The 69,134-nt window shown below is 43.1% G+C and overlaps 1 protein-coding gene across 1 annotated transcript; it reads left to right on the top strand.

Moving 5' to 3' along the window:
- Positions 1–18,236: 18,236 nt before the first annotated feature.
- Positions 18,237–60,193, top strand: RRAS2 (RAS related 2). The gene is made up of 6 exons (XM_058806620.1): positions 18,237–18,534; positions 48,918–49,005; positions 49,480–49,582; positions 50,975–51,083; positions 58,139–58,257; positions 58,731–60,193. Exons 1-6 carry the CDS (start codon positions 18,430–18,432, stop codon positions 58,816–58,818), a joined length of 612 nt encoding a protein of 203 aa, XP_058662603.1. The 5' UTR covers positions 18,237–18,429; the 3' UTR covers positions 58,819–60,193.
- Positions 60,194–69,134: the final 8,941 nt, after the last annotated feature.

The raw sequence follows: 69,134 nt of genomic DNA, 5'->3' as shown, positions 1-69,134 counted from the left end.
AATTATCTCCATGTTTTATTCAGAAATAGACTCTTAGATTCTGTCTGATATTCCTAGGCAGTACCTGAACTCAAACAGTAATCTGGCAGTCATATGAAACCTGTCAGCAGATGACCTTGACAGCTAACTTTTTAGAACCAGATTTATCATCTCTTATTCCTCTCTGTAAAATTTGTCATGATCTATCCATAGCCCCAGTCTACACCTAGTTATGCTCTGGAACCATGGGGAGGCAGCATGAGGAAATATTGTAAAATCTCTCCAATAACAGCAGATGGGGGAAAAAACCTGCTTTGCTCCCAAAGGCAAAATATCTGGGCACAGAGACAAGTATCATTTATAGCAAGAGCTGATAATATTTTAATTTTTTTTATTAATTTGCTTCCCTCTGGAAAAAGTTTCTTGCTTGTAAGGATCTATTTTAGTGAAACTGGGAAAGCTGTGAAGTGATTCAATATTGAAATGGATACTTCTTCTAGACTTCCTTCTCTCCTTCATGTTCTTCCATTTCCTTTGCCCCAGTCTCTTGGCTTTATTCCCAGTATGTACATGATAGGAACGATCTGATACTGTATATTGGAATATTTTGATGTTCAGAGGTTTTCAGCTCTGTTTTTATTCATGTTCACTAGCTTCCCACTCTCTGTTGTTTGGGATTTTTTTAAACTTAAAATTAGTTTAACCTTTGATACAATTTCTCACCTTCCAATACCTTCCTCCATTGCTCTCCTCCTTTAATTTGGCCCTTAACCATGCTTTTAATGATGTCCTGAGCTTTTAAATCTCGTTCATTCTTTCTCTGTTTGACAGTGCCTGAGGGAAGGTTCTAAGGTAAGGATTATGTGTGATTAACAAGTGTCCAAGGAGAAGCCTCAGGCCACTCCCATGCTTTTCTGATGCACAATGCCTTTTCCTTCTCTTTACTTAGGGGAAACGAGGTACTACAACTGTCAGGTGATGTTCCCAGCACACCTACCAGCTATTCACCTTAACCTGTGGGACAATGGGGTTTCATTTTGTCCTCTTAGAGGTGATGAGCATCAGGAGAACTCAGTGCAAAATCCTGGTATGAGGGGCAAGTAGACAATTCTGACAGAGGGGTCTGACCTTGATTACTGTCATCCCCTTCTTTTGTGCCTGGCATGTGCTACAGCTCTTGGAAATTCCCAGCAATTGCTCCTTTCCTTGCTGTTACTGCTATTTCTGCTTTTACAAATGCATCAAACACAGCTTGAGGGCACATTTAATAGATACTGTATTAGCCTGACCCATGACCTCTGATTTCAGACATTTATGACCTCAAAAAACCTTCCATGAACTGTAAATCTGTCTCCAATGTGCTTAAACAAAGTCTTGGGTTTAGCACATTGCAGCTGAAGAAAGGAGATGATGGCAAAGACACAGGGTTTGAGTTGGAAGAGTTGCTCAGGAAAGCTTTATGGAAAGAAAGAGGGAAATGGCAGCAATGATGGAAGTGAGATTGTGTCAGTCACTGAAGCTGGGAAACACGAACACAAGGGAAGGAGACCAGCAAAGGAATTCCTTAAAAGAGGGGACTCCAAAACAGTGTGAAGGGAAAGATGATTTACTGTTAGAGATCCACTGTGACCAGCCTAGGGCAAGGTAAGGAATTGCTGTGAGGGGTTTGGGAGCCCATGGAGGGCTGATTATTATTATTTCTAATTATTATTAGAAATAATCCCATTGAGTGGGGATCAAGCTTTCCTACTGGGGGAGTTCTCTGGTAAGGTTTGAACTGAGGAAATGAGTGCTGGTGAAGAAACACTTCAGATGCTGTGACTGCTGAGAGAATAATGAGCACTGGGGCAGACTGGAATAAGAACTAGGTGGAGAGATAAATAGAATCTATTTACTAGGGGTTTGTGATGGGGTGGACATGAGCTGCTTTTTATTGGATAAATCCCTGTCACAGCAACTTCTCTGTAAGTGAATCTACTGTTCATCCCTGATGTGTACACCAGTGAAGTCATGGCTGGCTGTTCCAAGGCTGGCTGCTCCAAGTGGAAGTCAAGGGCTGTTGCAAGCCAGGCTGCAGCTCAGCTTTCATGTTTGTTCAGCATCATCATATGTGTGGTGGGTCTATTTGCTTTTCTCATTCTACTAATTTCTGTTTCAGATACTGAAGGGGATGAAGGGGAGAGTATTATTTGTGTTGTTGCTGGTATTTCTTAGATGTGTTATTTAAGGAAGGTTAAAGTTCACTGGTAACTAGTGCAAACTGCCTTCTGGGCAGGTGTCTGGAGCTGAAAAATTCAGGAAGATTTGCTCTCTAAGGATGTATGGATTGAATTGCAGTCCTTGTGCTTCATTTCTTCTAAGCTTGGCCTTTAAAAATAAAAAAAAAACAACATAAATATTGGTTGCTGGATCACAGATTACCTCCTGTCTTAATTTATAAATATTATTTTATTAGTAGTAGGGAATTAAATCCAAACATTCCATTGCAGCAGTGGAGTGTGAAGAAAGCTTCTGAAAGCTGAAACACAACCTCTGTGGCAGTATCAGGGAAGGTCCTGGGGACTCTGTCCCAGCTCACGTGCCATTTCCATGACTAAGATAAGGTAAGTGACCCTGCTGCCTTGCAGAAATGTGCCTGTGCCCTGTGGCTCTCCCTCCTGAAGAACAAGGCTGTCTCTGTGTAAAGGTGAAATGGAATTGCCTCCGTTTATGAGTTATGAAGAAGTAACGCGCTTGGTGTGCACTTAGAGATTGCTTGCAGATAAACACTAGGACACTTAAATAGCAGATCTATTTCCTGTTTGTTCATGTAGCCTCCATAGTGGCTGCAGAGCCCTTTTTTCCTGTCGTGTTTGATAGCTACAATTCTTATGAACTCTGCAGTAAAAACTTCACCAATTTCAGCCAGAGTTGCATTAATCCCTTAAAAAGGGATAGATAAAATGGCACTCTTGGGGTGAATTGCTGAGTGCTTTGCTTACCTCACCATGCATACTTCAAGCTCAGGAACCCTGCAGTGAGATCAAATCAAATTCATCCTAATCTCAATCTAGTGGGTCAGGGAATTATACAAATACATCTTTATCATCCAGTGGGGAATAAACAGGGAAACTGTAGCCCCTTACTCTGTTTGTTTCTACAACTGACTTCCTATATCTGTGTATTTTTCTCTCAATATGGTAGTTGCATGGTTAGAGAACCCAAGAGCTTGTTGGTAGCCACACCTGTGCCCTCATATATTTTGCTGAAAAGCATTTCACTATCCTGTGTTTTAATTGTCTAACTAGGGATTCACTGCCTTAATTTTTATTTCTGAGAAAGCCAGAGTGATGTATAAAAGTACATGCTGAATGCATTGAGATTTTACAAATGTTTTATGAACTTATTACAAACCTACTTTAAAATACTTACTAAGTCCCTAATATGTAAGTGCTGAACTAAAACTACTGAACAAGAAGCCACTTCTGACATTTCCAGGGAAAAATAAACCACATTAACTGAGGAAATTATTAAATTCACAGAATCACAGAATGGGTCTGTGAATGGACCACAGGGAGATCATCTCATCCAACCTCTCTGCTCCAGCAGGGTGATGCCATGGCACAGGACTGTGTCATTCCAGATGGTTCTGGAATATCTCCCTTGAGGGACACCCCCACCCTCTCTGTGCAGCCTGGTAAGTGCTCGGTCACTGCTCAGTGAAGAGGTTCTTCCTCATGTTCAGGTGAAATTCCTGAGCATCAGTTTCTGCTAAGGGCTGTGCAGTCTGCTGTACTTCCCACAGGGTCCTGTTAGTCACTCAGGAAAAGTAAACTGCATTTGGTGAAGTTCACCCTGGTGTTCCAAGGATGAGAGCTGCAGTCAAGCTCGCTCTTACAGGAAGAATAAATGATCTGTTGAAACAATTAAACTGCAAAATGCCACACCGTGCTATTTTGGCAGTGATCTGAATCATGACACACCTTCCCCCATTTGTGTGGGAGAGATCTCAAGTGGAATGCAAGAACAGTTATTGTGTGATGGCTGGGTTTTCTTCCACCAGAGATTACCTCTTTGCATGGCTATGAGCTGCTGGTGGCAGCTGCTGTCCCTGTCCCCAGCAAAAGCTTGTCCCGGTGTCACAGAATAGAGCCAGAGACCACTATGCAGCTTCACCTGGGGCAGGAAACAGGGCTTGTTTCTATGCATGCTGTCCTTCTAAACTGTTCTTGTCTGACAGTCCCCATGTGACCTGCTGTGCTTGCACAGAGACCAATTTGATTTCAGAAAGGCTCTGTGCAGTCACTGCAGCCTGTCTTGATGTTATCAGCTGAGAGATGGGAGTCATAGATCTTAATTCTCACTGTTAAGGGGTGTCAAAAATACACAGCAGGAGCCCTTATGTTATGTGTATATTACTTAGATCTGCCTGTTATCCCTAGGGCAGCTTTTGTATATATTGAGACACAAAAATAATACAATCATGCTGCTTTGGATGTAATGTCTATAACTGTGGGCAGTCTATTCCAACACGGCCAGAAAAGGTGGTCCTTGCACTGTGCCTCTCATTAAATACAGACTGACATGAAAGCAAGAAGTGGTGAGGATGAATCCATGCTCAGATATAACATCACACTAAAAGGTCAAAAACAAAACTGAGATTTTGTCAATATTAGACATTTTTTCTGGGAAAAAAAAAGGGCTATCTTTTACTTCCTACACCGAAAAGCATTTACACTTCATTATGATTATCTATGAAGATTCTCCAATACTAAGGCAAGTGCCAAAAGAAGAATCAAAAAGCCCGTAGGGCATGGATGAATGACAGGTTTGTTTTTGTGACTTCCTACAATGAAATGAGAAATTATTTTACTTTTCTGAGAGTGGGAATTGCAAAGAAATTTGGTCAAACATGTAGTGTGAAATCTTGCTTTCAACAAAGCAAGAAGCATTTTCAGCAAATTCGAAGGCATGGCTTAATGAAAGTATTTGGAAGCCAAAGCCTTTTAATCATTTTGGCCCTAAGTGTAAAAAATCTTAATGCCAGTACTAATATGAATGTCTACCATTTCACTGGTATCAGGTAAATCCAAACAAAATGAAAATCTGAACAATGAACAGACCAGACCTTTTGGCTGTGTCATCAAGCAGCTTCTGGTGATGGGATTCTGTTGAGGAGCAAGCAGGGTTTGCTCCCTCCTGCCCTGTCCTGCCATGCAGGAGGCTCCTTGGCCACAGCCACTCAAGGATCCTCACTGCTGTGGGCTGTGGCTGAGCCACACACTCATCTGCTCCCAGCCGCTGTGGGGACAGCTAACTTGGCAGTCCTTGGCTTGGCTGTGCTGTGACCTGGTGTGGTGCCAAGCTGTGATCAGGACTGTGCTGCTCTCTCTGATCCCAGGGCTGTACCACCACCATGTCCTTGGTCTGCAATTCCCTCACAGCAGCACTGTGGAGCAATTGTCATGGGGTACAAATTGCATTTTCTGCCAGGATAGTTCCTTGCTCCACTGGTTGTCTTCCCAAGCAGTGCCAGGTGGGCCTGTTAAGGGAGCAGAAGGAGGGATGATGGATAATGTCTGTTGTGTTCTCCTCCCTTCAGAGTACTCTTTAGGTGTGGGCTGAAGGGCACAAAAAGGCAGCAGGCTCTGTACACACGGTGACCTTTTGGGAGTCTCCTCTCCACACCATGGAGAGGCTGAAAACCACCTGGGCTGCAGGTGGCTTTTTGTGAGATTCAGCAGGCACAGCCACTCCGTGAGTAGAGTGGTTGGCCAAAAGCCTTGGTAAAAGGGGAAATGGCCAGTTTCTCTAGAGACAAAAAAGATAGAAAATAGGACAGGATAGAAGGGCTTCTGTTACTGTGGACAGGAAGGAGAAAGGATTTCCTTGGTGAAAGGTGCTTTTATTGTCCTGTGTGGTCCAACCAGCTGGTTCCTTTCCTTGCCTTTCTAGCCTGCATCAGCTCTTCCCCCCCCATCCATATGAGCTGCTTGCACAGCTTTATTCCTTCTGCCCCTGTCTCCACTGCCCCCCAGGAAGCAGACAGCAAGCAAATCTCTCCTCAGCCTCCCCCCTTTCCTGAGCTGCCTGGCACAGCCACTTGTCAGCCACGCTTTTCTCCAGCGAAGCACGTAGCCCTCAGCCCATGATGTTTCCTGAGGGTTGTGGAGGCAGCAGTCACAGCTGCATGCCAGAATGCTCAAAAGGTCAAAAGAGACACAGAGGGCCAGCACAGACACAGTCAGAGAAGCCATGCTTCCTCAGAAGCACAGATTGAGGTGGCCTGGGGAGGGAGGGTAAAGCAGGCACACCTAAACCTTTCCTCTGGAAAATGAATGGGATGGAAAAGTCATTGAACTCCACCCTACCCTGCTAATGGAGGCATGGTCAGACACAGAGGGTCCTCTGGCTTCTCCACCTACCCACAGACTGCAGAGGATGAGCATAAAGCTGCTGAAGAAGCAGTCCTTGCTCGGTCCAGATGGAAAGGCTCATGCAGTTCCTTGCAGAAGCTGTGTAGGACACAACAGCCATCAGGGCTGCACTGTTTGTGCAGCCTGTGCAGTTTGCACATTTGTGTCTAGTCTGTCAATCAGGACCTGCCATATTGTAGTCAACGAAAAAAGCACATTCCATTTATTCACAGTATTTCATAGCATGTGGCTAAACTAGCCCTGTTCCCTCTGTTGTGCCAGCATGGCTTCACCACCAGCAGCACAGAGGGCTCTCAGCCTCTTCCACTCCATGCTGTGAATGATCCTGCTTGGGAAGAAGGTTTGGACATCTCCTTTGAACCTGATGGTGGAGGAGAGGGAAACACAGATGCCACAAGGCCTCCTGGGGCAGCCTGCCAGGATATCTGCAAATGTGTGTGGGTTGGTCCATCAGCAGGCTCAGCACTGACTGGCAGTCCTCGAGGGTTATGGAGTTGGAGCTGCCCTGGGGTGGGGTCTGAATGGGATAATGGGATTGTCATGAAGGGGAATCTGTGGAGAGAAGAGTCTTGGATGCTTCAGTGAGTCCTCTGGTTTGGATGATGGCTGCAGGATTTAGAGGGTGGCTGACAAGGGCCACAAAGAGCTTGAGAAACTCAATGCTTTTTTCAATGCCTTCCCCCTAGCAAAGGCTGTTCAGAAGGAGCCAGCTCACTCTGCCTTGGCCACCACATGAGCCTCTCATTCTGCCCCTGCCTGTGGCCCAGCTCAGCACTAGGAGAAGGCCTGGACAGCAGCTCCATGGGGTCACCTAGAATAGGACAAGGAATGTTAACAGGAACATGGTCAGAAGAAAAAGGTGTGCAAGAATTCTTGTCTCCCGATCCACTCCTGTTTCACCACATTCCTTGTTAGCAGGCAGGGCTCAGGCAAGAACTTCAGTTTTCATTTGCCGGGAGCCAAGTAGGCAAGTGTTTCCTTGCATCTTCTGAGCTGTTCTCAAGTGCAAATCTAACACACTAGACTTGATGCCAGACCCAGGAAAACTGCAGGTCACTTTCTGCACTTCCCCACCCGGCTCCTGCCAATGTGATAATGTGAGAAAAAGCTGCTGGTTTCCCTGTAACCAGGGAAGATGGGCTGACCTTGGGGTTGGATATCTTGCCAGCTCTCTTGTCACCACTGAAGGTGTTATTTAACATTGTCTCTGATGATTTTCGTTTTCACCACTTTCCTTTTTGTCCTTTGTGCTTTTTGAGACATCGCTCGTTAAACTCAGGCCGTAGTCTTGACAATGATTTTGGAGAATGTCCATGCAAAAGTTCTGTCTGGGGAGCCAAGAAATTATTTAGTTGGGTAAGAGTTAACTGGAATATTTCTCATTAGCATTCATTTACTACAAAGTAGTAAAGGCAAGTGGTGTTTTGAGAACATGAGTGAGTTTGGTGAGTGGTGAATGCCCACACTTCAGTGAGCTCACAAGTGTAAGTTCCTCAACGTGACTGTTTATTCTATGTAATAGAAAGATATATTTATATTTAATGGCAAATTTATTTATTATTATTATAGTTTTTTCCATTATGATTTAGTGTGACTACTACTATTTTTAAATATCTTTTAAATATACTTTCCTTCAGTAGGAGTTTTGACAGTGAGCCAAAGCATCTTAAAGATTTTGCTTTATTGCATTAAGACTTTTAAAGATGGGAGTTGGAGTTGCTAGGAACAGAAAATCCTAGAGATGTATTTGTTCAGTTTTTCTGAAAGAAATTATTTGGCAAGTAGAACATTTGTCTTGCACGATGCTTATCAGAGAAGACAGAATTTAAAAAAATTGTACATTGAAAAAATAGCGTCTGATTACATACAACATGTTCTGCCAGATATTCTGAGACAGCACCAGAAGGCACCACATTTCAAGTGGCAACAACATGTCATGAAAATATCTGAAAAGTCTCCTTCTCAGTGAAATGTCTGTTTACCATGCACTTCTTATCAAGCTGGCTTGTTTACTTTTACCTGAATTTCCCCATCATTAGATATATTTTCTGTTTTTCAGATAGATTCATATTTTCAGTGAATAGGAGTAGAAGAAAGCAGAATATCTTTTTAAAGATATATATTTAAAGGTAATTCATTCCTACAGCAGATATGTTGATCTCATTGATTCTTATTGACTTCAGTCTCTTGTCCTCATGTACATAAATAAAGACAACAAAAATAAAATAGATTTCAACAGCTTCTTCACCTGTGGTGTTCCTGGTGATGAATTAATAGGCTGATTTAGGAGAAGATACAGAGTGTCTGGAGCAGCAATAAGTGAAGGGCTTGTGTTGTTCCTACCCCAATATGGCTCACTTGACTGATGTAGTCTTTCTGGGTGTCCTCAGGCATATTCCCTGGCATGTTTGTGCTTGAATGCCCTGTCTGCAATGGGATAATAATGTTTCTTCTGTCTGTCTAGATGATAATTTCCTTGTGACAGAAGCTGGATCTTACAACATGTTGGTGCAGAATCCACTGGTGTGATCCACTGGTACTGCTTCTTTAAATGAATGGTAAGTAACAACTTGGACAAATACAAAAATTGAATGTTAATTCCTCAGCTGACATCTCAGTACAACCTAACTTCACATATTTGAACAACCATTTTTTTTCTGCTTGTCAGAAAAAAGGCTCACAGGTCAAAACATGAGGGATTTGGCAAAATCTCCCAGTATCACCTTTGAACCAAGAGCTCAAGTGCCTCTGAAGCTGGACAGAAGGTATTGTGAATGTGGGGTGTTTTGCTATGTGTATAGGGTTTCCTTGAGGTATGCAGATTGGGGCAGGAGGAAAAGGAGTGGAAGAGAAATTGCTCCAACTCTGCTACAGGCTATTTCCTCTCCTCCAGCAATTATTCTTCCATTCCTGTGTCCCCATACCCAAACTAGGGCAAGCCAGGAGACAGCAATCTCACTTGTACAGTGTGTGCCTGTTGAGTTTTGGAAAAACACTCCTCCAGGTCCTTGAGCTGGCATTCAGCAGTGCCTCGCAATACCCTGTACCCTGAGAAAGGCTCCCTGGCCTGCTGATGGCATGAAGGGCATGGAAAGGGTGTTGACTTCATTATTAATCATGTGTTGAGAAGTACAGGGGATTTGATGAGCCCACTACACTGCAGGACTCAGTGGCAGAATCTTAGAAAAAGGCTGGCAGAGGAGATCAGTGGAGAGAGAGTTTGCCAACAAGGAATAGGAGGAAAATACAGCAAGAATGGTAGACAGGAGGAAAAGAAAGATTTTACAAGCATTTAACATTGGTATTTCAATTCTCACACCCAAATAAAATGAACTGCTGAACCCTCCCCTGTTCACCCACAGTAACCCTTACATGATGAAGTGACAGTGCTGAGGGAAATGGTTGTAGGCTGAGAAAACAGAGTTTCCCTAAGCAATAGCTGTGATTTCAGCTAGCTGTGACATTTGAAAACACAGCCAGACTAACCTGTTCTTTATTCCCTAACAGCAGAGATGCCCTGTGATGTTCCACAGGCTGCTATGATCACCAGCTCCCAAATAGTTGACCCAAATAATAAGGGCAGCCTCAAATGTTGGGGCATCTTGGAGGTATGAAGAAATGTGGCACTTTGGTGATAGGATGGATAAAAAAGAGAGTGGAGATGGGAAAAGTATTTCTTTTAAAGAAATTCATGTCCCCAGGCAGCTTTTAGTCCTAGAAAGAATAATGCTTATGTATTTGTGAACCTCTCTCCAGATAGGACCTTGCTGTACAAACCCCTCTGCTAACAACAGCACTGCTTCAAGACATCTCTGGGTGCAGAATCCTTCCTGCCTATTTTTAGCACTGGAATTTAAAACATGATGTAATTGTTTTGAAGAACAGCTCTTCTTGTGGGGCCTAGATGGTGATGCCACATTGCATGGGTTTTTGGTCATTTCAGACACCAGCAGGGAATCAGAACGTGACAGCTTGAAGAGCCAAACATTGGACAACCACCAGCAGAGGGGTTATCACCATCAGGCCAGTGCTGATGGTTCAAGGAAGAGCCCACAATTCACACCAATGAAGAGAGAGCCTTTCACTGTGCTGTGATGTACATGCTTTGCACAGGTAAGTGTACACTGGAGAGGCAGGGTTGGCAAACTGATCTGGGCACCAAAGTCATGGATCCACACATCAATGCACTTGTTTAAATATTCTTGCAGTATCTTTATCCTGTCCAGTAATCTCAGTTTTTTAAACCACTCCGAAGTACTGACTCTTTTAAATCTCATCATTTCCTAGCCTCAGACATCTGGTAAACTCCATCTGTGCTGTAAAACCATGCTATTTCAAGGTCATGCATTTCAGTAAATGATTCCTAGTGCATTTTGCTCCTCTGTGGATTTAGAGTTCTCAGAACTAACCAGACAGATCTCTGCATCCAGCTGAGGTACAGGAATACTGGGACAACGAATTCTAGAAAAATTGCATCCCAGCATTAATCAGTGGGAATGGGTCATGAAGGGTGAAGGGAAATAGAACCAAGGCTGGAAGTGAGTGGCCTTACAAAAAGTCAGTTTATAGGAAATAGCAGAGTAGGCAGTGTGCTAAATAAATGCCATGAAGCACAAGCACACATCACCTTGGTGCAAAAGGAGGATGGGAATTTCAGTCAGACCAGTGCCTCAATCATTAGCTCTCCTTTGATCTCAGCATAAGGAGGAAATATGCAGAAAATGAAATGTAGGTCATCATACTAAAGAGTTATACTCAAATGGTAATACAAGCCTTTATCGTGGAAATTACTCTGTAAGATAGCCAGAGAAATAAAATACAAGGAAGGAAATTTCTGAAAGTATATATGTAAAAGGAGGGAGCTCAGGCTCAAGTGGTGTAAAATACCAAGAAGCAAGGAAAAGCACCAAAAAAAAGGGAAAGTATTTTTCCTTTTTTTTTTTTTTCTAATACATTTAGCTGCAATCAAATAACAAATTCTTGTCTATGGGCAGAACAATATGTGCATTGTTTCTGAATTGCATTCTCTTTTTTTAGAACTTTTCTTTAATTCTTGTGGTTATTCCCAAGTCTTGTTTTCTTCCCTAGCATGCAGAAAATGTAGGACATCTGCTTTCTTGTTTCATAATCTAGGTTATTACTAAAATATTTAATAATACTAGATTGTGTGACATCTTCTGCATGGTTGTGTGCTGCTACCCTCAATTTTGTCAATGAGCACTGGAAATCACTGGGTCCAACTGTCCCACTGTCCTGCTCCAGCTTTACTGCTGCCATCCAGCATAACACAGGGGTTATGTAATAACCTAATTGTAAGCACAGAGAATCATAAAACCATAGAATAGCCTGGCTGGGAAGGGACCTTAAAGATCATCTTGTTCCAACCCCCTGCCATGGGCAAGCACAGCTTCCATGGGACCCGACTGCTCAGAGCCCCATCCAAACCGGCTTTGAAAACTTCCAGGGATGTGGAAGTGGATGGTGTTCCACCATCTACCCTGGGCAACCTGTGCCAGGGCCCCACCACCCTCACAGCAAAAAATTTCTTCCAAATATTCTATCCAAACCTGATCTCTTTCAGTTTGAAGCCATTCCCCCTGTCTGTCACTAACACGCTTGTGTAAAAAGTCCCTCTCCATCTTTCTCGTCAGCTCCCTTTAGATATCAGAAGGTACAATTAGGTCACCCTGGAGCTTCTCTTCTCCAGGCTGAATAAAGTGAATCATTAAAGACAGAATCCAGGTACAGGATGCATACAGCTTCCTCCTACTCAAATGCCTGTTAATGGACCACAGGAGAACAATATTTTGATTGACACCATTTGTTCCTGGAGAAGGACATATTTGTTGTCAGTTGCCTCCTTGTTTTCTTAGATGTGTTCAAAAATAGTTTAATTATTTGTTTTAATACTTTTTTCTTCCAGAAAATGAGATTAGAGTAGACAATTTTCTGCTCAACTTCTCACCCACTTTCTATATAGTTGTAAGGGTAACCACCAATGCCTCTGAGAGTGCTGACCATGTACCTTACAACAAATGTTGTCAGACTCAGATGATTTAGTCCAACCTATCCAATTTCTCGTCCTTTCTTTCTCTAATCAATCTTAACTATCTCCTAGGTGGATCTAGAGCAATACTGGTGTGGGAGCTTTGATGAGAAGTGGAAATGTGGCTTTCTTGGCTGCACTGTCTTGCCAACTCCAAACAAGCAATAGAAGGCAACTGAGAGGTGCCCACAAACGTTCAGGTTTTTGCAAGGTGAGCAGCAGAGAGATCTTGGGACAGCTGATAACAGCTGCTTCTCCATTTTGGGGTAGCAGGATCATGAATGATGGAAAGGTGTATGAAACTGTGGCTGTTCCCAAGGTTGAGATTCTGAGGTTTGGATAGCTCTGTGTTTCCTACACAAGAACCGTGTTTTCATTATGCTGCCTCTTGTAGCTCTGTGGAATCATCATAAATGTAAGAAAGCAAACAGGCTCGTGAGCATAAGGGGATAAGGAGTTTCTTATATCCTGTAGGAGGGGAACAGAAACCAGCAGTGTTTAGCAGTTTTGGTGGTGAAGGAAAAAGCCAGTTTCTGAGTCTGGTGGGGACAGAGGTTCTGGCCATACTGTGGTGGGACATGGAGTAGCTGTGTGCATTAATTAAGGTCACCATGACCACCTCTTTGTGGTGTGAGGGACTGAAGGCACCACCTCCATGGCACAACATGGACACGGCCACTCTGCTCCAGAGGGAATGCCACCTGCTCTGAGCACACTTCTGTGTCGCTGCCAGTGTTTGTACCCCTCCTTACTGCCTTCCTCTGGAAAGAGACCAGGAAAGGTACGCACACCTTTCCAACAGGGTAAGGGTCTCCTTTCAAGTACTAATCTGGAAGTGATTTGTGGAGAAATTTCCTCTTGGGATCACTTTCTCATTTTTTAAGGTCTACAGGGAAGGTCTAAAAGGTGCTAATTTAGGTTTCCTTCCTGCCTCTTTTTTATCCTAGTAACATAATTAAATAAATAGATAAACCAATACATGTATAAAAATACATAAATACATATTATCTAATATACCTGGAATCACATATATGAAATCAGTCAAGACTGGATTGCTTGGTTTGGTAGGGGATTGACTGAATGCCCAGGTGTGCAGAACCTGAGCTGCTCACTAAAGAGATGATGCTGGTGCATTCTCTAAAAAAAGCCCCATATATTTCCCCTCATGTTAATTGCTCAAGGCAGTTATGTAAATGTTAGGAAAAATATATAGCATCACAAACTTTAAACAATCTTGTCTAAAAATCCTATTCCTACACAGTTTATTTTACTCTTTTCTCATGGGATATTATTTCTCTGTAATTATTACTGGGTATAAACACATGTGAATTGCTAATGTAATCATAATAACTAATAAAAATTGACAAGCCCATCTTTAACATTACAGCAAAAAACCAAAACCAAACAAACAAAGAAAAAAATCAGGACTTTTGTCTGTAGATCAGTTTCAATCCTCAAAGAAAATGACACATTTTGAAGTGTTTACTACAAACTGGTTTACTGGAATAGGTAGATGTAAAAATAGATCAAGATTTAAAAAAAGCTGTAGTTACTTGGCTGAAAATAGTTTTACTTTTTACTGAGATAGAACTAATAAGTGTGTCTGATGAGAAATGGCTTATTTTTCTCCCAGTTTCTATGTGCTCATTGCTCATTAAATAGCTCATGGTTTTTGTATAGACAGGAAAAATTATCAGCTGTTTTCTTCTGAATTAGGTCTTACTTTTCTATTCCAAGGAAAACCAAATTTTTAATATATTTTTTTCCCCAAGGCTTTTTGTTTTATGGCTTTGAGAAAGCCAGTTTCCTCAAATATTCTTATGGTCATCGGTGGAGTCCTTGGTGGGAATTGCAGCACATGGATGTCCTTTAGGTGAAACTATCCACACATAGGAGGGGTGATGTTTAAGGCCTGTTTGAGCAAGGTCAATAAACAAGTGATAGGTACATTTATAATCCTAAATCCATGGAATAACTCAGAGTTAAAGTTACCTGCCACTCTGACTCATGTCCCAAAGATTTTTGTAACTTTTTTCTGCGCTAAGCCTGAGAAGAAGTTTTCTTCTAATTAAGCTTTTACGTTCTCGCAGAGCGCTTTTTAGCTTTCAATATGTCACTTACTGCATGCACGTCTTCTAACCTTCCAAACCCACTTCTTTGCAAGGCTGCCAACGTAAAATAAAGTTCTGGATCTTTCCCTCAAGCACTTCCTGAAGTCTTTTTTTTTCTCTCCTGTCATTATATAAAGCACTATGGTGATCTTTCTTTTAAGCTTGCCATCTGGATGTCATTCCTGATTTTGTCTCTTTTTAAATATGCATCTTCAGGCTAGACCTGAAATGACGCAGCTTCTTTCTATGCAATGCTTCTAAAAGCTGTACTTTCTTTCCCAGCTGCTTCATCAAAACTTTGGTCATGGCTCCACCGTCTCAACTCTTGGTATTTCGAGTTCTTCCTCTCTGTTATGAAATCCCACATTTACTACCTCCCCGGGGATATGAAAACTGGCACTGTGAAATTTATTTTCCTGGCTGCGTGGAGCATTGCAAACACTTTTTGCATCATCTTGCCCTGCTGCCTCCTGTCAGTCCCAGGTTTCTTGTCTTCACCTGCTGGGTAAACTGCATCAGCAGCTAAGTCTTTCCCAGGTTAGCTGATCTTGAAGTGAATCCTGGAGTGTGTAGTTCCCTCATCTCCCTCTCTTTATTCTCATGTATACCCCTTGTCTTCTGAAACCAGGGTTCACAGCAAGGGCTGCTCCTGAGGGACAGCAAAGTGTAGAGAGTGGCACTTCCAGAGCTGGATCTGCCCTGGCTGCCCTGGTTTTAGACAGTCTCTGTACTTGATATTCTCTCCTTTTACCTATATTTATACAGCAAAGAGTAAACAATTCTTATTGACATCTTTGGGTGCAGTTACAAAACTACAAAGCCCACCGCTGTTCATCAATTGCAATCCATCTCCTGTTTCTCTGTGATCACTGCTTTGTGCTTTGAAAGAATATAGCTCTATTTATAAAGCTGGATTTCAAAATTCACAAATGCAAAGAATTTAACAGTATTGTTTTTGCAATAGAATCTTTTGATCATAACAGATGATTGTATTATTTTAACCCATTGTCATATCTGTCAGTGTTATTTAAAGAACAAGATTTTCTTGCAGAATTCACAAGATTTGATAGCTGTATCAGTGACAATTCTGATATTGTTTTCACAATACTTAATTTGTTTTAAATTATGTATAATGAAACTGAAACCTAAAAAATAAGGGATGATAAAAATGTTTGGCTTTCTATGTAACTTTGAACCAAGAACTCAGATATCCTATTTCAATAGTTTGCATAGAGATTAGCGTGCTCTTAAAACTCACTAAAAATGTGCTTTTCATGTCATTGCCCTTCCTGGCAGTGGAGTTTAGTGGTTACTGTGCTAATGGCCAACTGGGAGATTGTAGCTGTATTTTGATTAAAAAACACCCCATACTTGATAAATTAGCTGCAGCTTCACTTCCTCACAATCTATACTTGTGATTTTTCTTAGCCTAGAGAATGTAATTAAGAATTAGGAGACTTGTCCTGCTGGATTAATACTCTCACGGGTCCCTGATCCTGGCAGGGCCAGTAATTGATCTGTAGGTGAGCGAAGCCCAGAACCAGGGCATGTGGGAGGAAAGTGGGTTCTTTGTTCAGCAAACCCGCCTCCAGGCTGCCAGGGCTTTGGGGGCTTCCCCAGTCAAATCCGAGTCCCTGGTCGCTGTGCTTAGTGGCTGCTTTATGCTGCTCCCTGCTCTGTGACTTTGTCTAACCTTTTGTCACTCACTTGCAGTTTCGTTTCCCACAGCCCCTTGTGGCAGAGATTTCCACAGTGCCATTGATTGTGTCTGTGGAAAACAGTGTCCTTTTTTATGCTCTTTTGTTTGTTTAAACTTGTTTCTTCCTACTATCACTGGGCGTCCCTCAGTTCTCCTATTTCGAGGTTTTCTCTGTTCAACTTCCCCATGCTGCTTAGGAATTTACAGACTTCTGCTTTATCTCCCTCTCACTTATCTTTTTTCCAAACTGGAAAATATTAGGCTACGTATTCTTTCCTGTGTGAGTTGTTCCTTATTTTTGATTGACATGGGCAATAAGGAAACGGATGTGAAAAAGCAGCTTATCACTGCAGGAGAATACCGAGGCAACTGAGCCTGAGCGCCGGCATTCCTCTTCCAAAATGCTGTAGTGAGTCCCGGGAACAAAGTATCTCCTTCTCACAGAGTTACACCATTAACTCACAAAGTAGCAGTTTGTTTCCTGCGTGTCGGACACTCTTCTCCCCAGAGACAGAATGGGCGTTGAAGGATGTTGTTCTTGGTTTCGAAGTTTTGGGGTTTTCAGCAGAGGAATTCAGTTAAAGAATTGCAAAGCTCAGCACGACAAATTGGGTAATAGTGGTATTAAGATTAGGCTGCAGCATGGATTTGCCCCCATGTGTATATATGATATCATGTTAGCTCCTAATTAGCTCCACAAGCTGTAATTTCTCTGCGGATCTCTGTCAGTGCTGTGCTGGGTCTGTGGAGGGAAGGAGGCTCAATCCCACCTGTGGGATCCTCCCATCTTTTGGTGCAGAGCTGAAATGGGTGTTGAACGTTCAAAGTCGGGGTTTCTTGGCTGAAAAAGGCTGCATGGATTGCTGTCCCTGCCTCCTCACACAGCTCCAGTGTTGAACAGGGCAGGTCCCTTCAGCGAGGATTCCATGCGTGGCCACTACTTCTGGAGGTTTGTTTGTAGGGAGGAGGAGCGTGTCCATCCTGCTGATGTGATTGTGCCATTGAGGAACACGACAACAGCTCTGTGTTGGCAAAAGGACGCACGTGTGTACAGGCGTGCAAGATTAGATATTCACAGAGTTGTTGCTTTATATCTTCACAAAAAGGGGAGAGGAAGTGAAGAAGGAATTCCCTGAAAAGCAAAACTTCTGCTTTGTTGTATGATGACCATCTGCCGAGTGCTGGCTGTGCAGAAACGCCCTGGGCAGTAAGATATGACCCAAGGGGAAGGACAGCACTGGAAGATCACAGCAGCCTGTCCCCAGCAGAGGCGGTGGAGATGCCCAGGGTGAACTCACCACGCACTGACCCAGTAGAGAGGTATGAACATGGGGCTGTGACATCCAGCGGTGGGTGACGCTCGGAGGAGAGGGTGGACTTGATCTGAATGGCTTAAATGAGTGAGGAACCCGTTCACGTGCCTGCTCACAAGGAAACCTGATGAAGAGTGGCGAAGGGCTTTAGTCACTATGACTTTTTCCCTTTTTTCCCTCTTGGTGAGAAACGACATTAGCGACCCTCTGGCTTGAAACCTCCCCGCGCCTTGGCTCTGCATCTGCTCTCAGGGTGTCCAGCACGTTCCTCCATCCCGTGGGCATCCAGCGCCTCATTAATGTTGATGAGCCACTCAGACGGGCGCCCCACCGCAGCCCACGGGGACATCGCTAATTACCTCCGCGGCGCGCTGTCTGCCGGGGGGCGGAGGGGACACCGGGGGCCGCCACCACCCGCGCCACACAAACACCGCGGCGTGCCGGTGCCGCGGGGCGGGCACCTCATGCATATGCAACATCTCATTAGCATGGCGATGAGCTGGCCCCGCCCCCTGCGGCCGTGTGTACGGCGGCTCCCCGCTGGCCCCACCCTCATTAGCATGCAGATAAGGGAAGCCCCGCCCCCCTCATTAGCATGGCGCTGCGCGGCCCCGCCCCCGGCGGCCATTAGTGCCGCGGCGCCCTGGCAGAGGGGGCGGGCGGTGCTGCGCGCTCCGCTCGGCGCTGCCTCACTGCGCGGCGGGGCGGGCGCTGCTTCTGCTGCCGCTGCCGGCGGCGCTCGGCGGGGCCTGCGGCTGCTCAGCCCCGGCGGCACGAGGAGGAACGGCAGAAGAGCGCCGGAGAGAGAGAGGCAGGCGTCGGAGCCCGCGGCGGCGCTGCCGCGATCGCCCCGCTCGGCTCCCCCATGGCCGCGGGCTGCAGGGACGGCCCGGGGCAGGAGAAGTACCGGCTGGTGGTGGTGGGCGGCGGCGGCGTGGGCAAGTCGGCGCTCACCATCCAGTTCATCCAGGTGAGGGGCCGCGGCGCCGGGAGAAGCGCCGCTGCCGCCGGGGCCTGGGCGCTGCCCGGCGCGGGGGGGCCGGGGCCGGAGCCGGCGCGGCGGGCGGCAGCTCCCGGCGGCGCCGCGGGATGCTGCCGGCGGGGCAGCTGGAAGCCCGGGGCGGGGAGCCGGCGGCGTTGTGACCTTGAGGGGCTGGGGGCCGCTGCGAGCCCCCGGGAAGGTTCTGGAGGGCGGGCGGGAAGGGGCGGCCGCCGCCCCCGGGCCGCCGGGCGCCGCCGCCGGGTGGGGTTGGCCGGCCGGGCGCGCTGGGCTCCGGGGCGCCGCGGCGCTGGGGACCGGCGGCTCCGGGGTCGCGGGCGGGGTCCGGCCCCGCGCTCCGCCCGGGAAGCGGCAGGCGCGGCCGGGGAGCGGTGACACTCGGCGTCCGGCTCCGAAATAGCTGCCCCGGGCTGAGCATCTCGGGCCGGGCCGGCGAGGGGCCGGGGAGCTCCCGCGGCTCCCCCCGAGAGCAGCGGTGTTTGCGGCGGGGCACGCCGTGCGAGCGGGACCGGCCAGCGCCCACCAAGCCTCGGAGCGCCTGCTGTTCAACTTGCAGACAATTGAACTTTCTCGTCTATTCGCTTTCAGTAAAAACCACGCCAGAATAGCGATACAAAGGGTGCGCGTCAGTGTTACGAGGAAGATCCCTTTTTAGTGTTTCGCCACGAATTCAGCCGTACCTCCTTTACTTGTTTTCAGCCCCTGCCCTGTTGCTGTTAGCATTTCTACCTCTGTTTATGGTGGTAGGAGGAGACAATTCCTTGCGTTCTGGTTGCTGCTGTTGCTGACGGCAGAGCAGCAAATGTGGAGGGCATGGCTTCTTGTTTGTTTTCTTTTATTCTACTGTGGAGAGCCGGTCATGCTCTGCCTACCCCTAAGATGGGCTGCTGGACAGCGGGGCAGACTTGTCTTTGAATGCTTGGGGCAGTGATGTTCTCCACTAATATTTTGTTAGAACAAAATAGGTGTTGGATGTTCTGATAGCAAAGAGACCATTTCTTTATTTCAGTCGAGTTTTTCATTCACATATGCATCCATGTGTTCATTAGCTCAACTACTCTGTTAAGAATTTAAGCTCCGCAGCGCAGACTAAGTAACTACATAGAAAACATTACTTTGAATTTTTGGATAAGTACTGGATACCAGAATAATAAGATTATTCTTATAAGATCCAGTGTTGTACAGAACATTAAAAGAGGGAACCCTTTGGGAGAATTAGTTCCTTGGAACTAGTTTAGTTTGATGTTTTTTGAGATGTATTGGGCAGGTGTCTTTAGTCAGATGTGTAGATGGCTGGTCAGTTTCTGGTGAAACACTGGCTGGTGGGTCTGTTTGAAGGTGATGGGGCTGGAATAACTGCAGTGCTCCCAGTGTGTGGATTGAATTCCTCATTGCTTGCGTATGGAGATAATTAAACCCTGGGTTTTCTGCGGCTGGTTTAGGGTGCCATTCACTGCTGTTGTAGGTGGTGTTGCCTGTGTCTCACTGTGGCAGTCATGTGTGCAGCTGGACGTGGCTTCAGTCTTGGGAAATGTTGCTGGAGGGATTTCTGGATTGAGGCAGCACTGAGGGCTTTGGGATAACTACCTTTGCAACAAAAAACCTGTAGTTTCCACTAAAGATGTAAAGAGGAAAAAAAGGGGAAGTTCACACTTGATGCCTTTGTATAGCCATCTTTTTAAATAGCAGTAAGGTTCTGCTGAGTACTGGATGGCTTCAATATTTGAGTACTTGTAGAAATTATTTCTTTAATCTAACAGCTTGAGCTTATATTAAATATAGTTATAAATTTTGGGTGAAGTGCTATGACTGACACTTGTCTTGCAGCAAATTTCTGCAAAAGAGGAACCCGTGTCTGTTTTGCCACGTATAAGGATCTTTTCAAATTAACAGCAGAAAAATAAATAGTTCACTTTGAAGGAGTGTTGAGGCTGCAGCGCTGTAGTGTTAAGCTGACACATTGAGGGTGAATTCTTCAAAACAACTTATTGTCAGTTTGCATTAAGTTATCTCCATCTTCTTGCCCTCTCGGCAGCTTTATCCTGAGATAAAATCTTGCCACTGCAAAGTGAAGTTTAGCAGAAAATTCAGCCTTAAAAAAAGCCCAAACAACCCCAAAAAAACCCCGAAGAAAAGTAGCTGGGAAAAAATGACCTGGGCAGTACTTCAGGTACCTTAGCGGGGGAGAGTTTTGTGTTGTTTCTGTGCTTGCTGTGTGGTTTTGGACAATAAGAGATGAGGCTTGCTGAACTATTTATATCCCACAGTGTCTTTCTGAGCTCTTAAAGCTGTGATGTCAGCAAGTGTGTGCTTTGCCATGCAGGCACCTGGGTAGTTTCTGTACAGCAAGTGTATTGCCAAATACGTTGTTTGTCTTTTAAGGCTGCACAGAAACTGCTCCAAGTTTTTAAAATTGATTACAAGCAAGTCACGTGCTTCATTTTTGGAATTTCTTAGGATTAAGTGACAAACGTGTAGTGGCCTTCCCTAAAACATGGATCCGTACTAGCTTTTGCTGCATGACAGATCCTGATGTCAGTGAAGGATTTAAATTCCTTTTTGCTTCTTTATTGCTTGTGTTTAAAATAAGGCTGTCACCAACTGAAGCTTAAAAAGGAAAGCTTTTTCCTTCTTACTTCTAGCAAGTACTTCTATACTTGCTATTGCTTTCCTTTTTAATTTTCAGTAAATCAGTACTCAAGTGCAGCCTTTACTTCGGTGCTTATTTTTTTCCAGTAAATCAGACTTTTGTGGTGATAGGATATCATGAGGAAGCATGTGCTGCAGTTTACCTTGTGTCTTTGAAAGACAACAGGGGATTCATACTTGAAAATGGGAAAACTCTTCCTTGATTTCAGATAAAACAAAGGGAAACATGAGAAAGTGAGGATGTAAGAAGAACCAGTTAATCTTCTTTCTCTTGCCAGCTTTCTGGGATGCCTGCACAGCTCATCCTCCCCTGCCTTGTTTAGATGATGGTGGGAAAGCAGAGAGCGTTCATTCCTGCAGGAGCAGCAGTGGCTGAGGTTAGGGCAGTGCAGAGTGCTCCTGTGCTTGCTGTCCTGTGTGTCAGAGTATAATTCCTGCTGATCGTTGTTGTGCCTCAGCCTGGCCTGAAACAGCAAGGTGTTTGTAAGGAGGCTGAGTGAGCAAACCCATCCCATACAAGGGAAGCTCTCTGGTGTCCTGAGTTCAGCCCCGCTGTGCTAATTAGGGCGGTGCAGGAGCAAGTGAGGTGTAACTGGTCACTTGTGTACAACTGCCTGGGCTCACCTCTCAGACATTCACCTGACACCCTGGAGCAGCTTTAGAGTACAAATCAGCAGATCAAAGCTTTCAGTGGTTAATGAGTAGCGTGTTCCTCAAAATTCTTCCTCTAGGGAGGTGCACACAGCTCAATATTGCTGTTGGTGGGTCAGGATTTCATTCTGGAAATACCAGATCATTTCCTTTAAATCAGGATATGATAGATGAATTTACTGCTGTTGAGCCTGTGCACTGGTAAGACAGGAAGTGAAGATGTTTTAATTGTGGAGGAGAGTTAATGGGATGTTGCAGCTATAAACTCTAGGAAAGCAGCAGTGAATGATAGTTCAGCATTACACCACAGCATTTTGTAAAAGGCTAAGTGGTAGAACTAAGCATTCCTTCTGTTATTGAAAACATACACAAATAATCCATCATGCTCACATCCCAAGAGGCAGCAAACTTTTAAAATGCATTGCAGCCAGTTAACTGGCCTCTTAGCAGGCTGAGGTATTTGGGAGTATGAGCTGTGCAGAGCACACAGCTGTTGCCACAATAGCTTTTCTCCAGCTGTCATGCAGAGGTCTGTCACAAAATACCCCACATTCCCTTGTAACTCAGCCCTTTGTAATATTCAGGTTTCCTTGCTCAAAGGGAATACAGCCTAGCAACTACCTAATCAGCCTCTGATTTTTTTTTTTTATCTTGCAGTTGCCATTTACTTCATGCTTTTTTTTCCTTTTTTTTTTTTTTGTGAAACTGAATAAATATTGCTAGTTTTAGCAGTATGCAGCAAGAAAGCTGCTAATATTTTATTTTCTCAAGTCTGCTGTGCAAAATACTGTCTATTTTTTATCAGAATTGACAAATTTTTGTCCTGGTGTTTTTTCCTCTTTGTACAACGATGGCTTTTGTTTTGTGACAATGACATGTATAGTTTTGCATACTGAGTAGGCTTTGGTGATTTGTATGAGTGTATCAGTTAATAAATGTCACTAGATCCTTGAGATGATATTGAATGGATTTAGTTCAGTGTGGCTGAGTTGAGCTTAGTTTGTCAGTCAGCTTAATGATGTCTGTGCTGAGGCATGAACATGTTTGAAACTGCTAAAACACTTAACACGATACAAAATCTGTGTAGGGCTCCACTGTTTGGGACTTTTTTTATTTGTTTACTGATTTCATGCTGTATTTACAAGCTCAAATCTTGCTGCCAAGTTTGTACAAGAAAATACTTTTCCTTCTGCCCTTAAAGTGCCTGTTACAAATTCTGGTTGGAGCCGAGCTTACTGTTCCACTGACTAGTAAGTAAAGTTAGTTGGATGTAGATTTTTGACTCTTGAATTTTAATACCAGACACTTTTTCTGAAAGCAGACATATGACTTGCAGATAGATGGGTGAGCAGTTGCTCAGGCTTTTTTCCCCCTTTTTTCTTTCCTTTTCCAAGCTGCTACTTTCGCAGGACTGTTCCCATTAACTAGCAATAAACCCAAAGGTGGGTTATCTCAAAGTGTCTTTTATCTCTGAAATAGCTGTTGGGCAACAAAACAGCTTGTTCTGAATTTTATGCTCTACATATGAATTCCAAGCTCCAAAATAGAGTAGTAAAGTAGATTGAAAAGCAACAACTGAACGTGCAGCTGCAGCTGGTGTTGGAGCCAGTGTGCTGGGTGTTTGACAGACCCTGATGTCCCATTTCCCTGGGCTGCACTTGGGATGTGCAAATCCCTCCACAGTTTCTGGGTATTCTGACTAACCCTCGGTGACCGTCAGAAAATGCTCTTGGAGTAAGCGTGCAGGCAAATTAAGGGAATGGGATGCCACGGATTCCAGGCTGCAGATTCACGCAGGGCTACACTGGGACTGGTATGCTCACACTGAGATAAAGCCTGGGGCCTCCTTGCACTAACTCAAGGTGACAAAATACAGTTCAGGAGCAACTGATTGTCGACATCTGTTGAGGTTAAAGGTGGGAAATAAAAATCCTAATCAAAACAAAGGACTTGTGATGCAGTCACCTGGAATAATAAGGGCTGCTCGTGCCCCTCTCGTGAAACTCGAACCGCTCGGCTCCTTTCTTCCTGCAGCACTGCTACCAAACCAAAGTCTGGGCTCGCTCTGCTTACAGATCTACAGCCTGGGAATGCAGTAGGTGACTTAGGCTTGCTTTGCAGGCAAGCAGGAAGCCTCAGGCTGCATGTGAGTGTTGCAGTGTAGCCAGCAGTGGCATAACAAATCCTGTTATCCAGTGCTCATGCCTTGTACTAGTGCACACTCAGGGTAGAGCTGAGCTGGGTTCAAAAGCTGCCATAAATTTGGAGCAGTGCTTAAGTTCTGAGATACTCACCATTCTGGTTTTGAGTGATTTACAGATTTTTTTCCCAAGTGAGATTCCTTTGGGATAACCTAACCCACGTGGCAGTCGAGAGCACCTTTCTGTGTGCTAGCTCCTAGCAGCGGTTTCTTGTACAGCGAGTAAATATTGACGTACCTTTTGGTTATCAGCTCGTCTTCTACTGCCCCTTGCACAAGGAGTCCTGGCACAGTTTCCCAGGTCTCTCTCTGCCTGGCATGCCCTTTGCACTCCCAGGGATGAATAGGCAGCCGCTGGCCTCTCGCCCTGAGCCTCCTTCCCGTACTAGAGGGAGAGGCTCCTGCCTCTGGTTTTGGCTGGAGCTCTGAATTCCAGTGCTCAGTAGTGGTGCTGGAGGGTGGCTCTTATAAGTAGGGCCCTTATATTCCAAGAGTTTGGAAGGGCCTAAATGGCTGATGTTTGTATACCTTGTGCAACCTGTTCGCACTTACCAAAAGCATTCCCGGCGCTGCAAACGTTGTGACTGAACTCCTTGAAGTGTCCAAAGATAAATACCAGCTTCGTGAAGTGGAATGTAGCAGACTTCTGGCTGGCTGGTGGGAAGTTGGGTTTGCTGCAGACCTTCCCAAATTAGTCAGTCTGCAGGTCTAGACTGGTGTGACACAAGCAGAGAGCTTCTCCCTTTGTTCCAACAGTTCAGGTGGCTGAACTGCACCAGTTTGGTAGTCTTGTCTTCAATTATGGTCAAAAGGCACTTTTAAAGGAAAATGGAACCAGGGAAATGCACCACTTCTTGTTCTAGTTCAAGAAGTATGTAAAACCAACATTAAAACAGAAATCATGCCGGTAATTGGTACTTTTAATTTTTTTTAAACCTGTTACTCTGCATAGGACATGTCCAAAGATTTCTGGGTGCAGCTTTGAACAACCAAGACAAACTCTTACTGTGAGGAGTAGGAGGAAACCAGTTTGAAAAGTTTAATTGCAAATAATGCACTTAGGGGATGTTGGCCTCGAAGTGCAAAGCCGTACAAAGTTGCTGGAGATCTGTTTTGAAATTCTGAGAGAGAGCAGTGGAGGCCTGCTACTACAGATTTCTAGTTTCATCCCAGGTGAATTATTTCTGTCTGGACAGTGAGTGAGACTCTTTCTGTTCACCTTGAACTGTGTCCTTCTTTATGAAGACATGCTCTGACTGTGAACACCTTTTTTTCTTGTCTCTTTTTTTATCTTTTGCTATTTTGTATATTCTGTCTTATGGCTCAAGTGTGGTTGCAGCTTGGGTTTGAGATAGGGACGTAATGAGAGCAGGTAACACAAAAGAAAATATCTTTCTTTATAACTTTATTACTTAAAGTAGATGGCAGACAAGGGATGTTTGCTTAATATGCTTGCTTTGTTTTTTCTTATTTTTTTTTTTCACCGTGCATATACTTAAGCTGGTCACATCCCAGTGTGTGAAGTTTGTGGTACACAGTGATGCTTCTGGATGGAGCTTTGAGGTTGAAATTACTTTTTTTGTAGATTGCTTGCTTTCACTGGGTTGTTTTTAAGAGGGTTGGCTGGGCTGCTGTGCCTGGACTGTTCTTGGTTAAGCTAAAGAAGGTCACATATTCACGTTTGAAGTGCTTGATCTTGAGACTAATCAAGCATTGTGTGCAAGGGCTGTTGCAGTGAGGTCAGGGATTCTGATCTGCTGCTGGATTGGGAAAGGCTGGAGAACTTGGGCTTATGCAGAGCCTCAAACCTGACTGAGGGAGGGCTGCTGGGGAGGACTGTGCACTTCTCTAGTTGCATGGGGAAGTGCCATAAACTCTGCTTACAGGGGGAGATCCTGATGGATGATGGAGTTCATGGTGAATCTTTGTGACACACAAATGTGCTCGTGCTAAATCTCACAAAGGACTAAAGAGGAGAAGGTGCCTCTGGAACAGGCTTGTGTGGAGCTCCCCAGGAGCGCGTTGGCAAGTGAGGGCTGCATATGTGACCACGAGGGCTGTGCTGGTGCAGGTGGGGATCTGGAGGGCCTTGAGAGCAAGGGCAAGTTGATTGTTGCTTTTAGAAGGGACTGACAGTGGGGAGGCACAAGGCTGGGGAAATGTTTTTGTTCTTCAAGCCTGAAGAAACAGGGCTTTGCTGTAACTGCAAGTTTAATTTGATAAGCTAGCACTACTACAAGTAAGGAGAAATGTTGAGAAGGTCCCCTTGCTGCCACAGCAGTTTGCCATTACAGCTATTTACTCCCTCCAGTGCACCGAAACTCCGCAAGCCATCGGAGTTAAAAATAACCAGGGAATGTTTTTACCCAGGATCAGTTACCCTGTCTGGTTCACTGTGCAGCTCTGCAAACAACTTCATCTGGCAGTGGAGCTCTTTTTAAGCAGGCCTGCACCAGGCTCTCAGTTGTGAGCAGAAAGTGAAGTGGAGTTTTTGGTGAATCCAGATAGGAATGAGTTCAGGAGATTGGAATGTATGCAGAAGGGCACTATTAAAGATAGCATAAAGTGCTGGCTGTGGGACCAGCGTGCTTTAATAATTAACTAGATGTTAGCACTGACACGTAAAAATGGTGCAGTTGAAGAAAAAAATTATTGTAACACTCACAAGCAAAGTGCTCCACAAAGATCTTGATTCAGGGGACCTATGAGGAGTGTTATTTCTCAGCAGATTAGCTGTGGGTACACGCATTAACTGCTATCAAATGTGTCACTTTCCTCAAGTCTTCTAAGCCAGAAAATAAACTTGAGCTTCCACACAACTTACCAGCAAATTATTCTTTCTGTCCTGTTCAGGGTATTCTGTAACTGTAGTGATACACTGTTGAGTCACCGGTTATATTTGCTAGGAAAAGAAATTTTTAAATCACTCTTGTTAGCATTTTGAGTTTTCCTGACAAAACTAACAGGCTTAGCTCATATTGCAGAGCATCTTCAGTATTCCTCATTTAAGCAGACATAAATCTATAAACCTGCAAGCAAATCTGAGTGTTTTGCTTCATATGTGGTAAGTAGACCATGAAATGGTAGGATGCCAGTGATAAATCTGTGTGAAAAATCTGGCATCTTTGGGTAGAAAAATGATCTACTAAATTTCTTCTGTTATTAGACTTGTTCTATGCAGGGAAAATAAGTGGGATTACAGTAATATGCACTGCTTGAGGTAGGGAGTTACTTAACTGTGTGTCCATAATATTTCTGTGTTTCTGCCTCCTTTTAAGAAGGTGCTTTATGACCATGTAAAAAGGAACCTGTCTATAATATACTTGTACAAGTGTTGCCAGCTCTATTAAAGAAGCATACAGTGCTTGCCTCTAGTAGCTCACACTAACAAGCCTTCATTAGCAAAACCCAGTAAAGTAATGGGGATTTATTTAAATGCATTCTGGCTTTGCATGACCCAGTATTACTGAGAATGCAATAGCGAGTATATTTTAACTTTGCTTTGCAATTTCAGCTGCTGCTTAGGATTTTTTTCCCAGCAGCTTGTGTTTGAAGTCCTCCAGAAACAGAGCATCTTTGCCTTTGCATCCTTTCTCCTGCCTCTTCTCAGACCCCAAACTCTGTTACCTGAATCTTGGCCATGTCCTGAGAGATTTCCAAGGTGCACCCATATGTGCTGTATCACTTTGATTTCCCATACTTTGATTTTCCCTAAACTGATGTTGTTCCCCCTCCTTGTGAAGCAGGTTTGCCTCCTGATGGGAATTCTCAAAGCATCATGGATGGAGGTGATATCCTCCTGTGCTCAGCAGCACTCCTGCAGTGCTGCAGCAAATTCTGAAGCTTTTTTTCTGATGGGTGGTGTATGCCATGATAAACATTTTCCAGACCCTCTAATTTGAAAGTGAACCTGTGAGGCCAAGATCCTTCTTAGCACGTCAGCAAAGTTAACCAACTGTGCCTTGTCTTACCATCTGAGAGTATTTAAAGGAGAACTTTTAAACTGTGGAGATAATCTTCTTTCTGTCTCTGTAGGGGCCATAAGAGGGATGTTTGTGGTGGGGATTTTTTTGTTTCTGGAAATAAATTGTTCTGTCTGTGGCATCCAGTGGACCAACCACTCTGAATGTCCTGCCTTGCTGTTTTTATTGCTGGCTCTTAGCAGGTTGTCATCAAGCCACAGTGCTGGTGTCTACTTAGCTTTGGTTTGGAGTCTTGTGCTTCCAGCTCTTTTGAGTCATTTTAACTGCTTCTCCAGCTGTTGGGACAATACTATTTTATGTTGTACAAGTGATACTACCAACTGAAGGAGTGCTAAACCTAAAAGCTCTTGTCTGGTTTGATTGCTGCAGTAACTGCACATCTAAGCTGCGTGCCATGCCTGGAATACAGGAGGTGTAATTCTCTGGGGGTATTCCAGAATCATCAAGAAATTATCAGAAGGGAATCAGGCTGCTCACTGTAACTTCTTGGGCATGGTTTTAGCATTAAATTTTACATGAAAACCAGACCTTCTGCTGTAATGTAATTTAAGATGCTCCTGCTTCTGGCAATTACGTGGTTTGTAACTTGCTCTGTCATACCGTGTCAGCCCTGGGGTGATGCTGTAGAAAGGCTCACAAACATCCAGGTAGAACTGGGAGAATTCTTTGTGCTCATGGGGACCAACAGAGCAATAGTACAGGGTGGGTGGGACAGGCAGCTGCTTGTGCAGCAGATGAACCACAGGAGATGATGTGGCTCTGCCTTGTGCAATGGGGGGAAGCTGAGCCGTTCTGGGGTGCAGGCTGACCACTTGGGGTGGCTGTTCCTCTTGCAGAGGCTGCAAGGAAGGGTTGTGAAATGCCCCTTGTGTGTAATCCTGATGAGCAAGTCTTGCTTTCAGAAAAGAGGGTGTTCAGCTGAAGCCTCTCAGAGGTCAGGCTGTGTCAGAGCAGCTAATGGAGCAGGAGGTTTGGTTTCCTTCAGGTTCAGCTTGTAGTGTCAGGGCAGCTCTTGACTTTTTGAGGTGTGGTCTCCTGGCTGATGCAGCTGCTGAGGGAGCCTGCACATCTCTGAGAGCGCCTGGCAGTGGGTTTGCTCTTTGATCTGTCCTGAGAACATTGCTTAGTGCAAGGAGATGGTTTAAACAGAGTGCTTCACTTTCATCAAGGATGTTTAAAACCTGAGGCATTTCTGAATTCCTGTATCTGTGACCTAAATCTACTAACTATAGAAAATGTTTTGTCTCATGTGGAGTTTCTGCTTTGTTTCTGTCTTGCTGGAGCAGTGCACCCAAATCTATTGCTGTAGACATCTCAACTTCTTTGAATTTAAAAGACACTTGAAAGATCAGCTTTTGAAGTAGCTAAAGAAATGTTTTTCTTTAGCTGTCTAGAAGTTTTTGCATCCATTAGTGTCTATCCAGTAAATGGCAGATTTGACAAATTATTTTTGTCAAACTATTTTTAGTCATGTATATCCTACAAAAGTTGACAAAATTCATTAGCATTTGTAAATTTGAAACTGCCCAGTGCCTCTGCTGGTGGGAAAAGAGCCTCGGATCTGAAGTAGTTGACTTCCTTGTCCCATTATCTGCCTTCTGCCCAGTAGGTTACATTCCACACATTTTTAATAGTGGCTTCCCCTCCTCCTTAGCTGCTTTGACTTGTTTTGTGGGAGGGCTTGAATATTTCAGCTGACATGCCAGAGGTTTTCTCCCAAAAAAGGAAATCGATAATAAAGTTGTTCACTTAGAGCAGATTTTGAAAATAATCGAGTCTGTCCTGATCTGGGTGTCTGTTGAAATTGTGACTGGGGTTTTAAAATCCAATTGAATTGGGAATTTTGCTCAAGATTTGAGGTTTTTGTTTGTTTGTTGGGTTTTTTTTTGTTGTTGTTGTTGTTTAAGAGCTAAAATTGCACCTTGAAATTCTATCTTCTGTGCATTTCTTCAGTTTACAAATACTCTGAAGACAATAAACAAAAGCCCTGCATCTCTTGAGCTGATCTCCTGAAAAAGATACTGGATGCCTGCCTGCATGAGGGAAGGTGGTGATCTGGAAGATTTTGTTCAGGGTGATTTCAGAAGATGAATAATTAAAACTGCAGCCACTTGCTTCAGACTAGATAATTGAGGCTGGGTTTTCTAACAGCTTATGTTCAAACTTTAAAAATTCCCTGCAGCTCGTGTACTTTAGGTAGCTGTTTTGTACTTGAGTTAATCCCATGCCAGTTGAGTAGCATGAGAAATTTAAAAGTATCTCAGCTTTTCCCCTGTGCTAGGAGTTATGAGCTGCTGCTGTGGCTGCCCAGCACTATTCACCTGGTTATTTATCATCTCTTTAACTTCTTCCTTGAATGGATAGTCTCTCCTCAATCCAGAAAACACATGATAGATACAGGGAAAAGGACTCGGGCTGCTTGATTCTCCTGGACAAAACCCCATGTTCTGTTCCTGCTGACTGAACATCTCCAAGTTGGAGCACTGACTTTTGTCAGCTTCCAGGCCATGCTTTGAAGTGTGAGCTGCTGCCACTGCCATTCCCAGGAAGATTTCCCCAGATTTGTTTTTATGTCTTCAGGATCTGACGGTCATTTCCTAAACCTGAAGCATGTAGGCTGTCAGTGCCAAAATCTACTTGAAGAGGTCTTTGTTGTAACTCTGCTTTCCTGGTTAAAAAAAAACAAAACAAAACAAAAAAAAAAACAACAAGCCAAGTATTTATATATATATATGTATGTATATAGGAAAAACTACAATGCATTAGTGGGCTTTGATTCTGTCCCACGTGTCTGTAACACATACGGTCCCTCCAGGCAGCTTTGAGTTTTGGTCATTATGAAAGGTTGAGTTTAACACATGCACAGGAAATGAATCTTCTAAGACTTATGACTTAAATTAAAATACTTTCTAATGCTGGAAGAAAGCTCAAAAGAGAAACTACTTGCCTTTAATTGGTAGCATCCAGCCTGTCTTTGTAAATAACATCAGCTTTGCAGCCTGTTAAAGGCTGGCAGAGCTGTGTGGTGCTAATGCTGTGATCAGAGGGACATTCACACTCTGCTACATCCAAGTTAAGCACCAAGTAGATAAGGCCTCCTGAAGGGTTTCTGGACTGCCTGTCCAGAGGCTTCACCTATGATTAATGGAAATCTGAGTAGTCCATTATTCTGAGTGTGATGAAGTTGAAAAACCTGTTTCTAATCTATAAAAATTGAGAGAAACTAATGTGCTTTCCTGTGGTTTCTGGTGCAGAAGGCTGTCTGCCTGTGCATTCCATGCTCTGTTTTCTCTTCACTGAATGCCTTAACCACAAGATCTCTACTTGGTAGAATATGGGAGCGGAAATAGCAGTAGGGTTTAAAAAAAAAAAGCCAAGAAAAAACCCCCTCTGATCAAACCCAGTGCATTCTAAAGCTGCTTTCTGTAAGTAAACAAATTGAAGGTCTTTGCATACTGCTCACAGTTTTAGGTGGCATTTGCTGTACTGCTGCCTCTTTATACCTTTAAATGAAACATTTGCAGGAGTTCTTTGCTCAAGAAAGCAATTGAATAATGATGCTCTCTACTTATTTGACACGATACTTCATTATGTGTGCCTGTCAGACCAGGAGAGAATGTTGCACGTTGCAATTTGCATTCAGATGTTGCTCTGTAGATCAATTTCCTAATGAAAACAAGTGGCTTTAGGTGATGGAGTGTGTTCTTGCCTTCAGGGCAGGATGTTTTAAGCTGTCCTCCCTCCTAGATGTATGGTAAAGCCACTTTTGCACGTGCTGTAAACGTGTTTGTAGCAGGTTAGCGGAGGTTAGAGTTAGTAAAAGTACACATGTAGTGAGTCTGGTTGGTTTGCTATAGTCCCTTACTTCTGTACATGTTCTGAACTGGGCTTGGGTAATTTACTTCTTGTTAGCTACTAATTTCCTGTCAGTGTGAACTTGCTTGCAGAGGGAACAACTTGAATTTTGTTTGTGGATTTTATAATTGCTGCATTTCATGCTACAGAAGCTCTTGGGTTGCCTTCTGTCTTTGCATGGGGTAGCAAGGCCTTTTTGTGCTGTCACTTCTGCACTCTGGAACCAGCCTCTGCAGGACTATTGGCTCCAGAAATAAAGTGAGGAATGGAGGGATTGCTTTGGAAAGGACTAAACAGCAAGTGAGAGCAGCAGAGTTACATTTCAGGAGTACTGGCTCCCCTCCTGGAAAGTCTTATAGGTCCTGTCAAGTTGAAAGACTGTAAACTAACATTGTGTGGCCGATAATGGCATGTGAGTATCATTTGGCATGTTGAGATGATAAACAAAAAGGATCTTCCTTGGAAGTTGGTCCTAGACTGTGGACAAATCTAATCCTTTCTGTGCTGTTTGTGGAATCCATAAAAGTATCCTCTTTTCTGAGCTTGCTATATGCCTCAAGAATACTGGTCTAACGTGGTTTTCAAAGGCAAAATATTTTGGTAATAAACAAATTAGAGTTACTTTTTGCCAGTGGCTGTTCGCAGTGTCTGTCCTGAAGAAGGGAGCTTGCTTCACTGAAGATTTGTTACAAGTTAGTAACATAAAGTCAGAGGGAGAGATAGCAGCTGCTAGTGGAACCAGCTTGTCTGAAGTGGAGAAATACAACTAGCATGATTAAATTATTTTTCATCAGCCCTTGTCCTCCTTCCCTTTGATCATCCTTGTAGGTGGCTTAGACAATGTGTTTACTAATTCTTTTTGTGAGCTATGTTCATCTGATGTGCACCTCTGTTTTCCAGATTATAATACTTTTCTCCTAATAACTATGTCTTTAAAAATAATACATAATAAAATAATATTCTCCTACAACTAATGTCTGTAAAATAATAATGTGTAGAGAAGTCAGCCTGTATCTTCTAATGCAAATGAAGTAAAAATGATGTGATCTGGCTGCCCCATGCAGGCTGGCCTGTAAGTTTAGAAAACAAGTTTATTTGAGCATTTATGTAAATTCTTTGTAAGAATGAGTGCACACGGGGCAGAAGGGAAATCACCTTGCTGGAAACCCCCGGAGCAGATCTTGACTATATGCTGTTACTGAACTGAAGTATCTGAATTTGAACCCTTCGTTTTTAAGTTCACACCTTCAACATTCTAAAAATCCCAAAGTCTGCCAGTCTTCATGAGGTGGTGATGATAACCTGGTCAGTGTGAATATGCTGTAGGAGAAAAATAAATTCTTTGCATTTTTAGTGGTGTACCTTCCTTATTTTCCCTTAAATCTTGAAAGCCTCCTAAAATACTAGATTATTTTATTCAGAACTGGAGTAGCAGGAGAGGGAGAGAAGAATTTATTCTATTCAAGTGCAGTTTGTTTGAAGAGTTACTTTTGAAGGTTTGTGTGGACCTACCCAGGTGACTCCAGAGATTTAGCTCTTAGGAAATGGTGATAGAAAACTGGGCTCAAATCTGTTTAGATAAGCACATAAAGTTACAGTTTTGCAGAAGGATGAGAAAAATGGTTTGTTTACCTGAATGGAGCTGAGCTGTAGTGTAATCTGATGGTGCTTCTGTCCTCTTCTAGTTGGGAGGGAGCAAAAAAAGCAAAGCTTGTGCACAGAGCAAGATCTCTCAGCCAAAGGTCTTTGCTTTCTGTTGATGGTTGGTCTGCTAAACTTTGGGATTCCATTTTAGAGATACCATCTTGTCAGGATTTGTGTACCTGCAGCATAGGTGGTGCCCCAGAGTTTTTAGTATGAGGTGAAGTGCAAGGAAAGGATGCAGAAAGTTTCTATATCCAGTGGAGGTTTGCATGCTCTTGATGGTATCATGTTCTGTAGATGCTTTTAATAGTTTTTACAGAGTTTGCTGCTGTACTGTAGGGAGAGCATTTTGATGTTAAAGCCCTAATCTGCTTGCCCAATTACTTAAGGGAGCTGTGTTTACAAGCTTTAGATGACAGAACCAAGAGTGGGGAATTGACTGTCTGAGGGTCCAGGTGTGGCTGGGTCGGTGTATGGAGCACTTGTGCTTCCAACAAGGAATTTCAGTGCTATTGTTTCATGAGAAAGGTTCAGCCTGAGCATCCAGCTCTGGAAGGAAATTGGGAACTGTTTCCCTTCAGCAGTTCATGTGCTTCTGAATGGGAAGTGTTTGCTCTTAATTTGATCTTTAAACTCCTCTTCCCCTTGGAGGAACTTCACTCACAAATGGGTAGAGAACTATTTTGGAACCCGCTCTAATGTATTGCTAAGTAGGATGTTGGAGAAGAAAATACTAAACAGATTTTCAGTTATCCTAAGGTCTATGTGACTAGAAAATGCTTGTAGCTCAAACTGTGAATTTCTGAAATAAGGCTGGATTGCCTGTAGAGGCGGTGTTTGATACAAATCATGGTTGTTTATCTGTTACTTAGAATCAGCTCCAGCATGGGGAGTGATGGTGCTCGGTGTGAAATTGCTCCAATCTTTCATTTGCCTTCTTTACTGCTACCATAAATGGCCATAGTGTAAAAACATTAGTTGACTGTGTGTGGTGTTTGAGTGTGTAGCACCTCAGCTGAATGTTTGCTTGCAGTTTCTTGATGTGGTTCATCATAGATGTGGCTTTTTGACACGTGAAAGTCGGTGTTTGCAAGTAAAACTAGTTTGTGGCGTGAAGTAGATCTTAACATCAGAGCAGGTCTCCCAAGATGCACCTTGAGTGTGCTGTGTCTCTGGGTTTTAGTGGAATGAGAATGGTCCCTTACAGCAGATGTTTGGCTTTTTTGCTTTAGTTGTAAAAGCATGTGGTTTAGGGTTAATTATATTCTCACTGGGGTAGAACAATCCTTGCTTTTAAGGTATGCATGCTCTAAAAGTGCAAATGCCGGGATTAACATCCAACTGGGTGGGTCCTCCAGCTCAAAAAGTCATGTGAAATATTCACCTAACAATCACAGAATCAGGCTGGAAAGGACCTCTGAGGTAATCAGGTCCAGTCTTTGACTCATCACCACCATATTACCTAGACCATGGCACAAAGTGCCTTATCCAGTCTTTTCTTGAACATTCTTAACATTAGCATCAATGCCACATATATTAATTAATGTTAGTTATCTCCATCTTATTCTATTCCATGCAGTGTCTGTGATAGTTTAAAGTGAAAAATAAACTCCCTCTGAGATTTCTGTGTGTTTCCCTGCCCTGTGAGTGGGTTGATGCTGACTAAGTGTGGTACTACACCCGCAGGTGCACAGGCGAAGGGGAAGAAACAATGTGGTTGGTTTTAGTACAACCACATGTTTTGCTGGTAAATAAGTTTTTTTTAGATGGAAATCGTTGCTTGCTGAAATTCGTAGACTGACTACTAAGGGCAAAAGCATTTAAAATAAAATTTAAGGACATAAATGTGTATCCATTTGACAGTTCTTTGACACCTGAAGTTGCTGAGGCTGAGAATTCTGGCACTGCTTAAGAGCATTTTAATTGTGCTTACAGGGGCTTTAGGATCTCTTCCTTTTCCCTGTAGATCCACTAACAAGCTAATTTAGCAAGACAGTGCTTATAACCAGTTCTGTGCTATGAAATTGTACTCATGTCAGGATCAGCAATGGGTACCACTCTGTAGTTTCTGGTTAGGGGAATTTGACTCTGTAGTTTCTGGTTAGGGGAATTTGACTGTGTGCACATTTCCCTGTATGTGAGTTGGGACAATATTGGTCACATTGTGCTTTTAAAGTCTTGACTAATTGGGAGGATAATGCTACTCAAGCACTTCTCTCTGTCAAGCTCCCCAGTGACTATTCCAGTTGTGAATGTTTTGGCTTTGTGTCTGCCATGCTGCTGGGGTGGGCCTGTGTGTGCAGCTTGCTTGGTGGAACAGAAGGGTGGCCATCCATGCATCTTCTGCCAGGAAAGTGTCCTCTGATCTCCCCCTTGCTTTTCTGTGGTTCTGATGTTGATGGGACTTCATACACACTGTAAAATAATAACTCAGGAAAAATAGGTACTGCCCTGTTTGATACTCTTCAGCTGAGTATAAGCAAGTGTGGATCTGAAGGAGGGGCACAGACAATGTTAGGGCTGTACATAAGCTTTGTGTGTCACTGTGCAAATGTGCTGATTTAAAAGTGATCTCGCTGAGTAACTTTGTGCCACCAAGGTGCAGGGTCTGGAGATGCTGCAGGACAGCATGTTTGTGCTGACTTGTGGGATGCTGATGCAAAACATGGAGTGGAGGCCTAAATTCTGTCTTCCCAACCATGAATCTGCTGGTTTGGGTTTCCTTGTTGGTTTTATTTATATTTAGGATAAAACTCTCTCTTTTACCTCTTGTGTTTCTTCTAAGAACTCCAGCTGTCTGCCTGTAATGTAGCAGTTCCAGTAGACATGGCTTTGCTTCTGAAGAGTCAGAAATGAAGTGCTACACAGCCTGTTGTAAACAATGCACATGTGCTGTACTGTGCCCCAGCCACTTGATGAGAAAACCAGGCTGAATTACGCTGTTGTCAGATGGGAAGGAGTATAACCTTTGATCTTGAAATCTGCTGCTGCTGGTGCTGAGAGAGACTATCTTCAAGGACATTAAGATTAAACTTCTCTGTGAGCACTGATTAGGCTGGAAAGGAAAGCGTTGTACTCCCCTGGTATCTGTGATGGAAAATACTCTGCATTGCTGTTTTCCAAAGTGGTTTGTGCAGCTGAAACTTTGTTTCAGTTACACCAGTCTGCACTGATGGCTCTTGCCCACCCTGTATTTGATTTCTAAGCTTTTGTTCTTCCAGAAACCTGGAATTTTGAGGATAGTGGTATTAGTTTGAACTATTATTTCTGAAGCAGTAGTGTCCTCATCTGTGAGACCAGCCTCTGTTTAACACGCTTGTGCTTTCTGCCAGGCATCACACCTCATCCTGATCTCAGGTCAGCCTTTGTCACCGAAATATCTGTGCTGGGATCTCCCTGCTCTCATGGGGTAGGATTTCTGCATCTTGCTCCAAAGGTGGAGTGGCTTACCACATTGCTTTGCTGAGTTCAGTTTACAATGGCTAAATCTGGGTTCTTTTCCTTCCCATCAGTCAGAATGAGACCTGTTGAACACCGTGCCCAAGCAGTGGGACAAAACAAAGGCTTTAGTGCCAAGAAGGTCTGAACACTCTGTCCCTAGTGAGAAAAGGCTTACGCAGCCTGCCCCACCTTGGAAGAGATCCCCTTCCTTCCTTTCCACTCTCACAATCAGGTGCATTAACCTGACACCTTAGGTTAGAGCCACAATAAAAATAACCTTAAGATTTTTGTTGTTTGGCTCTAAATCCCAAACTGAGGTTGTAAGTGCTTCTCCTTGATGTGTCTGGGTTAAAAATCAGACGGTGAAATTTGAATCTCTTGAAAAACTTCACTTGGTAGAGGGACCATGAGGGTTGTGGAGCTTTTTGCTGGTTTGGGAGTGAGTGGTGTGAAGTGCTTTGTTCTGCCTCCTGGTCCCGGTGGGAGCCCGTGTGCTGGCCTGGCTCAGAGCAGCCAAATCTGCAAGCACAGATCACATGGAAAAAAAACGCCTATTGACCAGTGCAAGTTCTCCTTCTTTCTGAGGTTTTGCTGCTTAGTCACAAACTTCTGAGAAATGCTTTCAGGTGGGGGAAAGCACGTTTTCATCTTAAAATACAGTGTGATTTACTGATATGGGTGTGCAAAAAACCCCTGGCTACTGAGCTGCTGGGTCTGCGGCATGGGACCACTGGGCCTTGGGTTAATCAGCCTGGCTGTCATACCCTGCCACTGTGATGTGTGGAAAACTTTACAAATTAATGTGTGTTTAGTATGGTTTTGCTGTTGGAGTTTTTAGCATTAATTTCTTGTCAATGGCTTGCCACCTGCAAACTGTTCAGGCACCCTTTTCTAAAGGAAAGTTACCCAGTGTGTTTTTGTTTTAATTAATTTTGCAGCACATCTTACCATTATAATATATGCACCATGCAGCCTCTGATGCTTGCACTCCTGAATGAGTAACACACTTTGAAGGAGTCCATTATTTCATGGGTAGGCAACCAATTATTTCATTATCATTTAAAATTGTCATACTCCAGGATAACTGCTATGTGTTCTACTGAGCTGGGTGAGGATCTGGGGGGAAGGTTAGTAATTATTAGCCTTGCTAATGAAAATAGATGGCTAAATAACACTTACACAGCTGTAATTTCAGCATTCCTGACATTTCTGGTTATGACACTTTCCAAACTTAAAGATAATAGTAATTGTCTGTAGTCTGCAAAATTAGTCTAGACAGTCTAATCTAAGGCCAAAAGGTTGGAGTTGAATAAATATGTAATTTGGGCAAATAAGCTGTTAGAGCTGTGCTTATCTTGAAGCAATAGTTCTTATTAGATAGAAGTGCTATTTTGTAGCTTTTCCCTAAATAATTAGCTTTTAATGATCAGTCAACAAATCTTTGAAAAATAAAGCACTCCAGACTTTGCTAATGAATCTGAGTGTTAATGTGTTGGATATTGTCCAAGCTGGTGTTCAAAAATTTCATGGAATTTACTGGTAATAGAAAAAAGCCCTACAGGACAGGAACTAGTGCATTGCTATCAATGTCTACAATGATCTGGCAGTGTAAATAAAATGTGTTACTGGGTCTGAAAGAGTCATTTCAAGGTTTTTGTTTTCCAGCAGAATAAGTGGTATGATCAGAACTTCTGGAAGCTTTCATTCTTTGGGTTCAGTCCCTGTTTGGCCTTTACATATTTGAGCAAATTGTGTATTAATAAAGTAATTGAATATATTGAAGTTGGGTCAAAAGGTGTCTCTTGGGTATATTATGTGAACTTTATTGAGGTGCCTTTATTGTGGTTTGCATGGCTAGTATTTATTTGGATGAGGGATTTTTATAATTTTTATGTGGCAATTTGAACTTTCTGATCTCTGGATCATCCTGAAGGCAGCAGGGAATTACAGTGGAACGTCAGGACTGGGGATGATAAAACCTCCCTCTTTCACTAGGATGTTGCTGTAGTTTAATTGTGGAATGAAATACTATCTTATAATATTTAATCCTAGCTTGACTCATTCTAGAAAACTGTGGGCTCTGGGATTAGTGGGTTAGTCAACCTGATTGTATCGCCATGTTAAACAAAGGTTTTAAGAGGAAGAATGTGGAGAATTTACCTTCCTCAGGCTTTCTACCTGACTCTTTCTGATGAATGGAGTCAGAATAAAAAAGGTGTTCACTTCAGAAAATTCTGATTTTAGCTTGCTGTGGAGTCCCAGGGATGAAACATTTTCAGGTACTTAAAATGTGAAATAGGGGTTAGAGTTGCTGGAGTGCAGCTTTGTTTCACTGGCTTGTTGGGCAAGAAGAACTTCTCACTTTAATTAATTTAATTAATGTAATTGTCTGGCTCCAAATGCCCATAACCTAAGCTAGACAATCTGAAAAGTCCAAGTTGATCAGAGTTATGAAGTGGCTTCTTTGTGAATAGGCTGGAAATGCCCTAAACACGGGTCTCCTTGGAGCCACTAGGCTGAAGACTGTTGCTCACTGTGGTACAGATACATCTAAATTACAGAAGTGAAGAGAGATTTTAATTGACTAAGTCTCCTCCAGTTACTTAGTTTATAAACCAAAATCTCTTAATTACACTGTCTATCTTGAGGTTGATTTGATAATGATTTCTTGTGTACAGGGAAAAAGTAATCTATGACTTGCCTCACCAGGGGATTTTTGAAGCAGCCTTACTTTTTCTCTTACAGCTGTAGGCTGGTTATACACAGTCCTAAAATCAGATATGTACTTTAAAAAAAATCACTGCTTTCTTGAGAAAAACCTTGAGTTCATAGTGAAGAGCCTGTGTGAGCTGCTAGTTTGAAAGCTATCTAAGCCTGATAAAACTTTCTAGATTAAAAGATGGTGTGTTGTGAATGTTTTTAACATTCTTTGAATTGCAAGTGGTTAAGATGAGGAAGATGAAGTACCTGGTGTGTTCATAGTTCCTGCACATATTTACTGAGAAACAAAAATGAAGTGAAATTAAATCAAGACTCAACTAAGCTTGCAGTATAGAATATGCTTTACAGTCAGACGTGTTTCAACTTGAGAAATTGCAGAGCTGCCTTCAAAGAACTCTGGAGGTGCTTACTGGCATTAAAGGGCATTAACTGAAGGCATTACAAAGAAGTCTGCTCAGACAGTGAAAGTGCACCTCCTCTGATCTTGAGCAATGAAAACTGCACCACTAGGAAGTACCAGAGAGGCCAAAGTTTAGTGCACATATTGCCTAGACCAGGTGTCTGAGTGAGTGTGTTTGGTGTGGTTTGGTTTTGGAGAATTATAAATTGGAGGGAAATGCTCACAGGGTGGTGAGCTGTTCATACCAAGCTGCTGTCCCATGGGGAGAGCTGTAAGCTGGGAACTGAAAGGAGACCTAAGCACAGTGCAGATTCAGTTTGAGTTTAAAAGGTGGAAGCTGTCTTTAAAAAGTATCAATTTGCTGTTTTTTAAGGAAGTTAATTTTTTAAAAGATGTTCACGTGCACTGCAAAACATATACGAAAAGAAAACCCACTCTCATCAGTATTCACATGATGTTCATGTGGCCAGCACCCATAATTTGAATCATATAATCCTTTAGATTGGAAAAGGCATTTAAGGCCCTCAAGTTGAGACTGTCCTGGCATCTGATGGTGTGTTTAAGCTTGGCAGTGTGTTAGTAAAAGGGCACCTAATTTTTCAGAAAAATAGTTTTAATGATTATAATTGAATTATTCATTCAAGAATGAATATTCTGGAATATTGTTAATTTTCAAGAAACTTTTTTGCAATTGAAATAATTCAGTTCTATGATTTGAACATTCTCTGAAAGGCTGTATTAGTCAAAGTGGCAAAGACACTTTCTGTTCCCCAAGCAAATCTACTATAGCTGGGTTTATTTTTTTTTTCCACTGGATCTTGTAATTATCTCTTTAGCAGTTACACTCTCCAGATTTCTACCTGTAAATCCAAGCTATTTTGCCAGCCATGCCTTAGGTGCCAGGGAGAAAAGAAGGGTGGGGTTGGAGAAAGTAAAGCTGCTTTATTTTAAGTAGCAGTTAGGGAAAGGGCAAAAATTAGCAGACAGTTTTTTAGGCATGTTGAAATGGGTAAGAGCTGATGGATTGTTCCCTTTCAGTGCACAAAATTCAGTTTGATTTCAGTCTTTCGTATCCCTGAGTGTTGGTCCATACTTGACTGCAGAATAAGTTGATGCTCCAGAACCAATCTGGTTTCTAAATCTGTCACACAAGCCAGTCCTGCTTAACTGGGGATGAAATCTGAAATTTCCTAGCATACAGCTATCTGGAGAAATATCATTGGAAATGAGTGTGCTGATGGATACAAAATCCAAGTGTTCATTTAGGAAATGCAAAAATTAAAGGTGCACAGACAGATTTATGTGTTCACATTCAAACTGAAGATACTTTACCTTCCATACCCCTTCCCCCTTGTCCCCCCATCCCAACTCATCTTTCCCCACACCTGTGAGGGATGCAAAACCACTTTTGTTATTAGGTATTCTGGGTAGTGAGCAGAACAAAGCCCATACAGAAGAGAGCCATGTTATATTTAGCTATGTGCCTAAAATATGCCCATGCACTGAACAGAGTTTTCTTAGCAGTTTTCTTTTTCTGGTGTGCTCACTCAGTGTCCATGGAGGGAGAGGGACAGAGGTGTCCCTCTCCCTCCATGGACACTGAGTGATGTGTAATAGGACTGACACTTTTAGTGTTTCCAGGCTAAGCACAGCTTTTGAGAATCCTTGCATTGCACAAAAAAAATTTAAGGAGAAGACTTACCTCTACTTAACCAAGTCAGGTGTTTATTTCTGTATCCTACTCTCCTCTGTCTTCCAGTTGTATGTTGGCAGGGGAGTAATCTAATGGATGTACTCTGAGGCTGCCATGGCTGGTACAACAACTTTTCATTTTCCATTATTATTTTCTTCTTTAGTAGATCTGTTAATGTTTGATTAAGCATGTGTTGTTTGGTATTTTATATATGTGTGTTGTTATTTTTTCAGGAACAAATAAAAATTTTCAGCTTGTGTATGAATTTCCAAAGGGCTTAGCTTGTACATGTCTCATGTCATCTTTCTTTCACTATAACTTCCTTCAGCTTAATCCCCTTCTGTTTTTGTGACTTCATGAAGTGTTTCACATCACTGGGTAATGGCAGTAATTGAAGTTACAAATGACATCTGTTTCCCTGGACAGCCATAACAATGCTGACAGTACACATTAGGGCGCTGGGAATTAGTGCAAATTGAGGGAAGCATCATTGATTACTTGCAAGCACTGACTATCTTTTAATTTATATTTCTTGGAAGAAAGGAATGGGTGCTCTTACTGTTTGTATAATTAAAAGAAAGAACCTCTTAAAGATTTGTAGGAATATGGGATGATTGGATGATGACACACTTAGCCTTCTGTAGCATAAGGCAGTTTTCTAATCATTGTTTCTTTAGTCTGGTCTTTATCAGGATAAGGCTAGACCTTTGGTCTCCTATTCTCCCAACATTCAACAGCAAAATATTTGCCCTCATTCTGTAAATTATGCCAGCAAAGCCTGCTGAGTGCAGTTTGTGTTTGAAGTGCTGCTGGGTTGCTGTGGGTCCCTCCTGCAGTCCTTTACTGTCACTGGTTTGAGCATTGCACAAAACCTTTGCAGAGGTGGCAAAGCTGTCATCAACCCTAACAGCATCCTCCTCCTGCTTTTCCAGCACCAACCAATTCACCCTGTCTGGAAATAGTGGGTCCTAGTGAAGCACCTGCTCTTGGGGAGGTGTGTGTTTGCTGTTGGAACAAGCTTGTCAGAGACTCTCTGATTAGTGGTGTGCTCTTAGTTTGTTTGGGTTTTGCTGTGACCCAAGTGCTTGGGGCTCTGTGAAATGCTAAATTCGTGTGTTTTGCTCTGTCTGTTCCTTTATTCTGGAATGCAGTCTGGGTTTATGTTTGCTTCTAGAAGTCAGGGGTTTTTTACTGCATGTTTTCCTTGTTTTCTAGCCAGCCAACTCACGTAGTCTAAAGGAGTGACTTCTCCTTTGTGCTGTGAAAGGAGGTTCTTTAAATCCCTTGAGGTGCTGGGGCCCTGGGCTGCTGCTTTGCCTGATTGCCCCTGCTGCTGGGCAGGTTAGCCCTGGACCAGGGCAGCACGGTGCTTGGGCAAGGTGACAGGTTACTCCAGCAACTTGCCTGTGGTGACATAGAACCTGTCTGCTTCCTCCTCCTCCAGAGACAGGAACATAGATCAGAACTCCTAGAAATGGTCTCTCACTTCCTTTGCCAGCTGGAGGAGGGCACAGTGTGTCACTGGGGTCACTTTAGTACAGACTTGGCTTCCCTGCCACTCTTAGGGAGAAGAGTTGATGGCAGAGGCTATCAGATGTCATGGGTGGAAGGACAATGGAAGTTGCAAACTGAGTTATGCAATCAGTCATTTAGATCTTAATTCATGGTCTGGGAAGACTTTTATGGTGTAGCCAAGTACCTCAAAGAGAAAGGTGTCCACTTTTGGCCATGGCAGTGGAGCTCTGGTCTTAACCTCTGACACTGGCTTTGTCTATGGCTTGGAATGAATGCTGGAAATACTTATTTAAATGAAGAGAGCTTAGGTGTCTGTCTTTCTGGGTTAAATATTTCTGATGTGATCAGTGTGGTGTGTGATGGGGCTGTACCTGGTACTGCTACATACAACTGTGTGTTATATGCCCATGGTGAAGACCTGGCAGTGCAGGGAGTGAACTGGGCTTCACAATGGTTGAGTGGCTCAGGAGCAGGCATATTCTTGGTGAAATGCAGGAGAAATGAGGTAAAACCTAGAGAAGAGATGATAGTGTAAAAGGCAGGCAAAGGAGAGACTGCCAGAAGAAATACTCTGTCAAGGAGCACAGCACAGGAATGTCTTGGGATCTTACATTCCAGGTATTTGGTAATTTATTCAAGTCTGAAGTCGAAGCTTTGGTGTTGGTGGATGCTACACATGTTTGTTTTAAGTCCTAGCATAAAAATTATAGCTAGGGAGGATTTTTGGGCTGTTTGCAATGCTCAAATTGCAGATGCTTATTTAAATCCAGAGCTGGTCTGTAACTGTAGCTGGAGGGTGGAAACCCTTCTATTTCCTTGCCTTTGCTGGGTTTGAACCAAAAACTTAAAACATGTGGAAAAAATTTAAATAAGCAACCAGTGGCTCTTTGAAACATTATGTGTATGTTTAGTAAATACAGATGGAGATTATAGAGACAGCAAGGGTGAATATATATTTTGGCATGTACCTCTCCTTTAACTCACTCACAGTGGTGGTGTGCTCTCACTGTGCTGGGCTGCCTTTCATTGCATGCCCTTCCAGCCTGGTGTAAAGAGAAAGGGGGGAATGTTCTGCAGCTTAGGGAGGCAGCTTCCTGTCAACAGCATCCTACTTCTCCCCACCCTAAAACACAAAGTGCAAAAGAAAGTTATCTCCTTACTTTTCATTTTGTGCACTGTTAATTACTTTATGAAAAGTGGCATAAGAGCCATGAATTTGCATTGAGGTTTTCCATCAAAGGTGTCTTTACTTAGTCATTTTTATTAATTTATGGAGTGGGACTCCAAGCTTGTCAGCTAATGGAGGAATTTCTCTATGTGTACTAAAGGAAACAAATAAATGGAGGAAGAGGATAAACTTAAGAGCAGGTTTTCATATCTTACCAAAATACTTGAGTGATTGAAACACTGATTTAGGGATTGCTATTGCCTTAAGCAAAGACTGCTGGAGCAGTATTCTGTGTAGTGTCACTGTTGCCATGCACTGTGAGTAGAAACTCCTGTGAAGGTCAGGAGATCGTTTGAAATGCATTTTAAGATGACAAATGTGTACATAAGGGATTTTAGTGGTGGGTTCCCCAGCTCTAAGTGATGTAGGTGGTGTGGGATTGGGTATTTTTATGCTCTTTTGTTTTTTTCCCCCTTTACAAAAGCCCTTGGCAGCAGGCTTTCCCAGCTTTCCCATCTCTGGGTTTGATTGCCTCAGCAGTCATAGAAAGAGAAAACCTAGAAAACCTGTTGCATAATATTCTGGGTGAATTGAATGGTTGATGAGAGTACTGGGCTCAGCTTCTCGTTTCCCTTCTAGGAGATGGGTGGAAAGAACTTTGATTTTGCTGGTGATTAAGGGAGTGGTGTAACAGGAGAGCATGTTCAAGTTACTATCTCCTTAGAAGAAATTTAACTGCTTCTAATTATTTCCTGCAGGCAGTGGCCAGCTGCAGTGGAGCCAGCTGAATGAGTTGTGGCTCCTTGGATTTGTCAGAGGAGCTCAATGAGTCCTAGAGGAGGGGATCTGACACCCTGGGCTGTGTGGGGCCACCCTAGAGAGCCATGCCCCATGTTCCATGCCAGCTCCCATCCCAGCTCCTGCTCTGCTTCTGGAGCTGCTGTGGCCTGGCAGGGTGGCTGCCCTGAGGTGTCAGGGCTTGCACTGACAGCTCTCATAAACACCCAGCACTAGGCAGGCCTGGCTATTCCAGCACTCTGCGTGTGCTGGCTCCTCTGATTTCTCGGGGCTTGGCATCACTTTGAAGCCAGTAGGCTGTCAGTGGTTTGTGTCTGCTGTGACTGGGCTCCTGTTGGGCTTTTAGGCAGTTGTGCCACAAACTCCTTGACCTCAGCAGAGTTATTTGTGCTGGTGTAGGGTCTTGGGCTTGCTGGGTGAGCAGGCACCTTGCCCAGACAGCATTCAGGAGTGAAGGGATGGCCTCATGGAATGTTTCAGCATATCTGCCATGCCTTAATTCTTTAAACACTGCCTGAGCAGCAGGAGGAGGGTCCATTTCTGCTCAAATTGATAAATACTGTGTCTGCTACATCTATTTTTTGTAGATCAACCAAAGCTGGATAAAGCCTGCGAGCTGTGGTGTTTGTGTGTCCTGCTGCACATAGTCCCAGTGCAATTTGGGAAGAAGGCTCCTTCAAAACCAGCAGCTGTTTGAGGCACATAAGCCTTGCCCAGTGCCTGGAGCTAAACCTCAGCACTAATTGCTTTGCAAAGCTCTCCCATAGTGGCTGTGACAGCAGATTTGGCTGTGCCAGCTCCATGGGAGGGAAGAAAATACTTGTAAGAGCAATTGTTACATGGAGGATCTGTGGCATCTGCTCGTTCTGAATTTGACATGTGGCTGATGCTGGATCAGGATGACTTAATCTTGTTTCCCTTTTTGAGGGAGGAACCATGTTCCATGTCTCTGTACCTAGTCTTGCACTCTTGCTTTGTATATAGTCAGGTTTTTTAAATTAAATTAAAAAAAAAAAAAAAAACTAAAAAGGGTGGAGGGAATCAGAAATGCCCTGCAGATTACAGAACATGCTGTAGTTGTTGGCCCTTGGACAGATAATGAGGAAAATAAGAAGAATCCATCTGAGATCATTATGGCTTTCTTTTTCTGAACTCTCTTGGTGAAAAATACTGCCCTTGCTGGATATAAACTTGCTGCTTTAGATGTTCTACTAACACTGATTCATTAGAGCAAAATAAATTGATTCCAAAATCTCCCTTTTAAATAAAAGCTGCTATCCTTTACCATTTTGTAGATGTAAAGGTTTAAACAGTAACTTTGAATTCTGCAGGATGGAGGAATAAAAGCTGAAGCTGGAGTAATTTCAGAGTGCTTTATTTTCCATGGTTTAGTCACCTAATGCTTTTTATCAATATCACATTGTTTCCTTAGTGAAACAGAGGATTTAAATTCCCTTCCTTGTGATCATCCCTTTAAAGTCAGATTCTGTAAATTATTTTATTTATACATTTGTATGTTCACCGCAGTTTCTCATCCATCCTTTAAGGTTTGTTAAAGGCCACAGAAGAATTGAGTTTGTGTAAATTCATTCCTCAAAGTCTCTTCCTAAGCTCCTGGATAACAGGTTTTGAGTCATGGACACAGGCAAAAGGAATGATAGAGTACACTTTTGAAGGCTGAATTTTCTCCTCTTTAAATCTTAAAGGGAAGCAAGGTAAAGGGATGAGTTGAGCTTCTTGTTCTGAGGTGAGTGTTCTGCTGCCTATAGATGGGCACTTCGGCTGTGTGTTGCATTTAGGATCCCATGCCTGTTGGTTTACTGGAATTTTTTAGTGGTAGAGGGTTTGTTGGAGGTTTTTTTTGTTTTGCTTGGTGTGGGTGGGGTTGCAGCAGGGTGACTGTTTAGCCTGGGTGCATCAGTGCAGAGCAGCTGTGGCTGCTGTGTAGGTGTATCCTGAGAGGACACTGCTGTCTGCCTGAAATGCAAAGGAGCTGCTCAGGGCCTCTGCTCTGGGGGCAGCAGATTTTTAGTGTGGTGCCAGCTCTGAAGGAGCAGATCAACAGCAGCCTGTACAAACTCCTCCTGCAGCCAGCTGCATGGTGGCTGTGGTGATGAGCCCAGGTTATACACAGCACCCACAGCTGGGGATGTGCTTCTCCCAGCAAGGGAGCTGCAGCTCAGCCCAGGAGCTCTGCTGGGGAACCCCTGTCCTGAATGCTGCTGAGCCAGGAGCCTGGCATGGCCATTTCCCAGTGCTGGGCTCAGCTGGGTGCAGCCAGGACAGTGTCCTGCAGGCTGTCCTCATGAGCAGCTCCTCACCTGGACTGGACACGGGCAAAAACAGCCACGTAAATGATCTGCAAGGAACAGAGTTTTAACTGTGTTCTGCACTGCCAGTGGTGTGTCTGGAGAAGGCTGGTGGGCTAGTGCTGTGATTTCAGTTCTTTTTTTTTCCCCCTCTTTTTTTTTTCTTTTCCCAACTGTGACATCTGTTAACTTGATTTCAGTAAGTTGAGAAGACCAGTGTCTTTAGGTTTGTGTGGTTGGAAAGGTGCTTCAGCAAAGTCCCCTTCTTTTTTTTTTTCATCCTAGGAGCCAATATGTAGTGTCAAAATGTTCCTAATTCCTTCCTGGTTTACAGAACTCAATAATGTACACATGGTACACCTGCAGTTCTGCACAAATTGTGCACTGAGTGCCTGCTGGGAACATAGATGGGAAGGAATTTGATCAGGGTTTAGATTTGTTATGCTAATGTGATTCCTTCAGTTTTAGGTGAAGTTAACTTTACTATGACTGCATGCAAGCTAAAACTTCATCCTTTGAATTCTAAACTTGCCTTCTGATGGTGTTGTTAACCCAGTATTCAGTACCAGATCACCCAGTCTCTAGAGAAATGTACCAGAATGTGCTTTGCTCTACAGTGTGGGTGATGAGCAACAGCCTGGCAGGGTCTGGTGGAGCCTTGTACTTAGACCATGGGTGGCACAGGCATTTCATGGCTAATTCTGCTTTCAGGGGTTGTCTGTCTGGGGGCTGTGAGTGCTTAAAGTCATTTAAACCAGGAGAGAAATCCTGGGAACCCAGGATGTTCCACCAAACTTCTTTCAGCTAGCAAACTAAGTGCTACTTGTGCTGTGAGGAACTGTTGCTAGACATTGTTCTAGAACTGCTGGGGAATTGTAGGAACAGCTGAGAAAGTCCTGGCACTTCCTAGAAATCTCTGGCTCTGGGATGGGGAGAGGAAGTCCTGTAAACTTGAGAATGTCAAAGAACTTCTAAACCCTACCAGAAGTTCACAGAAATTACAAGAGACCTTAGAAGTCCATAGAAACTGAAAATTTCTAAGGATTTCTGAGAAATCGTAGGAGTTACCAGTAATGTCTACAAAATGTTGGAAAGGCTGTAGGAATCCAGTTAACTCAGTGACCCTGCTAGTAATCCCTACAATTTATGAGCATTTACTAGGAATAGGAAAACCATTCCTGGATATCTTTGGATGAAGAACCAAATGGTTGTACATGGATAAACACACTCACTTATTCCTCATGCTGCCAAGTGTCCAGTTTTAGCATCTCCTTCTGTGAGTGTCCTGTGCTTGTCTAAGCCACAAACCTGTTTTCTTCTCTGCAGTCCTACTTTGTTACGGATTATGACCCGACCATTGAGGACTCCTACACCAAGCAATGCGTGATCGACGACAGAGCCGCGCGCTTGGACAGTAAGTATCCCGCCCACAGTGCCCACAAAACTAGGATTGGGAATTGTTTTTATTCCTAGGAGTTACCTGGGTGACATGGAAAACACACCTCTGTGCTGCCTCTCCCAAGTGCAATAGAAATGCTTTGCTTTAAAAATTGCAATTCTTGCATGTTGGTGGTTTCTTTATGAATAAACCAACAACCCTCATCCTCATGTATCTCTGAGCATTTTCCATCTGTTTCAGATGGTCAGAAATTAGCAGAAGTCCTCAGGTGTTTTGTTGTTCAGTTTGTTTGGTAGGTCTTGAATTGTTCAGTCAGTGCAAAAACTTGTTGGGAATATTGGAAAAATATCCAGTAGTATCTGCCAAAAGTGGTTTCTGCTTGGCTATGATGCACAGGACAGACTTTCACAATATCTTATCAGGAATAATTTTTTTTTTCAGTCTGTCAGAACATGAAATGTAATAATCCATATTTTTGCTTGTGTTCAGTTCTGGATACAGCAGGACAAGAAGAATTCGGAGCCATGCGTGAGCAGTACATGAGGACAGGAGAAGGTTTTCTGCTTGTTTTCTCAGTCACAGATAGAGGAAGGTAAGCCTGAGGTCAAGTAATTAAAACAAACAAGTTTTAATTATTCTTAAATTGCACATGATCCTTAACTGAAATTATCTCAAACAAAACATTAAGCATGTGTTCATTTTTAGGTGCAAGATGTGATGCTCCTTCAGCACTGAAGAACAATTTTGAACCAATCATTTTGTGAAAGCGTCTTATTTTTTTCAATAGATGACTTGAAAGCATACAAAAAAAAAGAGGACAGCTCTGTTCAAGAACTTTATTACAGTCCAGAATACCATTTTCCTGGGAGTGTCTGGTATTCAGTCAGTCCTTAGGAATATCCCTGTGCCATGTGCAGCATCAAGTAGCTGACCCTGGGTTTCTGAGTGGGTTTAGGGTATGTGCCTGCACTCTTTTGCAGGCAGAGGTCCCTCTGCTTTCCCCATGCATTGACTGAATAACTGCAGAATGCAGATGAAACATCTTAGAAGCTGATGGAGAGCTATGCTTAGTGACATACATCCCTTCTGGCACCTGGTTCTTTTCAATGTGACTTTTTTACTGGTGATCATCTTGCTTTTAAACTTTAGCTGGCAAATTAGGTGTAAATACCTTCAGGCTATATGTCTGGAAGGCTACAAAGAGTATGTGATTATCTGCAAATGTCTGTGCTGAAGGTCCTTATGCAGTGATGTGGCTTTAACAGTGTTTACAGTTAAATCACTGTATTTTCATTCATTCATTAAATCACTGAATTATTCATTCTCCAAAAATCCTTGCTTAGGCCAGAATTATCTTGTTTAGCATACCATCCTGGAAGAAGTTTTCTGCTCTGCTCACCTTGCTTTAAACACTGCTGGAATATTCCTTATGCTTGAAAAGCATCAGTACCTGGTTTAACTTAGTTGGTAACTGGAAAGCCTTCTGCTTGTTTAGCCCTGCCATTTTTCTGTCCTTGACAAAACAAGGCTTTCCAGCTTTGATAGCTTCCCCCAAAATTCTTATAAGTAGCTGTGGAGGTTGCCAGCTGATATTGATCACCAGGGTCTCTATGCTGTGGTTTGAATATTCTAGATGGAGCAGAACTCCAGGGTCAGTATTTGTAGAATGGACTGTGGTTGCTTGACTCTCTGCAGCACGCTGGCCCTGGGTCCCTATGGACTGAGACACAGTCAGTGTTTTGCTCACCCTGCAGCCCCACCTCAGCCCAGTGCAGAGGACACTGCTCACTTGGGGATTTTTTTGGTTTGAGTGTTGGATGGTTCTCTAACTGGTCATGCTGTGACTCTGGAGTGCCTGCAGCTGTCTGTGCTTGTGTGTCATGGCAGGGCAAGTCCCAGTATATGACTCATAATTTCTGAACTTTTTCAGAACCTGAGAATCTGTGAATTAGTGCACTGATGCTCTGCTTGTGTTCTTTCACAGCTTTGAAGAAATCTACAAGTTTCAGCGACAGATTCTTAGAGTGAAAGATCGCGATGAGTTTCCAATGATTCTCATTGGTAATAAAGCAGATCTGGACCACCAAAGACAGGTAATTCACTTGCTCTTAGTTACTGCTCACTTTCTTCCAGAAAATTCAGTTTTCCCCCAAAATTAAACTTCCTTCCAGAATGGGAACAAACAAATGGAAAAAGTCCTATCATGCAAACTAATTCCAATGCAAGAAACTCCACTCAGTTTCTGTACTTGAAGAACCTTAGGAGCATGATGGCATTCCATACCCAGCACATCTTCTGTCTGACTCAGTGGGGTTATGTGGAGACCAAGTCTATTCACAGAGCTGAGAGCTTGCTGTCATGACTTGATTACTCAGGCATGAACGTGTCTAATTCCTCAGTTCTGTTACTCACACTGCACTGTGCCAGCAGAGTGCATTCCAGCACTAACTCCAGCCATCCTTAGCCTTCAATGCTCTTGCTTTTACCTTTCACTGCTGTTATGTATAAATTAGTGGTTAGTCACTGTTTTCTCTTTGTCCACTCATCTTCTGCAGAAGTGACTTAAAGCTTTAAAAGTTGGAAGTACTTCAACACAATTTCTGTTGCATTTATGTACCTAAAGTTTTGAAACCAATAGTTTTCAACCTCACCTCTAGTCACAAGACTACTTAAAATATTTAATTTAGAATTATTTAAAGGACTTTCAAATATATTTTTCTTAGTTGCTGTTGATTTTTAATGAATCAACCTAATTTGGGCTGAAATGAAAATAATCTTACTATAGCAGCAGGAAAGGAGGATGTCAAACTTGTATTTTCTTCAGCAACTAATTTGAGAAGCTTAATATTTTTTTTCTTGAGACAGTTAGAGGACATTGAAAGCTTGGTGGCAACACATAATTTTCTGAGAATAAAGTAAAAATTGCTGTAATTGTTCTAAGAGTTTCACAAGGAAAAACCCCCACGGTTTAAAGAGCTCAGTGAGTTAGTTTGTGCAATTCTGTATTGCAATTACAGTACAGAAAATTTCCTGTTGAATATGGTCCCTTGGCTGTCACAGCCTCTTCATCCCAGAAGCTGTGTAGAAAGATCATGACTAAATTAAAAGCTATGCTGAAAGATGCTGCATCGAAAGAAGTTTTCACAGAAGTAGCTCACAAATTCCTCTGAAATAACTTTGAGTACTCACACATTCAGAGAACAGTCTGTCCCTGAGACAGGGACATTTTATTCTTCACTTACCATCATGCCCTCATCAAAATCCCTAGATTTAACCTTGCAGGTCCTGGAACATCTGTACTTCATCTCCTGCACAAATGTTGGCATTGAAACTATGGAGGTGAAACTAAACTATTCTGCTAATTGTAATTGCTGAAGGAGAAACCCCCAGATGCTTTGGGAGGGAAATAATATCGTGGCTCTCAGCCTCAGCTCTCAGGATCCCTGCAATTGTAGCTGGTAACCCTGGACATCCATTTCTAGCAACAGCTGTGAACTTTGCTCTCTCCTCCACCCTCCTCATGTAATTAATTACACTGCCTCCGTTTCTCCCTTAAAGGCAGAGAGGTGCCTGTCTCCTGTTCTGCTGCTCCCTCTGCCCTGTTCCAAGCTGCTTTTTCAGGTGGAGATGGGCTGGAACACATTCAGGCTTAGAGCAGCTTTTTCTGAATTGCCTAACTTTGCAATTTTGCTGCTTATAACAATATATGGCTCCAAAATCTCCTTTTGCTTTATATGGCTATATTAATTACCTTAATTGATTAAATGCCGATGGGCATTATTTTTTGTTGCTCTCACTCACCATTTATATACCAATTGGTGGACTTGTCACTGCCATCACAAGCTAGGGCTTAGGCAGATATAGCAGAGAAAACTTTTCTGGGTTTGCTTAAACAGCTACTACATGTTCTTAACTCTTCCCTGCCCCTTCCCCATCATATGGTGTGTTTCACTTGGGCTTCAGTCAGTGTGAAGGAATGATTGTGGGATGCTGAGCTGACATAATTGGACCCCACAAGGGAGAGGCTCCCCTCCCACTTGACTTCACATTCCCATTCTTTCCCAGATCTCACTTGAAGCACTTTTAGAGTTGAATCATCTCTCTGGATGGGGAGGAGCAGGAATGGCTTCCTGGGAGCTGTGTGAGCTAAATGAGCTTGCAGCAAGATTGGAGTGCCAGTGCTGGTAGCATGGGAAGGGGTGGGACTGTGGCTTGGGGCAGAGCAGGCAGGAGCTGGGCTGGGGGAGCAGTGAGACCTCGCCCTTTGCAGCAGCCAGCAGGGAGATGTTATCAGCTGGGTGTTGCACTCTCTGAGGGGCACCAGCTTGTTCATCTGCCTGAAAACTTGTCAACCAGTCCTGCCACCAGCTAAAACAACCAGTCCAAAAGTGAGGAAAACTTCAGCCTGACAAGCAAAGTCACCCTGCTGTGGCTGCAGGTTTCCTGGCAGGGAGCTGTGCTGGGAGCAGTGGGGTCAAAGGAGAGAGTGCTCCCTCCCCTTGGCTGGGAGTGCTGGCTCAGTGGGGAGTGTGGGGCAGCCCCAGGCTGTAACTTGTGGGCAGAAGTGTGATAAGGGCAAGTCCTCTGCATTTTTACACTTTGCCTGCTGATGTGTCAGGCCCCATTGGGCACCACCAAAAACCTGCTAGGCCATGCTTATCTTTTACTTATCTGTTTTTTTTCTCTCTTGTTTAATCCCAACTGTACACTTTTCATTAAGGTAACATTTCTAGAAAGTCAGGAAGCTGGGTATCAGTTTTTAGGGCAAAACTGCTTGTACTGGGCATCTGCCTGCTTTTTCCTAAAGGCAGGAGGCAGACCAGTGAAACACATGCAATCTCTGAAAGACTTAAACCCAGTTAAAGTAATTTAGTGTGTGTTTGGATCAGCAGATAATACTCAACAACCAATCTTCCCAGAACCCAAAGGAGTTAAACATGTGGAAGAGTTCTGGCTGTCTCAAGGGTCTGGCCACACCTTTATCCAAGTAAATATGTGTTGAGGTTGAGCAGAGTACAGAGTACTGTCGTTGTGACACCATAAATCTGGAGGCTAATGATGCATAGCTAATCATGCTCGTGTGGTGGCAACTGTTTCTCAGGAAATACATGAACTGGGTTGTACAGCAGAAGTGCACAAACAATGGTATGATCTTGATGAATTGTTGGGGCTCACCAAAGGTGTGGTGCAAATTAGTGGGGCTTTATAAACCAGAGACCAACTCACAAGTGGTTTTGGGAGGGACGTGAAAGAGCAAGTTTGAAATGGCAATTTGTCATGGTAATAATTGTATAGATAAATAGAGTTAAGCAGCTTTCTTGTGATTTTCATCTCTCAATCTCCATGGGTTACATTGACAAAGAAAAGTGAGTCTTTAGAGGACAAGGAAGCATTAATCTTTAGAATGTATGATAAGCAGTGAGGCTGCCAGTGTTTCCGAATTCCCCAGTCACAAATTGCTGACTCTGAAACCAGAATTGAAGCACCATCTCTTCACTGCTCTTTCCTAAAGTAAATGCTGTGTAGCAGTCTTTCTGTTAAATGGGTTAATTCCTTAGAACTCAACACTGGATGTTTCTACTGTAAGATAATTCAGTAGAGCACCAGATGTTTTAATAATAACCACTAGTGGTGGAGGAGTAGACTTGCCAGTGCAGGATATGTCTGACTTTCTGTAGATAACTGCTAGCTTAAACTGGGTCAAGTCTGATCATTCCCCAGATGGCAGGATTTCAAGGAAAATCCAAGTTGCAACAGGAAAGTGCTTGGGTTTCATTAAATGCCAGTTCTTGCTTTTATATCATGACTGAACTAACACAATGACCTAGAGCTGAGATCACCTCTGTTACCTTTTAAGCAAGAAGAGAAAGAGAGATCCATCTGACTTAACTCTTAACCATCTCTTTCTTGTATGAAAGTGTGACAATAACTACTTGCAGTGGTAGATGTTGGGACTATGTCCAGGGACAGCTCTGTGCCCACAGACAGATTGTAGCTTTGACAGGAGAGTGTGGACAAACTGGAGTTAGGGGACAGTGAATTATCCCTGTAGGACAATTGGGATGACAGGTGCACTCTTCAGGAGTGATGGAAGTCTTGGCAGAAATGGACAGTGTTTTTGTGTTGGGAGCAGTGTAGGGTGACCATAGAGTGGTAGAAATGGATTTCTCTCAAACTTGAGGAAACATTTAATTGTTACCTGTGTGGTGTGTCCTTTAGTCTTGTGTAAGTGTCCAGGCAAAACACAGGTGCAGTGTTAGGTTAGGCAGCCTTGTAGAGTTGATTTAGGTGGAGGAAAGCATGAAAACTTCAGAAATTAATGTATTTCTGACAGATACCAGACAGAATAGTGAAGAGAGGAGGACCTATGTTCACAGGATTATTGTGCAGATACTCAAATGGAAACTGTTTCAGAAGAAGAATGTTAGTTTAGGGAGGTGGGGAATAAACTTTTCCATGTCTGACTGGCTCACATCTTCTGTAATGAGTTTTCATTTGAGAAACTTTTACTAACTGTCAGAACAGGGAGAATGAGTGATATCCAGAAACAAACAGTGAAATATCCTATAGCAAAAGGGTGAGCATTATGGGTGGTTCTCATTTGCATTCAGCCTTAAGCTCAGTAAAACTGCAGAACCAACACACACAGATGTACACACAATCACTGCCATCAAATCTGTGGCTCTCTTTAACTCTGTCAAAATAACATCCAGTCGTCTTTGAAGAAAAAGGATTTAGTTTTTATTTTGGTGGTGGTGTTAAATAAGCTGTCCCATCACACGTCCTGGAAAACTTGTTGTGCTACAGGGTTGTCGTACTCAAGAAGGGACAACAAAAATAGAAAAATTCATGTTTTTATTTACAAGTATTTCTATGTTTGTACTTACATTTCCCTCAGCTTTGAAGATGGAACTGGTATGTTCTGGCCTCTAATTAACATCTTGGGCACTGCACACGTTTCCATAGTGTTTCCAAACTAAATATTGTTTTAAACTGACTTTTAAGGTCACCAAAATTTACCACCAGTAACTTGACAATATACTTGTGAGTCTGGAAAAAAAATTATTTTGGAATTTAACAGTTACAGATATTCTAGTAAATACAACAAGAACTTCAGTGTATTTATAGTGTTTTAGATACAGGATATTGTGGAAGTGTAGCTTAACTTCATTAGTGTTAGTTTGACTTGTACCTGTAAAGTTCTTTAGGTACAACAAATTCTTTAAACGTGTTTAAAGATTGAGTTCAGCGTCTCCTCAGAATTAAACATTCCTTGCCAATTATTTATTTTTGTTGAACTTCAGCCTCTCACTTTCTGGGGCTGCAGTAAACTATGCAGGGATGAAGAAAAGTAAAAAGAGTTAATTTTGCTAGAACTGTTATAGATATAACTTATTAGTCTGAGGTAGAGATGTGCAGAAGGCTCTGGAAGCACTGGTGCAAACTTCAGGAGATTCTACAGTCATTGAAGTGCCAAATATTTGTCCAAGTGCAGCCTTCATAAGCTTTGCAATTGGAATATTTCAACATCAGAGGTCAGAGTGGAGAGCTGAAGTGGAATTCTGGCTTTCCCAGTTCTGGCTGGGGGAACAGGAGTTTTCATTATTTTTCAGTTTTCAAACAGTAGTAGAGGACTGCAGTTCCAGGTCTTCCAGTTCTCCTTGAGTGCCCTGCAGTTAAAAAGGCAGCTCCAGTGGTTGATTTGGGGCTGAGTTGGTCCTGAGGGTTTCTTTTTTGGCTTCAGCTGGTGGTGATAACACTGAAATGAGTGCAGAGTTGCTGTGAGTGTTTGAGATCAGCAGATGCATCCTGAATTACTCCAGCTAATGGCACAGGGTGCTGGGAGCATTTTGTAGAGCTTCCCAGGGTTTACTGGGAGCAGCCTTGATTTCAGCAGGAGGTGTATGGATATGGTGCCAGTGGGATGCTAAGGACAGAGAAATCAACCATGTGGAGATGCCATGCATGGAGGCTCTTAAACCACTGTGAAGCTGTTAAGAAACTATTTTGCAAGCTGAAAAGTACTTCTAGACCATGCACTGTGGTCATGCTGCCACTACTTTTCTATTCCCATCTATTTCCATTTCTGTGCAGCTGCTTAATCTAATGAATACTCTGAGTTCCTTTTCAGAACTAATTTTAAAATAAACCCTCCTTTTTTTTTGTTCTTGTATCAGTCATCTACGTGCTGGTTTAATGTTTTTCTGTGACAGCAGTGTAATCTTTGACATTTCTTCATGAGGCATTGTCTTGGCAAGATCTGTTGTACTTCCTTTTGTCACTGAGAGCTGCCCTTTCCTCCCTGGCCCTGGGGGTGACCTTCCCTTTGGAGCCTTGCACCACTCAGGGTGGCCTCTGTTCTCTGACCTCACTGCTTTCCACCTCATCCAAAAATACACTGTGGTCTCCTTTGGTTTTGCCTTGTGCCTGACTTATTCCTCCTTCCTAGAATGGTCCACTGCCCTCCTGCCTTCTGCCTCATCACTTTAAATTTGTACCAACTTTTCACAAGGCTCATTGTTTCCTGTTCATCTCCTTTTCCACTGTTGTCTCAAGGAGTCATTATGTAACTAGGGTTTCTTTAGTATTTCTGAATTGCTTGAAGGCCTCATGGATTTTTAGAACTCTGATAATCTAAGCTATGTTTAAAACTGGCTGTGTTTTGCTATGTCATTAATAGATCTTTTTTTAATTATTTTAAAAAAAGACTTAGAAGTTAAAGCAGTTGTTTTAAGAGTAGTCTGATTTTTGTTTGTTTGTTTCTCTGGATTTAGCTGGGACAATGAAAGGTGAATTTAGTAATAATATTCAGAATTCTGTTAGTAATCCAGCAGATGCTGACTGAAGCACTTGCTTTGAGGAGGAGCAAGGGACTAATGTCTGCCTGGGGAAGAAAACTTGGTCTTATGCAGAACTGGAGGCACCCGGAGTGAGGGGGATTTCTTGGAAAGTCAGTCTTTGTCTATTGCAGAAACTTCCTTAAAAAAACCTGTTTCCCAGCTGTGTAACGTGGGCAAGGTGAAAGCTGTGCCCAAATAACCATTATTTTTTGAGGGAGCTGGATCCCTAACATGCCTTAAGATGCAGAGTGTAGTGGCACAAAGCTGCTTGCAGAACCTTAGTGCTTAATGACTGCTGTCTGTTGCAGGTGACACTCGAGGAAGGCCAGCAGCTGGCACGGCAACTTAAAGTAATGTACATGGAAGCCTCAGCAAAAATCAGAATGAATGTAGACCAAGCTTTTCATGAACTTGTCAGAGTTATAAGGTATGGTAATTGAGACCTGATAATTCATGTCCATGTATTAATGGATAGCTGCAGCAAAGGTGTTGAAATGCAGTGGGAAATTGCTGGGAGGATTCTGCCTGCTGTTACCTTTAAGCTTTAGCCAATAATCTCCATTATAAAACACTCAGGTGCATTAGGAAAAATGCTTACATTAATTTAATATATATTTGAATGATAATTTTGTTGTTTTAATCTTTGGATTTTATTGGTCACTCAGTCAGTAAATATGATAAACTGTATCTGAGACTGGCCTTCTGTAAAAAATTTAATTTCTTAAAAAAAACAATCCTAGAATGTGAACTCAAAAACTATTACTTACTTTATCAGTAATTTGAGTATAAAAAGGAAGTGCATTCCCTATGAAAGTATAAAAAGAAAGTGTGGAATACAGTAGTTGTGTTTATTTACCTGAAAATAATTCTATGAATTTAATTTGAAATACCTGTTTCCAGGAAATTTCAGGAACAAGAGTGCCCTCCTTCACCAGAGCCAACACGGAAAGAAAAAGACAAGAAAGGCTGCCATTGTGTTATTTTCTGAGAATCCCAAGAACCAAGCTATCAACTGCCAGATCATATTTTTTCTTTCCATCATTTTACATCACTTCTGGTATTGGTCTAGCCTTATATGTGCATGTCCTAAAAGTGGTCACCAGAATAGCCTTAGTCCAAGAAGCTGGCAGAATAGTTCTTGAAGAAGACTCGGTCATCCTGGGGCAGACTTCAAACCAAAACACTAAGGCTGCTTCTCTAATACCACAGTTCCTTCCTTCTGTCCCTTCTGAGCTTGCACCTTGTGGAGTTTTATTCGCAAAGGAGATGAAACAAAACCATGTAGGACGAGGTGTTGAAGTCATGCATAAGTTGTCTCTTGTGAATTAATTTATTTTTACTTCTGACATTTCATTAGCTATTACAGAGACCTATATTGGGGTATAGAGAATACTTTTTAAAAAAGGGGTGGATTGGCTTTTTTTTTGTTTGTTTGTTTCTGCCCTCAGTTAAATTAGACTTGAGTATTCAGCTAGCCTTAAGAAACCTACACTGAATTTCATTGTCAGCAAAAATTTTCATCTCTCATTTATGCTGCAGTTTTATTTCGGTGGCCAAAACATTCTACTGTATTTATTTTTTTAATCCAGAACAGCTACAGGATGATTACTACTACTATTAGGATATGGCCAAATACCTGAGCTCATTCTGGATTGAGGCATTTCAGCTTATTAAGAAATTTCACATTATGTTTGAAAACAAATTGTGTCTTCCTTTGTATTTCTGGGTAAGGGATTAAGGAAAACTAAAATTGTAGCTGTTTTTGTTTCATGTGATATAAAAATGAATTTGATCTTTCCATTGTCAGAGATGATTAAATGTTTTTGCTATATACTTTTATACATTATTTTCTTATCAAACTAGTTAACAAGTATTTTTATATGTTTGTAAGCAAATATGCTTTCACAGCATAACTTGTGTATATGTAAAGATGAGTATTTAATTCTCACAGTTCACTTTTAACTGACAAAATGTGGGATTTGCCAAACTGTGGTAAATTTCTCCTTACTCTCCCGGTTATACCCAAGAATGGCCAATTACGTGCCTGCCCAGCACACCTATAGAGTAAAATCTAGTGTTGTGTTTTAATGAATTTCAGTATCCCTTACTAAAGACTGACCATTATGTGAATTATTAAACTGTAAGACTTTTAACTGATTGTTTAGTTAAACTGTGGATGGTTGTTTAATTTTGAGTTCTGTGGATTGTGTTTAAACAATTCAAGAGTATGGTCCCTGATATTGAAATACTGAGTGGTATTGCACAGTTGTCACCTTAACTGAATGTGTCCAACAGTTCTTTGAAACTTGATTAAGCAAACCCTTGTATAACTTCAGGTGCTAGAATTAAAGATGATCTAACCATTTTCGGGGGGTAAACACACTGCCTCTTTCTGAATCTCTTCCAAAAGCTGCATTTTTGGGGGGATAGGGGGGAAAAGGGAGTCATGGAACCTGGCTGGGGAAGAGCAATACATACCTGCAACAGCATTTGCCTCAAGCTTGGAAGGAAAGAAACTTTACTTTCAAGAAACATTTCAGCTTAAACCATTATAGATGACAAAAGCTGATGTTTGCTTTGGCTTGAAATGTGTAGTCAGTGGTCCAGTAAACAATCCTTGTGTTTTCAGGCTGTGCTCACTGTCAGGTGCTCTGCCATAAATCTGGAAGTGTCTCCTGAGAAAACAGGGCTGAAACAAGTTCCAGGTACCTTTACAGCAGCAAGGCATTAAACCTTGGATTCAAACTCCTGCCAGGCATTGCAGAGGAATTTAATTTTTTTTAAATGTAATTTAGATTAGCTTGTGTAATGCAGTTTTGAGAGAGTGGGGAGCTTCCCCTCCCTGCTGGATTTATTGGTTGATGAAAGGCTACTTAGGAGGAGTGTGTGGAAGATTCAAACAAGGAGTTACAGTGGAAACACATTTGGGAGATGCATTGCATTTTTCAAGTCAAATGTAAGAAATTACAGCCTGTGCAAACACCACGTGTTTTCTTAACTATGTAAAGCTCTCTGGAGGTAAATCACTGAATATGTGGCTTTAGAATGAGTTAAGACAACAGATTACAGCATGTGTGCTGAGACTGAACTTGTTCAGTGAGCATATCTTTAGATTTTATAACTTTTTTTTCTTTATTTTTAAACCTTTCACTCATGGTAAAATGGCTTTAAAAAGTGGAGTTAGAAAAAGAAGTTTTTTTAACATGCAGCTCCTCATAGCTGATAGAGAAGGTGGTAGAGCTCCACCTGGATAGATGGATAACTTTGAGGAGGTTGATGCTAAAGAACCGACACCTGCTAAGCCACGCTGTAAACATGGTGAACCTTACAAACAAAATAAACAACCCTGGCACCACCAGCAGCTGCTGTGCAAAGTTTATTAACTAAGACATGTGCATGTGCTTTTTAAGGCTTCTGTTGGAGAGAATGTGCAGAGAAATCTATGTGGTGTTATCATCTCTTTTCTGGACTGTGGCACTTTAAGGAGATGTTAAATGGAGGCATTTGGATCCTACTCTTCAGACATGAAGTAAGTCTTTAGAAAGGCAGTAGGGGTTTTTGGTCTGTAATGGTGATCTAGGTGGTTGTGAGTTCAAAACAGCCGAAGGTATTTCAGTGATTTGCTTTTCTAATTGTTGTAGCTGAAAGTAATGGTGAAAAATGATGCTTCTGGCCCTGGTGTGCTGCTTGAAACAATAGAATAGGGACCTTGTCAGTCTTTTTAAAAGTAATAGCCCTCATCCTTAGGCCTTGGATTGGTTGTGAATTTACAGCATTGCCACCTTGCTGTAGGATAGGGTTTAGCTGACAGCCCAAGAGAGATTCTTACAACTTTTCCTGGCAGAAGAAATGCTTTAACATTTGTCACTTAGTTCAAGGCTGCATCCATAAATCTATTAAACTTGCAGTTCAGGAATCTAGAGAGTTTGAAATGTACCCAGCAATGATGTCCTGTTCTTCCTAGAGCCCAGGGTAGGGTCTGCATCTGTATTTCAAAGCACAAAGTAGCAGCTCTTGCTGGCCTCTCACACTGCTGAACCTGCTGCTCTGCTGGATGAGGAGTGGGGTTGTTGTGCTCATGGGCAAAAGCCTTTCTATGCATGGGAGCATGAGATGAGCTGTTGTGAAAGGGTTAATAAAACAAAACGCATTTGGAAGGTGTTAACTCCCACTAATGCCAAGGAAAACTCTGACTTTAATGCATGGCCTTGTGGTTAGTCATCATTGATAAAGTTCAAGTCTGGATTATAACAAAAATATTGGCTGAGGTTCTTCTGACATCATTTATGTGACACGATTTCACCCGTGGTGGTGTGTAGTCGCTGACTGGCCTTGCCACATCTTGTTACACGACCTTGATGAACTTATTCCAAACAGGAGGCTTTTGAAGGCAGTCACCACAAGCCCAGCACTGCCAAAAATTATCTGCACTTATTCTTCAGAAGTTCATTGCTGGGAAAGGTCAGGCATTTGCACTTGATTTAGGTGCAGATTTTGATGTTGGTTACCCTCACATACCAGAACCATGATAAAAGAAACACTCAAACAGAATTTAAGAAAAGAACCGAGCTGGAAATAGGGGGCATGGGAGTGTTTGCTTCATTACTGCACTGACCACAGCAGGGCAGCAGCCTGCCAAAACATGAAGGCTTGAAATTGTCAAGATGGGCTCTTGCTTAGGGCATGCTGGATGGGAAATGCACTGTTTATCGCTTTGTAAGTGTGGCTTTTTCTGCCTTCTTACCTGGGTCTGTTGTAAAGTCAAGTTAAAATTGCAGGCTTGAAGCAAATTCTGGGTTTTGCTTGGTGGCAAGTAGAAATCTTAATCCCAAAGTTGTGTACACACGTTGGAAGGCCAGAAAACTTGGGAAAATTCTTGATCCTTAAATATCCTTGTAGAGCTCTGACCATGGGAACACTTGGATCCAACAGGTCAGGTGCAGAAATGAGGATGGGGGTATTTAGAGTAGCCTTTAGCTGGGAAGATAAAAAGCTTTAAATGAGAAACCACAGATGTGGAAAAGGCAAGGGATTAAACCACAAGGAAAACTTAATGTTTGGGGACAACATTGTGAATATGTGCTCGGCTTGCTTTCTGTTCTAGACTTTGCTGTTTCTTGCTTGCTATTCTGGAATTTAAGACTTGATTTATTAAGGGTTTGAGAGACTCTTATTTATAGTGACCTTAGCACTCTTAAATTACTGCATTTAAAAAAAATGCTTCTGACATTGTAGAGGGAGAAATTAGCAAGCAAAGTGCAAACACCAAAAACTGCAAGCAGAGACAGTGATTAAACCTCATAATTCCCTATCTCTTAGTGCAAAGCGTGGATTAGGGTGTGCTAAACCCAGTTTTCACATCAGTTAAACTGAACAGAAGAGCAGTGGAGCACGAGTGCTCTGAACGCCCCGGGATCTCCTTCAGCCCACCACGAGATGGCACCAGGGGCAGCCCTGCTGCAGCTGGAAGTGCTGCTCTCCCGGGATCCCGCACACAGCCCAAGTGCCTGCTCCTACAGACAGGGTAGGAATGCAAAGCTGTTGATCTGTAGTTAAAAGGGACCGTGTGTCAGGGCTATTTCAGAGTAATTATTTTCCTTGCATTCTGTAAAATCTGGATGGTCTGTAAAAAAAATCTGGATGCATTCTGTAAAATTACCTGGGGAAAAACAATGGGTTTATAAATAGTGGTTCTGAAGAAATTGGTTTGAAAAGCAGGAAGGATGCTTCCAAGTCTAAAACATTAGATGTGTGTTAATTAAAACATTGTACAAATTCTTAATTTCTTAATAGTTTGCCAGCTTTTATAGTTGCCAGCTGTGTGGGGAATATCAAAGACAAGGCAAAAATGAGTGATATTTGTGTATCATTAGTAACAATAATAACAATGAACATACAATTTGCAGTCAGAAAGTTATGTATAAACACTTCATGTTCAGCTAAATAATGCATCCATGATTACTGAAACTAAATTTTGTTTGTAGGGTATCTGGGAAGGCATCTGTCACTGCCTGGCTCTAAGGTTTGGGCTCTTCCATTGCTGCCAGGAGGTGCTTTGTGACGATTTCTTTCCAGCAGTATTACTTGTTGAATGTCCTTCAAGGGCTGTGGAAATAGAAAATACACACCTGTTTCTCACTTGTAGCACCAGAGCAACCCCTTAGAACTCCTTGTTTACATCTTGATATTGCTAGGACTGAATGTGACATATTCTAGACCATTCCCCTCTGTCTTTCAGGAGTTAGGTGCTGGACAAGGAAGATGGGGAGCTGTTGCTGGGTGATTTAGTGACAGTAGACACAGTACCCAGATGTCTCTTGACTAACCTGGTTTCTAAGGTCTGTGTGAGGAGGTAGAATGAGGAGAGAAGAGGCAGGAGCAGTGGGTAAGGATCAAGGCAAGGGTTATTTTGGAGGACTTGACCCATACAAATGCACAGGGACCTGATGGAGCCCATCCAAGATGGAGAGAGAACCTGCTGATGCCCTCTGGGACATCTTTCATGAGCATCTTTAATGGAAATTCCATTGGGAACTAACAGAAATTCCAGGGAAATTCCTGGTGGCTGGAGGAAAGCAAGTGCTGCCCCCCTCTTCAAGCAAGGCCTGGGAAACAATGTAGAGCACTGCAGGGAGTCATCCTTGCTTCGTTGCATGGGAAGTCATGCAATGAATCCTCCTGGAACAAGTTTTTGGGCAGATAAAAGAAGTGGTTGGGAATGGTCTGTGTAAATGTATGGATTTACTGGAGTCAGCCCCACCTGCCCACCAGGATTGCCCTCTGTGATGAAGTGACTGAACCTGTGGGTGAGGCGAGAGCAGTGTATGCTTTTACCTCAGCTCAGCAAGCCTTTCAGCACTGTTCCCACCCTGTTTTGATATCAAGGTTCAGGGTGTTGTGGGCTGGGTAAAGCACTGACTGATGGACTCAGAGGGAGTGGAGGCCCACAGTGTGTGCCAGGCTGACCTCCAGGCAGAGTCTGGTGACAAGGGAAAGGCTGCAGGGTCTCACCTGGCTTCCTGAACATTTTCCTGATCTGAAGGAGCCAACTTGGTGCACTCTAAACATGTTTGCAAGTGACACCATGCTGGGGAGAGCCAGCTGGTGAACTTGGACATGGGGCTGCTGGAGGAACAGGTCAGTGGGAGCCCATGGAATTTTACAAGGACAAAGGAAAAGACCTTTTTAAAATCAGAAGTTTTCTTTAAAGCAGCTTAGAACTCCAGCAGAGCTCCGTGGCTTACCTGGGGGTCAGGTTTGTGCTTGTGCATGCCAGAAGGTGGTACTGGACCATGGTGGCTGCCCAGAGCATGCCAGGCTTGCATTGCTGGCTCCAGCTCATCAGAGATCCAGAAACAGGAGCAGTGGCTTGTGCAGCTGATGTGTTTTAGGGGGTTAATCAGATACTTCTGTTATATTTTAGAATGTGTGAAATGCTGCTTCCCATTTCAGAGGAGCTGATTGTTGAGTGGGATGTCAAGGAGACAAATGGTGAAGTCTTGCAGCTCAGGCTCAGATGTTTTAAGTGAACCATGAAATAGGTATTGTACTTTGTGTGCAGAAGGACAAGGGGCTTTGGTCTTTAATTATGAGCTGCTGCCTATGAATGAGGAATAAATACATTACAAGGCTTTTGCAGTTTGGTTTCCAACTGATCACCTGCCAGAAAATTCTACTTTAATATCCATACATGGATCCTCTGAAATAATGCCCTGCACAAGAGCAGACCTCTACTGTGGTTTTATGGTCTAGTGAAGGATTTTGTAATTCAAAACTCCTCTCAGCCTGAGCAGCATCAAATGACTTTTTTCCATATCTGGCAATTACATTATTAATTTCAGAACAACATTAAAAGCCTGGCAAGCGTAAGTGTTGTGTTCCAGGGTGAAATCTGTCACTGTTTTTCACAAACCTGAGATGTGAAAGGGTTGATGGCTGCAGGGAGATTTGTTGATGTTTTTTTGCCTGCTCTACTGAAAATGACAGCGTTTTTTGCCCTTTCAAATGTGGTCACCACCTAATTTTTGGCTTGTGTCCCTACACTGAGGTGACAAAATTCCCACTTTCCAGTAGAGGGCACAGCCTGATGCATGTGGGGCATGTGTCTGGATTTCAAAACCACTTTTTGGTATTTTCATGTTCTGTTTACCTAAAGTAATCCAAATTTCTCATGACATTTAAACAATGATCATGTATTTTGTAAGCTTTAAAAATTAATTTTTAAAAGAGTAAATTATTGGATTTTTAATTTATTTTGCTATTTCTGCACCCCACCCCCACCCCTTCTTCCTGATTCTGATTTATAAAGCCCGAGGAGCCTTTTTTAATGTTCCTGGTAGTGAATTCTTTCTCTACCAAAGTGCCTTATGGAAGAAAGTGTAATTCTTTACTGTGAGGGTGCTGAGGCACTGGAACAGGTTGCCCAGAGAAGCTGTGGATGCCTCTTCCCTGAAGTGTTCAAAGCCAGGCAGGCCTTGAGCAGCCTGGTCTAGTGGGAGGTGTCACTGCCTATGGCAGGGGGTTGGAATGAGATGCTCTTTGGTTTCCCTTCCAACCCAAACCATCCTAGGGTTTAAAATCTCTGTGTTAGAAGCCAGTCAGTGTCAGTCCTTGTTCAGGACAGGGCTGCCTGGCTGGCTACTTAGCCACTGTCTGTGGTAGCTGCAGAAATCTGGGAATGTCAGTATCTGTTTGAGGACACAACCAAACGGGGCATCAACAGTTTCCTTCTGAATGCTGGAGCCAGCAGGAACCAAGGAGGAACAGGAATGGGAACAACACAGGTAGTGCAGGGCAGGGATTTAAAACACCTTTACTAACACCTGGTTCTGTACTGGGGCTGATGCCATTGCTCCTGTAGCATAAGTTGAGAAAAAACCCAACTATTGTCATTTTGTTGGACCTGAATTTCAGTTTGTGAAGCTTAGGACTTCTTTCCTGGATAGGAGGATGCTAGTCCAGAGGGATGAATGCAATATAAAAATCCCCAGCAGATGGGGACTGGAATTTCCCAAAGAGTGGCACTGCCAGCTGGCTCCTGAGGGCTTTCAGGGCTGACACAAGCTGCTGCTGCCTTGAGGGAAGCACTGGGAGGCTGCTGGTGTCCCAGAGAAGGGGAACATGGTGGGTTGGAGCATCCTTGTTCAGAGCTGCTTTGTGCCTTCTTTAACACAAGGGAAACTCCACATTGTCAGAGCAATTTTTATATTTCAGCTTTTTATTTTTATTGATGAGCAAAGCAATACCTGACAGAAGGCCACTATACTCCTCCATTGGCACAGTCTTGTGTTTTATGTCCCACCATTTCTGTACATGTGGGAAATCAGGATATATTTCAGAGAGGAGTAGAGGATGAAAAGAGCTAATGAATTACTAAGAGATTGCCTTAGCAGTTCACAGTGTACAGATGGATGAAACCACCATACTGTCCTTGCAGCAATATGGTCCATGAGGGAGACTGAGCCTGCTACAAAAATACAGAGCAGCACCCACACTGCTGTGGACTTCCTCTGCTTTAGTAATTATAATATTCTCTATAGAGCAAGTATAGCATACACATCATATATATATATATATATATGTAGTAAATACAGTATTTTCTTGCTCTTAAAAAGAAGGAAGAAGTTGAGCTCTCATGAATACAGAGCCAGTTTCTTACACTTGTGAAAACTGGGACTTTAAAACCACCATGGATGGCACGGCCAGGTTTCTAAACTCTTCCAGGCAGAAGATTTCCAGAGGGTTGGGTCGTCCTGTGGCTGTGTAGGAATGGGGGCATTGCAGTGTGGAGGCTGCAGGGCCAGTGTGGGTGTCTCCCAGGCTGTCTTGGTTGCTGCTAGGAAAGCTGTGCTGCTTCAGGTTCCTTTCTGCAAGATGTAAATTGTCATGCTGGCTTCTTTGCAAAATGCCTGGAGCCTGACGAATGAAGTTGTTTATTGTATCAGGAGCAGCATAAAATCATAATGGCTCTTGGAAGGAATTTTTAGAAGCTGCATTATCCTTTGAAAGGAAGATGAAATACAGAATTATGCCAGGTGCTCTTAAGGATGTAAATACCCTCTTTTCAGGCAAAATCGTTAAGCCCAACTTTCATAAGCTTTACTTTGGCAGGGTAATGTGAGGGAAAGTGGAAAAGCAGACAGGCACGTTCCTCCTTCCTGAGTTCCCTGCATAAAGCATTATGTCATCCAAGGCACTGGCTTATGGAGTCCCAGCAGGGATGCTGGGTGTCCTGGAGTCACCACTGCTTGTCCCATTGCTGTGTGCTTCTCCTCAGTTTAACAAGCTGCTCCACAAGCCTCTTGTGCTGTTGTCTTCTTTTTTTAAATTTTAAAAGTTTGTAGTGCTTTTTTCACAGGCATCTCATGCTTCTGTAAGGCAGCAGAGCTCCTTTGGGGTATGCAGGCTCTGCAGTGCTGTTCCTGTGTCCATGGGCCCAAATTTTCTCCTAAGCAAGGTCCAGGTGTTTGTTCTGCAGGGGAGTGCACTGTCCAGGTGTGAGAAGGTTTGTAACTGGTTTTCCTGGAGGTTTTCCTGGAGCAGTCTTAGAATCTGTCTGGTTACCAAATGAGAACTGGCATGTTTTGTTCAAGCCAGCCTGACTCCTCTGGAGCTGCCTTGCAGGCTGGGCTGCTCTAGTCTACTGGTGTCCCCAAATGTCACCCTGGCACTGCCCTCAGCTGGAGGCAGCGGGTGTCTCACATCATGGGACAGTGGCATTCTCAAAAATCCCCTTACAATGGTGCTTAGGAGACCAAACCTCCCCTGTCCTCACTCCCCCACCTCCTCCTCACCTGCAGAACGCCGTTTGAACCCGGGCAGCCCCTCGGGAGGACAAAGGAGGAACTTTTTTGTCGAAGCAGCGGGGCAGGGACATGAATGGGCGACCCTGTGGCAGGGCAGCAGAGCCCGGAGCATCCTCACCTCCAGGCAGCAGCCCCGAGGGCTTGGAGAAATCCCTGCTTGCGTCAGCGCTAATTAGCGCCGCTGAAGGACTGCTAATCTTATTGAGCAACTGTTTGGGGTGGTGGGGGCAGCGTCCGTCCTGCAGATACAACATATAGATACATAATCGCAGAGTGGGCATGCCCAAAAAGCACACTTAAAACCCAGAGTGTTTCTGGAATATCTGATCTGGAGTTCAGGTTGCGTTCTTGACTCTGCACTGTTAAACCTGTTAGGCTCCATGCAGTGACTCAGCAGGTACTTTGGCATTTGTCTGCAGGGAAATGCAGCAACAGCCTGCTTGCTGCAGCCCTGCTGCTGGTTTAATTTCTGTGGTATTTCAACAGCTCAAGCCAGTAT

The sequence above is a fragment of the Ammospiza caudacuta genome, chromosome 6 (assembly GCF_027887145.1).
Source record: "Ammospiza caudacuta isolate bAmmCau1 chromosome 6, bAmmCau1.pri, whole genome shotgun sequence".
In the NCBI taxonomy this organism is placed as follows: Eukaryota; Metazoa; Chordata; class Aves; order Passeriformes; family Passerellidae; genus Ammospiza; species Ammospiza caudacuta.
Note: the sequence above shows the minus strand (reverse complement) of the source record. Positions and strands in the feature narration are given on the sequence as shown.

Bases quoted from the DNA above. Each gene is read 5' to 3' on its own strand.
- RRAS2 (XM_058806620.1), top strand. From the start codon at position 18,430: ATGGCCGCGGGCTGCAGGGACGGCCCGGGGCAGGAGAAGTACCGGCTG. The intron at 18,535-48,917 runs GTGAGGGGCCGC...TCTTCTCTGCAG, and splicing joins TCACCATCCAGTTCATCCAG to TCCTACTTTGTTACGGATTA. The intron at 49,006-49,479 runs GTAAGTATCCCG...GCTTGTGTTCAG, and splicing joins CAGAGCCGCGCGCTTGGACA to TTCTGGATACAGCAGGACAA.